The sequence below is a fragment of the Nicotiana tomentosiformis genome, chromosome 2 (genome assembly GCF_000390325.3).
Source record: "Nicotiana tomentosiformis chromosome 2, ASM39032v3, whole genome shotgun sequence".
Classification (NCBI taxonomy): domain Eukaryota; kingdom Viridiplantae; phylum Streptophyta; class Magnoliopsida; order Solanales; family Solanaceae; genus Nicotiana; species Nicotiana tomentosiformis.
Window position 1 is genome coordinate 12,324,052 of NC_090813.1, and position 72,089 is coordinate 12,396,140.

The window sequence follows — 72,089 nt, forward strand, 5'->3', positions numbered from 1 at the left end:
TCACTATGGATTTTGTTGTTGGACTCCCATGGACTCATAGGAAGTTCGATGCAGTTTGGGTCATTATGGACAGGCTAACCAATCAGCGCACTTCATTCCTGTAGCAGTTACCTATTCTTTGGAGCGGTTGGCAGAGATTTACATTCATGAGATCGTCCGTCTTCACGGGGGTGCCTGTGTCTATCATTTTTGATCGAGGTACACAGTTCACCACGCACTTTTGGAGAACAGTACAACGTGAGTTGGGCATACGAGTTGAGTTGAGCACAGCGTTTCATCCTCAGACGGACGGGCAACCCGAGCGCACTATTCATATCTTGGAGGATATGCTTCGCGTATGTGTTAAAGACTTCAGAGGATCATGGGATTATTTCTTGCCCCTTGCAGAGTTCGCCTACAACAACAACTACCAGTCGAGCATTAAGATGGCTCCCTATGAGGCATTATATGGTAGGCGGTGCCGGTTGCCAGTTGGGTGGTTCGAGTTGGGAGAGGCTCAGTTTTTGGGCACAAACATAGTACATGATTACTTGGATAAGGTCAAGATTATTCAGTATCGACTTCGTACAGCTCATTCCAGGCAGAAGAGTTATGACGACCGTAGAGTTCGTGATGTTGCATTCATGGTAGGGGAGAGAGTGTTGCTTCGGGTATCACCCATGAACGGTGTAATGAGGTTCGGAAAGAAGGGCAAGTTGAGCCCTAGGTATATCGGACCTTTTGAGATTCTGGAAAGAGTGGGAGAGGTGGCTTACAGGCTTGTGTTGCCACCTAGTTTAGCAGGTGTTTATCCGGTATTCCATGTGTCCATCCTTCGAAAGTATCACGACGATCTGTCCCATGTGTTAGATTTCAGCTCTGTCCAGTTGGACAAGGATTTGACTTACGAGGAGGAGCCGGTGGCTATTCTAGCCCGGCAAGTTTGCCAGTTGAGATCAAAGAGTTACCCTTCAGTTCGAGTTCAGTGGAGAGGTCATCCTGTTGACGCAGCCACTTGGGAGTCCGAGTCCGATATGCAGAGTAGATATCCCCACCTTTTCACCAGCTCAGGTACTTTTTTATGTCCGTTCGAGGATGAACGGTAGTTTTAGAGGAGGAGAATGTGATGATATAAAAGGTCATCTTATATTTGAGAACTCGATTCTGTGCTCTTAAGCCAAAAAGATCTCATTTTTACCCTCCTCGATTTACGTGCGCAGTTTGGGCATGTTTCCAAAAATCTTTTATGTTGAAAATTGATGAAAATAAGAATTTATGCCTTAAAAGTTAATTTTAGTTGACTTTGGTCAACGTTTTTGGTAAACGGTCTCAGATACGTGTTTTGACCGTCTCGATGGGTCCATATCGAATTATGGGACCTGGACGTATGCCCGGAATCGAATTCGGAGGTCCCCATCTCGAGTTATGAATTTTTGATGAAAATTAAAAGTCTGAAAATTAATTATTGTTAAGAATTGATTGATATTGGGCATTGTTAGTACAAGGTCCGTATTTTGGTTCCGAAGCCCGGTACAGGTTCATTATGATATTTAAGACTTGTCTGTGAAACTTGGTGAGAAACAGAGTTGATTTGACGTGATTCAGACGTCTAGTTGAGAAGATAGGAATTTTAAAGTGTTCTTGAGAATTTCATTTTATTTGGTGCTAAATTCGTAGTTCAAGGTATTATTTTGGCGATTTGATTGCGCGAGCAAGTTCGTATGATATTTTTACACTTGTGTGCATATTTTGTTTGGAGCCTTGAGGGCTCGGGTGAGTTTCGGATAGGCCACAGGATGTTTTGGACTTAGAAAATCTGTTATTTTACTGTAGCAGGTGTTCTGGCATGTCCTTCTTCGCGTTTGCGAAGGTACTCTCGCGAACACGAAGTGTAAACAGATCAGCTGGAATTTACTTCTTCATGAACGCGAAAGCTTGGTCACGAACGCGAAGCGATGGGGGCGTTACCCTTCGCGAACGTGACCAGCTCATCGCGAACGCGTAGTGTTAGCACACCTGGGGGAGAGTCAGCGATCCTTTATCGCGAACGCTAGCATGGTCTCGCAAACGCGAAGGCCAGGGGGGGTTAACCATCGCAAATGAAAGCAAGGTCTCGTGAAGGTGAAGGCTTGGCAGCCGATACTCTTCGCGAACGCGACAGTGGCCTCGCGAACGCGATGCACACTGTCGCCCAACACTTAAAAACAGAATCAAAACAGGACTTAAGCCATTTCTTCAACATTTCAAGAACCAAACGGTTAGAGGCGATTTTCAAGAGTTATTTCTTTCCCAAAGTGTTGGTAAGTGATTCTAAACCATTTTCTTTCAATTACCCATTACATTTTATGAATTATCAACCTAAAATATAGAGTTTTCATGGTAGAATTAGGGGTTAGGGTAGAAACTAGAGATTTCAAAAATTTGGGGATTTAGACCTCAATTTGAGGTCGGATTCCAAAACCAATTATATATTCGGGCTCGGAGGTGAATGGGTAAATGGATTTTGGTCTGAACCTCGGGTTTTGACCAAGCGAGCCCCGGGTCGATTTTTTGACTTTTTGGAGGAAAAATTGGAAAATTTAATTTATGTAATATAATTTATTCCTTTAGCAATATTTGATATTATTGAGTCATTTTTGAATAGATACGGGTGGTTTGGAGGTGAATTCTATAGGAAAATATCACGTCCTTAGTCGTTAACTAAATACACGTGCGACACTTGACAATTTGCTCACGTTCTTGCTATGCCAAGTCAGCCTTACTACACTCAAGATCGCTAAGAGAATGGTAGAAAGAACATAAGAGAATTATTAAAGGAAGCTTTGTATTAGAGAGAACTTGAATTGTTTGCTTGATGAATTACAAATGAATGGCCTCCTTTATATACTAGTCTCCTAGGGGCTAGTGTGCAAATATTAATTGTTACACAAGTCCTTATTATTTATAAGATAAGGGCTTTCTCTAGAATTCTCTACAAGCCTAGAATATTCCAAGGACTTTCATAGCAAATCCATAAACATCTAGGATCTTCCAAAGTAAATGTCCATACTTCTCTAGAATCTTCTCACAAATGCAAGCATTCCTCCTATATAAGCTTCCACATGGCATTAATATATTCCAAATGGTGCTTATGTCGCATGATGACATGGCGAGTCATCACACTCTCCCCCACCTAATGTTGCGACGACCACGACGTAATGTTGCTGCATAAACTCTCGGATCTTATCTTTGAATTGCCATAAATCTTCATAACGTTCCCATGTGGCCTCCTCTGGTGATTGCCCCTTCCAATGGATGAGGAACATTGCGGTGGCTTTTTGCCCTTGTTTTCGCCTGGCCTGGTAATCAATAATAGCCTCAATCTCCCGGTCGTGCGAGGCGGTGATAGTGATAGGCGCTCGACTTGATTGGCCCCTACTTGGATCATCATTGTCTTCATGATAGGGCTTAAACATGCTGGCATGGAAGACAGGGTAGATCTTAAGATATGATGGCATGTCAAGCTTGTATGAGATCTTGCCTACCTTGGCGACTATCTTAAATGGCCCCTCATACTTGCGAATCAGATTCTGATGCATGCCCCATAGTGCCTTAAATTGTCTTGGATTAAACTTCACCATGACCATGCCCCCAACTCTATAGTCCGTGGGATGCCACTTAGGATCTGCAAACTTCTTCATCTTCTTAGCTACTTTATCCAAGTAGGACTTAGCAGTGTCAAGCTGCTCCTCCCATCCTTTGGCCATATGATAAGCCCCCAAACTCTTTCCCTCAAACACGGCTGGTAATGAATGTGGAGTTTGTGGTTGTTGGCCTGTGGCTAGCTCAAATGGTGTCCGCCCCGTGGACTCACTCCGCTGAAAGTTATAAGAGAATTGGGTGATGTCTAGGAGCCTTGACCAATCTTTCTGATGTGCGCTTACATAATGCCTCAAGTAGCATTCTAGTAAGGCATTGACCCATTCTATTTGTCCCTCTGTCTGTGGGTGGAAACTAGTGGAAAAGTGTAGTTCCGTGCCAAGTATGTCGAATAATTCTCTCCAAAAGTTTCCAGTAAAACGGGGGTCTCGATCACTGATAATATGCCTTGGTAAGCCCCAATACTTCACCACATTCTTAAAGAATAGCTTGGCGGCTTCCTTGGCAGTGCAACCTGGTGTGGCGGGCATGGAGGTGGCATATTTGGAAAATCTATCCACGACCACCATAATAGTACCATAACCGTCAGACTTCGGTAGGCAAGTGATAAAGTCCATAGTCACGCTCTCCCATGGACGCTCTGTAACTGGTAGTGGCTCCAAAAGTCCTCCGGGTTTTTGTTGCTCAACCTTGTCCTGTTGACAGACAAGACAAGTCTGCACATAACACTCTATGTCATCTCGCATGCGTGGCCAATAGTAGACTGACTCAACCAAGGCCCTAGTGCGACGTTGGCCTGGATGACCAGCCCACATTGTGTCATGACTTTCCCTTATAATCTGCCGTCTAATGTCTCCAAACTTAGGCACGTAGACCTGCCGACCTGTGGTAAGTAGTAGGCCGTCTTCGACCCAAAAACGTCTCGTATTGCCCTGGTTGGCTAACTCGATAAGTTGTTTGGCTGCTGGATCATGTTGCATGCCTTCTTTTATAGCCTCACAAATGTCCTATCTTGTTGAAGTGATTGCAGCAAGCTCGGCTTTTCGGCTCAAGGCATCGCTACAACGTTACCTTTGCCCGGCTTATACTCCAGCACATAATCAAATTCAACCAAGAAATCCTGCCATCGAGCCTGTTTTGGGGTGAGCTTCTTCTGCGTCTGAAAGTAGCTAGTAGCTACATTGTCGATCTTGACCACGAACCTTGACCCAAGCAAATAATGTCGCCATGTACGAAGACAATGCACAATAGCAGTCATCTCCTTCTCTTACACTGTGTAACGTCGCTCCGTCTCATTTATCTTGCGACTCTCAAATGCTATGGGATGCTTATCCTGCATCAAGACACCCCCAATGGCAAAATCTGAGGCATCTGTATGAACCTCAAATATCTTGGCAAAGTCAGGTAATGCCAAGACTGGCTCCTCTGTTACAGCTGCCTTGAGGTCTTCAAACACCTTTTGACAATGCTCCGTCCAAACCCATGGCTTGTTCTTCTTTAGTAACTCAGTCAATGGTGCGGCCTTTGCTGAGTAGCCACAGATGAACCAACGATAGTAGTTAACAAGGCCAAGGAAGGATCTCAACTCAGTTACCTTTATAGGTGCCTCCCACTCCTGGATAGCACATACCTTAGCCTCGTCCATGCGTAGCTCGCCATTGCTAATAACATGGCCTAAGAAGTGCACCTTTGATTGTGCAAACTCGCATTTCTCCCTCTTGATGTATAGCCCGTTCTCCCGCAAGACTTAGAAAACCTTCCTTAAGTGCTTCATGTGCTCTTCTAAGGTGTTGCTGTAGATGACTATGTCGTCTAGGTAGACTACCACGAACTGATCAAGATAGGGATGGAAAATCTTATTCATAAGGGTGCAAAATGTGGCAGGTGCATTGGTTAAGCCGAAAGGCATCACCAACCACTCAAAGGCTCCATATCTCGTCACACATGTTGTCTTTGGCTCATCCCCCTCTGCAATGCGAACCTGGTAGTAGCCCTTGCGAAGATCCACCTTAGTAAAATACTTGGCTTGCCCAAGTCTATCGAATAAGTCAGCAATGAGCAGGATCGGGTACTTATTCTTCACTGTGATCTTATTAAGTGCTCGGTAGTCTATGCACAAGCGTAGTGATCCATCCTTCTTCTTCTGGAACAATACTGGTGCGCCGAAAGGTGCCTTTGATGGGCGAATGTGACCAGCATCTAGCAACTCTTTCAATTGTTTCCTAAGCTCCTCCAGCTCGGGCGGTGCCATACGATATGGGGTAAATGCGGGTGGCTTAGCCCCTGGCTCCAACTCAATCTTGTGATCTACCTCTCGCCTAGGCGGCAAGTGCTTAGGCAACTCCTCGGGCATGACATCTTTGTTTTCCTCAAGCAACTTCTCTATGCAAGGTGGTAGTGTCTCTTGAAAACTCTTGTCTTCCTCCAGACTTGCGATGGTTGCCACGAATGTCGGCTCCCCCTTCTTGATCCCCTTTACAACCTGCATAGCTGAGAGTTGTGCTTGGCTCTATCCGTGTGGCATAGACACTGTAGGTACCATGCAAGCTCCTTCTCGCTCCATAACCAAGAGATGTTGGAGGTAGGGATCGATCAAAGTATGACAATGTCTAAAGGACTCTTGTCCCAATATGATGTCAAAGATATCTATAGCGGTTACGGTAAAGTTTGTCATACCTTTCCAAGTTCCCAATTTGACACCAACTCCATTAGCTACCCCACGAGCATTTTGTACCTCGGCATTCACAGTCTTGCCGCAGGAGTTGGTTGGAGAAAGCTTCAATTCTAGTCTTTTTGCGGCAGCCTCAGTCACGAAATTATGAGTTGCTCCAGTATCCACCATTGCACGAGTAGGCTTGTTGTTGATGGTGAGATCCACGTACTGGTTTCCATTCTCGACAGGTTGGATAGATTGCTTTGTGACAGCACCGCATAATCCGATCATACCTAATTGTGCGGTTCCCGAACTCTCTCTCACGGACCATGGCGCTAAGGCTCTTTAGGTCGGGACAATTCCTGAAGCTGTGCGACCCTCCGCATATGTAACATCCCTTCTTCTCGGCGTAGCCCTGACGGCCACTCAGCTTTTTGGAATCTTGAGTCTTGTAGTATTGTTGTTATATCTCCTTGCCTTTGCCACGGTCTCCCCCACCTTTGACATTGTTAAACTTTGATTCTTTGACTTTCCCTTTGTCGTGTTTGTCATGCCTGAAATCCATCAATGATTCGGCCTCCACTATGGCTTGGTCTATATTTGCGACTTGCCGGTGTTGTAACTCCTGCTTAGCCCAATTTTGCAACCCGTCCATAAAGTGGAACAACAAGTCATCATTTGTCAGGTTGGGGATTTGAAGCATAAGGGTAGTGAATTCCTTGACATAGACACGTATGCTCCATGTTTGCTTCAACTCCCTAAGTTTGCGCCTTGCCTCGTACAAGACATTGTTTGGAAAGAACTGTCGCTTGAACTCGGCTTTGAACTGATCCCACGTGCTAATAGTACATATACCTTTATCCACATCTGCCATCTTCCTTATCCACTATAGCATGGCAGTCTCTGAGAGGTACAACACTGTCGTGTTGATCATGGCCTCGTCGTCCTTCACTTTGCCGTGATTGAAGTAGTTCTCCAAGTGCCAAAGGGAGTTTTCCACTTCTTGCGCATCACGAACACCTTTAAACACTGGGGGTTTGGGAGCCTCGATCTTGGCCTCCCTCGTCACCACAACATAGCTGGCTGCCTCGATCACGCCAGCACTAACATGCTCCTCGAGTGAGTCTATCTTTGCCTTTATAGCATTGATGGTACTCAAAGCCTCCATGAGTCTGCACTCTAAGGCAGTGATAGTTTGCCTTAGTTCCATCTCGGTCTGTGTACATCCCTCCAAGTCATTTCGTATGCTCTCAATCTCTTCAAGAGTGTGCCCCTCAAGAACGCTAAGGGTGCCTTCAACCTTCCCCAAGCGTTGGTCAAAGATCTCCACGGCGTCCATCCCTGCGTTCATCTTTATCACCCACTCTTTACCGAGCGAGGCGTCCTCAGGCAGGACCTCCACTTCATCCTCGTTCGCCTCAGTAGCAGATGGTTCTTGGGATGTAAGCCCTTCGTTTGACACAACCTCGGGTGGCACCTCCTGGCCCTTGTTGTGGCATTTCTCTTTTTGTTATGGCCGCTCTTGCCAGCAGCATCCTGGATGACGTTGGCTTAGGTGTTGGCAGCGTTAATTTCTCCGTCGTTCGCCATTCCCTTAGTCGTAACCTTTGCTCTGATACCACGTTGTCACGTCCTTAGTTGTTAACTAAATACACGTGCGGCACTTGACAATTTGCTCACATTCTTGCTATGCCAAGTCAGCCTTACTACACTGAAGATCGCTAAGAGAATGGTAGAAAGAACACAAGAGAATTGTTAAAGGAAGCTTTGTATTAGAGAGAACTTGAATTGTTTACTTGATGAATTACAAATGAATGGCCTCCTTTATATACTAGTCTCCTAGAGGCTAGTGTGCAAATATTAATTATTACACAAGTCCTTAATATTTACAAGATAAGGGCTTTCTCTAGAATTCTCTATAAGCCTAGAAGATTCCAAGGACTTTCCTAGCAAATCCATAAACATCTAGGATCTTCCAAAGGAAATGTCCATACTTCTCTAGAATCTTCTCACAAATGCAAGCATTCCTCCTATGTAAGCTTCCACATGGCATTAATATATGCCAAATGGCGCTTATATGGCATGATGACATGGCGAGTCATCACAAAAAGCTGTGATTGAGAATTAAGTGGCCTTCTGAGCGAGGTAAGTGTTGTGTCTAACCCTGACTTGAGGGAATTAGGAACTTTAGATTATTTGCTATGTGAAATTCATGTGAGCGGCGTATATGTGAGGTGACGAGTACTTATGCGCTGCCAATTTACCTGTTTTCTCTGTTTTCTTCCGTTTTTCTTATATTATCTCTTTCCTATGCCTAATTATTACGTGTTTAGACTAGTGTTGTTATTATCATATTTATGGATTTCTGGTGATAATTGAGTATTTATTTTAAAGTTGGGATTTATATTATGGAACCAATGTTAAAGTAAGGCTTGTACATGTTGTTCTATCCCCCTGTTTTTAATTGCTCATTGCATTATGGTAAGGGAGAGTGTTATTGCACGAAGGGTGATGTCGTGCCATTGTGAGTATTAATGCACGAAGGGTGATGCCGTGCCATATTGTGAGTGTTAATGCACGAAGGGTGATGTCGTGCCATATTGTGAGTGTAAAAGCACGAAGGGTGATGTCGTGCCATGACATGAGAGTAATTGCACGAAGGGTGATGCCATACCGTTTCTATTGATTTTATGGTGAGATTGACAGTAAAAGCACGAAGGGTGATGCCGTGCATTTTTTCTTTACTGTATTCGTGCTCCTGTTGATTCATATTATATTGGTTGTTTCAGTTCTCATTCTGTTGTAGCTCTTTATTTCATATTTTTCCCAGCATGTTTCCCCTTTCCGATAATTCTTGTCTAGCTCTTCATTATTGTATTTGTATATACACTGTTAAATTGTACAGGTTGATTTGTAGGTACCTTGTCTTAGCCTCGTCACTATTTCATCGAGGTTAGGCTCGACACTTACTAGTACATGGGGTTGGTTGTACTGATACTGCACTCTGCACTTTTTATGAAGATTTTGGTACTGGCTCGGGTTGATCGAGATTTTTTGTTGTTAGACCCGCTATCCGGAGATTCAAGGTAGTTCTGTCGGCGTTCACAGATCTTGAAATCCCCGTCTATCCTTCTGTTTTACTGTTTCTTTCATTCAAATAATTGTGTTTCTTTCAGACTATTACTTGTAGTAAATTCTAGAATGCTCGTGAATTGTTACTCCAGATCCGGGTGGTAGTAATTTGTCATGACCTAAATTTCTCCTCTGTATAACGTCGTAACGGCACCTAGTCTCTATAACTAGGTAAGCCTAACATCTGCGGAATAATGAAATGAAAAGCATAATTTTAACAACTAAATGTTCAACAATACACAGCAATCCCAAAATCCGGAACATCGTGAATCACAAACTACAGAAGAAAAATCTAGTGTCTCTATACATCAGAGTCTATCAAAAGAAAATACAGAAGATAATGGACATGGAAAAGAGTAGAAGGGGACTCCGAGGTCTACGGATGCGGCAAATATACCTTGAAGTTTCCAAAGCTGTCCCGGCTCACTGATATTGCGGCTGATAAGGAGCACCTGTATCTGCACATGAAAATCATGTGCAGAAGAGTAGCATGAGTATACCACAATTGGTACCCAGTAAGTGCCAAGCCTAACCTCGGTAGAGTAGTGACGAGGTCAGATCCGGGCCCTACTGAAATATGATAATAAAGCAAGGAAAAATTGAAATATTGCAGCAAAATTAAGAACTGAAATTTAACAAGAAAGACTTCATAGAAGGTAATAGCTCAATACACAGAAATAACAACAGGGGATCTCCCGAGATACCGTCTCGTAGCCCCAAACGTAAATATGTAGGGGAAATCTCCCGAAATACCGTTTCGTAGTCCCAAAGTAAATATGCAGCGCAAAAATAGAGATACAACTACATCATGAAATCTTACGATTTAGACTACGTACCAGTCAATGAAGAAGCGGGAAATTCACTAAGCATGCTGCACAGAGTTCACATAAGCAATTAAGACACGTAGACATGCTGTATTAGACTAAACAGGATAGCTACACATATTGGATTAACTCAGTTAAGAATGGAAATAGATTAATGCTCATTAAAATGGTGTAACTCAAAATAAAAGAAAAACAGGTTGCTGCTCAGTAAGAAAATCGGATTTTTCCATAACTAGCCCGTGTACGTACTCGTCACCTCACGTACACGACGCTCACATATCACAATAGTTCAAAATCTTAAGGAAATTTCCCCCACACAAAGTTAGGCAAGCCACTTACCTCGAACCAAGCTCAATCAATCGATCAAAATGCCTTTTTCACGAATATCCAACTCCGAATAGCCCAAATCTAGCCAATACAATTACATATCATAAATACAACTATAATAGACTAATTTAATTAATGAAATCAAGATTTTAATAAAAAATTTGAAATTCGTCCTAAAAAGTCGACCCGGGCCCACGTCTCGGAATCGGGTAAAAATCACCAAATATGAACACCCATTCACTCACGAGATCACTCGTACCAAAATTATCCAAATCCGGTGTCTAAATCCCACTCAAAACTCAAAAATTCGGTTGGGGAACTTTTCCCCTATTTTCCCAACTTTCTCACTCAAATTCCTTAATTAAATGAAGGAAACAACTATAGATTAATGAAATACAACCAAAAACGAGTTAGGAATCGTTACCCCAAAGATCTCTCTGAAAATCCCTCGAAAAATTGCCAATTCCCGAGCTCAAAATCAAATTTATGAATATGAACCTCAACCCTCGATTCTGCCCCTTTTCTGCCCAGTGATCTTCGCACCTGCGGGCCATGGGTCGCACCTGCGTAAAATCCCTCGCTGGTGCGGAAATCACTTAAGAGGGTTGGGTCCGCATCTACGGCAGGGGGCCGCACCTGCGCGTGCGCGCTTGCGGAACACTGTCCGTTTCTGCGGTCTTCCTCCGCGCGTGCGAGTCCTTGGGCGCATCTGCGGGCATCGCATATGCGGAAATTCCTCGCACCTGCGACCCCTGGTCGAACCTCCAAATTCCACATCTGCGCCTGGTCTTCCGCACATGCGAGCTCGCACCTGCGGTATCCCCACCACACGTGCGAAAATACCAGATGTCTCAAAACTTCAGCAATGGCCTAAGTCCAAATTTCAACTCGTTAAGCATCCGAAACACACCCGAGGCCCTCGGGACCTCAACCAAATATACCAACAAGTCCTAAAATACCATACGAACTTAGTCGAGCCCTCAAACCACATCAAACAATGCTAAAATCATGAATCATCCTCCAATTCAAACTTAAAGAATTTGAAACTTTCAAACTTCTACAACCGGCGCCGAAACCTATCAAACCACGTCCGAATGACCTCAAATTTTGCACACAAGTCATATTCAACCTTATGGACCTACTCCAACTTCCGGAATCGAAATCCGACCCCGATATCAAAAAGTCCACTACCCATCAAAATCTCCAAAAATTCGACTTTCGCCATTTCAAGCCTAAATAAGCTACGGACCTCCAAAACATAATCCAGACACGCCTCTAAGTCCAAAATCACCTAACGGAGCTAACGGAACCGAAGGAATTCCATTCTGGAGTTGTCTTCATATAGTTCCGACTACGGTCCAAATCCTAAGGCTTAACCCTCCATTTAGGGACTAAGTGTCTCAAAACACTCCAAAAATCAAAACGAAACATCCAGACAAGTCACAATAGCAGAAATAGATATGGGAGAAGCAGTAAATAGGGTATCGGGGCTATTACTCTCAAAACGACTGTCTGTGCCGTTACATAATTAATACACTTTTTATATTATTTCGTACTTATTATATTTCACCTTAGCTAATTTGTTGTTATTTACTGAATGGGATAAGAATTGGTTTAATGATTCTCTAACGTTGGCTTGCCTAGCAAGTGAAATGTTAGGCGCCATCACGGTCCCGACGGTGGGAATTCCGGGTCGTGACATTGTGAAATTTATCCTACATGAACGGTAATTTTTTTATATGATTAAATCACTTACAAAGTAATTAATTACAAAATAAGTATTAATTGATAATCTAATAAAAATAATATATATATATATATATATATTATTTTTATTTTTATTTTCAAAATATATCTTTCCCCGTTGTACCAGAGAATTTTTCTAAGCAAAATTCTTGTATAAAAACTTACCTGCATCGGGTGTTTACACCAAACTAATAAATAAATCACTTATCACTTATGTTTCTTTAGTAAATTTTATTTATGCATATGGGTTTTGGGTTAGGTTGGGTAGAGTCGATCATCTTTTAAGTTGGTCAATATTTATTAGATAAAAAATGAATATTATGGAGTAAAATTACTTCGGAAGGTGAATTTTCCGGCAATTATGATTTTGTTATGAGTATGTGAAAGTTTTGTGATTTTTATGTTAGAAAACGTAGTTATATAATTTTGATTTGTATGACTATTTATGAAATTTATTCTACATTAATAGTAATTTTTTTATACGATTAAATCACTTACAAAGTAATTAATTACAAAATAAGTATTAATTGATAATCTAATAAAAATAAACCTGCAATTACCCGCTGTATCAGGGAATTTTCCTAAGAAAAATTCTTGTGTAAACACTTACCCGCATCGGGTGTTTACACCAAACCAATAAATAAATGACACTTATCACTTATGTTTCTTTAGTAAATTTTATTTATGCATATGGGTTTTGTGTTAGGTCGGGTAGAGTCGATCATCTTTTAATTTGGTCAATATTTATTAGATAAAAAATGAATAATATGGAGTAAAATTACTTCGGAAGGTGAATTTTCCGGCAATTATAATTTTTGTATGAGTATGTGAAAGTTTTATAATTTTTGTGTTAGAAAATATAGTTATATAATTTTTATTTGTATGACTATTTATGAAATTTATCCTACATGAACAGTAATGTTTTATACGATTAAATCACTTACAAAGTAATTAATTACAAAATAAGTATTAATTGATAATCTAATAAAAATAAACCTGCAATTACAAGTTAAATTGTACTTCTTATATATATATATATATATATATATTCTTTTTTTTCAAAATATATCTTTCCCCGCTGTACCAGGGAATTTTCCTAAGCAAAATTCTTGTGTAAAAACTTACTCGCATCGTTTGTTTACGCCAAACTAATAAATAAATGACGCGTATCACCTTATTTAGCTATAACTAATGGTCTTTAATCATAGTTAACTCTCATTCTTGTGTAAAAAATATGCACTTATTGTGGACCGAAGGGAGTAATTAATATCAAAATAATACTACTTACTTAATATTGTAGCTATTTCCGTTAAAATCTTAATGACTCGTTAAATAAATCGAAAAGAATGAACCGCCGTAGAAAGCAAATGAACAACAACAATAACGACCCAATAAATCTCACTAGTGGGGTCTGGGGAGGGTAGTGTGTACGCAGACCTTACCCCTACCCCGAGGGAGTAGAGAGGCTGTTTCCGAAAGACCCTCGGCTCAAGAAGACGAAAAGAGACAATATCAGTATCACCAATAGAAACCATAGGAAAAATAACATCATGGAAATGAGAAAGTATATGCAAAGCAAACGCGATAGACAGTACATAGACCCGACACTATAGTAAACAAAGGAGTAGTAAGACACAACATTGCCACTAGCTAACATCGACAAAAACCCTACAAGACTAGCCAGCAAAGGTACGAAGTAAGGGAGACTCAACTACCTCCTAACCTACAACCCTAATACTCGACCTCCACAACTTTCTATCAAGAGCTATGTCCTCGGAAATCTGAAGTCTCGCCATGTTCTGCCTGATCACCTCTCCCTAATACTTCTTAGGCCGTCATCTACTTCCTCTTGTGCCCTCCAAAACCAACCGCTCATACCTCTTTGCCGGAGCATCCGAGTAGAAAGCAAATGAAGTACTTATAAAACAGTAGGGGCACCCAAATCTCCTTCTTTCTTCATACATCAAAGAAAGCATGTTTTGCTGAGGTGAGAGCATTGCTATTGCATTAATCAAATAATTTCTCTTTGTTTCTTTTATTATATTTTTCTATTATAGAAATCCAGAAATTGAGAAAGTTCAAAACATTACATTTCAACTACTTAATTCCTGCTTTTTTTTTTCTTGGCTCTTTAAAAATTTATTTTTAGTTTTATGACGCTATCTCTTTCTTTACACATGAGAGATTTACTTTTACATATAAGAGATTTGTCTTTTACACATAAGAGATCTGAAAAAGACATTTTCTTAAATTCAAAATTGTAAAGGGGCATGATGTACAAATAACATATGTATTTTGCGGAGTATATATATGAATAGCCATATGTCTATTAATTAATTGGTGCCAGTTCGTTCAGGAACCTGTCTGAATATTCGAAAATGTCAAAACTATGTGACAAAATTTAATTATAGGCAAGTGGGAAAGTCTACCCAAATTTTAAATTATATATTTGCAGTATCTTTTGGGTTGTTGGGAGGTGATTTCTTATCTAATGTAAGGAACTAGAAGTTGACTTTTTGTATTAAATTCTACATATTTCCTAACACCATTCTAACTCTATATAATCTTGTCATAAACTGGACAAATCCATATAATTAATCACCTAAACTCAAATCTTCTGAAAACTTGTCCCATCTGCTAAATTACCTCATCAAAATGGTGCAAAAAGTTGTTTTCCAACTTCTTATGCTGTTCATCTTTGCTACTATCATTTCAACAGCTTCATCATCAAGTCAGTATATACGTTATCTGTTACGTTTTATATGATAATATATATATTTTTTAGTCTGTTTCTAAAAAAAGTTGTATTTTTTCATGTGAATATATATCAAAGATGGTACCGATCATTCTGAATTCACTGATTCTAGATTTTGGGTTTGAAGGATTGGTTGAGTATGAATCAAATATAGAAAGCGTGCAAGCAAATCACATATTCCGACCAAGAATTTGCTCATGATTTTATGTATATTCAATTTACACTAATTAAAACTAATCTAACAAATTGTCTTTTTAATTTTCTGTACTAACAGGAATTCTCATGGCATCCATTGATGAACCATTTCTCAACGACTTACAGGACCAGGTTCTCGTCCTCTTCCCCTCTCTCCTTCTTTATATATACGGCTAGTTCGTACATTTTATGTAAGATCTTTATGCCAAAAAAGAAAATGTCATTTGAATCTTAATTTTCTCAAATTAATTTGGTATGTTTATGTTTTATTTAAACAACATTAATATAAATGGAAAAACAGAAAGAGATCCTTGAAGCGGTGTAGGAGCCCCTAACCTTGCATTTTTTAATTAGAATTTTAAATTTTCTGGAGGGATTTAATTTTGAATCGAGATAGAAAAGGAAAAATTAGGGAAATAAATGCATTTTCTGTTAGGAATTAAACTCGATAGGAATGAGAGAAATGATTACAATGATTACTCTCATCAATTTTCTTGCTTTCTTTTTACTAATCGCAAGATAAATAAAAGTCAAAAGGAATCCTTCTCCTTTACTTTAATATTTTTTGTTTCCTTTGTTTATTCCTTCAAATCAAACACTAAAAAGAATTTGAGAAAAAGGTCAACGCAACATGTGGCTTGTAGATGTTATACTCTTTTCTTACTTTTTCTGGAGATGTTATATTTTGCATTAATACATTTTTTTTTTTACCAGTATATGAAAATTATTAATCAACCATTACCAAATTCCATTACGTGTTGAAACTAGGTAGACACTAATTTCCTATTGACTAGGGAACGGAATGAAATTACGGATAATTCCTAAAATTCCTAATTAATTAATTCTAGTTGTCACTATTAATTTTGAAATTGATGCTCGATTATCAATTTGTTTATGAAATTCAATTTAAGATCCTAAGAACACACACATATTAATTCCCTCAAAGCAATGAAGTCTCTTATTTCAAGAACTGGTAATATTCCCTTAACTGCAGATTCAATAGCACCGGTTATAAAGCCTATATATATATATATATATATATATATGCGCGCGCGCTATCACACACCGAGTCCTTGCAGAACTTCTTATTTCATGCTTAGAAGCAAGAGAGAAAAAAGAGAATGATATGAAGGACGTGAGCCTTTCTAATCGGCTATTAATAATATAGTAACTCTTATTTGATTCAAAGAAGTCCTTTGGTTATATATATTTCAAGTCAAAGACATTGGATTATATTATACGTACATGTAATTTCGAGATAATTGACTTTGGTTCTCCCTAAAATACTTGAGTAATTGGCTTCTTTCTTGTGTATATAGGATGCGACGGACATAGCAGTGGATGATGCAGACTTCTTTATTGGAGAAGTATCTGTAGCAAGAAGAATGGATTTGGCGTTAGACTATTCTGCTCCACGAGCAAACAACCAGCATAACCCAAAGCCTTGAATATATATATATTTTAATTAATTACCTGTAATTGATCTCTTGTTTTTAATAATTCATTGTTGGTTTGATATTTTTCACGTATGTAATAAAGAATTTAATTGCGGAGGTTTTGGTCCAGTTCCCTTTTGTATCATGTTATTATTCTATCAATTAATGTGAATTTTTTGAATCTTTTTTAACAAGTGGTATACTGCATGCAATAAGTTTATATCATAGAGTTTGAGGGTATGCCTAGTTTTTCTCTCAAATTCGTTTCAAAACTCTAGTCGATCCCCTCAACATTTCGTTTATCGATTTTCTTGTTGTTTTATCTATAAAAAGTGGTTGTACATGTTATAACGGTTGGGAGAGGCGGATTCAGAATTTGAAATTTATGGGTTCCTGCTGCAATCTCAAATTAATATACCATAATAACTGGGTTCACCGTTAAATATTTAATAAATTTTTAATAAAAATATAAGGTCTACGCAAAAGTTATTGGGTTCCCGAAAACCCATACACTATACTCTAGATGCCTCTGACCGTTGGTGATTGTAATTATTATGTTGAGAGAAGAGTGGGTTGCTGGCAATAGTTGAATTTACTCTACTGAAAAGTATGCTTGCAGAGAGTAGTTCATAAATTTAAAGTCCATAACCACTTTGACTAATAAAAGCAGCAATTTCAATGCTTGTTTACAACCAACAATTTTGTTTCGTTAGTCGGAGAAAACAGGTGAAACAACCTATTTGCATGTTTAAGCAAGTGCATTTATTTAGTTTAGAGTCACTACACTTCATAGCAAGGGTCATGCATGAGTCACCAACTTAGATTCATGAACTAGGTATATACAAGAATTATAATCCACGGATCATAACATAATGTGTATAACAACAACAAAACCCAGTGAATCCCCATCAGTGGAATCTAAGGAGGGTAAAGTGTAAGCAACTTTATCCTTGTCCTAGAAAGGTAGAGATATTGTTTCCGATAGATCCTTGGCTAAAAAAACGCAGAAAAGAAGCAGTGTCAACAAGTAATAACAACAACAAGATATTAAAGAAGCGAAGCAAAGATAACAATTAAACAATAGGTAGTACTAGCAATCTAAAGATAAAAAGATACCATATTAACATTAATGCTACCGGCTAGAGAAAGACAAAGGGACACGCTCGACTACCTACTAACCTTCTATCCTAATCATCGACCTTTACACCGTACTAACAAGGGCTATGTACTTGGTAAGCTTCAGCTGCGCCATGTCCTGCTTAGTCACCTCTTTCTCCATACTTCTTAGGCCTACATCTACCACTCCTCATACCCACCAAAGCCAACCTCTCACACCTCCTAACCGGGACATTTGTACTTTTTCTTTTTACATGTCTGACCATCTCAACCTCGCCTCCCGCATCTTATCCTCCACGGGAGTCATTCCCACCTTATCCTGAATAACTTCATTCTTAATCTTATCTAACCTGGTATGTCCGTACATCCATCTCAACATTCTTATTTCAAATACTTTCAACCACAGTACATGAAAGTTTTTGACTAGCCAACACTCTATCCCATACAATATAGTAGGTCTAACCACCACTATGTATAACTTACCTTTAAATCTTAGTGTCATATTCTTATCACACAAGATACCAGCAGCGAGCTTCCATTTTATTTACCCTGCTCTGATACAATGTGTGACGACATCCTCATCAATCTCCCTATTTCCTTATATAATAGACCCAAGGTACTTGAAACTTCCTCTTCTGGTGATGACTTGTGCATCAAACCTCACATCCATGTCCGCTTCCTAGATAACATCGCTGAACTTGTATTCTAAATACTCTGTCTTGGTCCTGCTCAACTTGAAACCTTTAGACTCAAGGGTCTGTCTTTAAACCTCCAACCTCTCATTAACACCACTTCGCGTCTCGTCAATCAGAACTATATTATCTGCAAATAGCATACACCATGACACCTCTTCTTGAATGTGTCGCGTCAACGCGTCCATCGCCAAGGAAAATAAAAATGAACTAAGGGATGATTCTCTAGTGCAACCCATCACAACCGAGAAGTATTTTGAGTCTTCCCCGCAGTCCTTACCTGAGCCTTAGCTCCATCATACATGTCCTTAATCACCCTAATATAAGCTACAAACACACCTTTAGTCTCCAAACATCTCCAAAGAACCTCTCTCGGGACTTTGTCGTAATCTTTCTCTAGGTCAATGAATACCATATGCAAGCCCTTCTTCATTTTTCTATACCGCTCTACCAATCTCCTCACAAGGTGAATGACCTCCATTGTCGACCGACCCAGCATTAAACCAAACTGGTTCTCGAAAATAGAAACACACCTCCTCACCCTCTCTTCTACCACCCTCTTCCAAACTTTCATCGTATGGATTAACAACTAGATATCGCTATAATTGTTATAATTTTGGATATTCTCCTTGTTCTTGTACAACGAAATCATCGTACTCCACCTCCATTCCTCGGGTATTTTCTTCATCTTAAAAATGACGTTAAACAAACCTATGAGCAACTCCAAGCCTGTCCCACCCATGTTTTTCTAGAATTCTACAGGGATTTTGTCTGGACCGGTCGCTCTACCCCTGCTCATCCTACACATAGCCACCTTGACCTCCTCAACTCTTTTGCGCTTATAGTGTCTAAAGTCATGACGACTCTCGGAGTATTCCAAATCACCCAACACAATGTTCATATCCCCCTCTTTATTCAAGAGCTTATGGAAGTATGTTCGTCACCTTCGCTTAATCTGCGCCTCCTCCATCAAAACTCTACCCTCCTCGTCTTTGATGTGCACTCGATCTAGATCATGGGCCTTCCTTTCTCTCACCTTGACTAGCCTATACAGCTTCTCGTCCGTGCCTTTTTTCTCCTAGTCCTTCGTATGGATCATAATATAATGTGTAATAATTAAAAACATATGTGCACTCTTTCTTGAATATTTGGTCTCATCATTTAAAGTTCGGAAATACCATGAATAGTAACAAAAAAAAATAATTCTACTTGATTCTATTTATATCAAACAATAGAAATGTTGGTATTAATAAAGATCTATTTGAATCTAATATATTTATCAAACCAAAATAACAAGATGAATTAATAAGAATATGTATTAACTAATTGTTAGAATATTAGCATTTTAATATTAAAATAAAATATGCCATGAGCTCTTCTTAATTACCTCATAAACTTGAAAATGACCATAACTTCCCACAACTCCATAATGTAGAAAATGGTCATAACTCTTTTGTAACTACTCTTCCATGTTTTGCCGCTAAGTCATACGACATGATTAGACTGTTGTATCCCGGGGGAGACAAGTCAAGATGATTACTGCTAGACCAGTGAAGACTTTGCTGCAATAAGCTTGAATCTCCTTAAAGAGAGCGAGATATTCGCGCTTCAACCTGAAGATATTTTATTTTTTTCATTTTATTTTTCAACTGTAGTTGTATTTTCACTAATACTAATCTTACCTATGCACTTGTAATTAAATTACTATTTATCAAGTATTCGTACTTGAGTACGTACGAATTAAATATGTTACTGTATATTTAGGGTGTGTTTGGTATAACGGAAAATATTTTTCGTGAAAAATATTTTCTTGGAAAACAAGTTGTAATCTTACTCATTTTTTATGTTTGGTATGCAAATTAAGAAAAATAACTTCTCAAGAGTATTTGTAAATAATTTAGATACAATAAACATGAAGCCATAAACTTTCGAACCAACAACCTTTCGAACCCACAAATTTCATAAACTTCTCGACCGCTAAACTTTCGAACTCGTAAACTCTATAATTTCTAAACTCGCAAACTTTCAAATACATAAACGTCCAAACTCATAACTTTGGAACTTGTAAAAATTCGAACTTGTAAACTGAAAAATGAAAAAACAAGAAGTGAGAATATAAAAAATAAAAAAAAATTACTGGAGGTGAGAGGTGAGGGTGGTGCAGAAAAACGAAAAAACAGAAAACAGAAAACATAAATTGAAAATACAAACAAAAAAAAGTAAAAGAAAAATTGCGGGGAGGTGTTGACGGGGTTGGGGTGGTGAGTGATGCGGAAAAAACGGAAAAAAACAGAAAATTGAAGTTGGAAGGATTGGGATTAGATGTGAAGCTAGGTAGAGTTTTTGAAAAATATTTTTTTAATTTTTTCTAAGAAAGTTATTTTTCTCCGATTTCAAAAAAATATGATATTTAGAAAAATATTTTTTAAATTATTTTGTGCGTGGAAAATGGAAATGTTTTCCGTCAAACGTACCCTAAATATTTTGAGTTCTTGAAAACTAAAAAAAGACGAATTGCTTCTTTCAACCAAAACACTTTCACTTTTTCCGAAGTAAGTTTTCACTTTTTCTAGAAACGAAAAAAATAAATAAATTACTGTACCTTCTTTTTTTGAAACAAACGCCATCAAAGGCGATCTCTGTCGTCATTTGGAAACTAGTCGGTTGATTTATTTTTGGTGAATTCTGTCAATTGCACGTTAAAACTTTCCGTCTGTGAAGCTTTGTCTCTTCCATCTCTTTCCCCGGCGAACTCCTCGGCGACTCTCTTTCTCCGGCAACATCCACCTGTAAATTCCTCTCTCTCTCTCTCTCTCTCTCTCTCTCTCTCTCTCTCTCTAGATTTTCCCCTTTCAAATTGATTCATAATCGTAAAATGAAAATGAAGAATTGATCTTTGAATTTTATGCTTTTATGTCTCCACTGCATGGATAAAGCCTCAATTCCGATAAATTAATTTGTGATAGTGTAATAATGTGTTTTTGGAGAGAGTACTATTTTTTTTTTTTGTGTGTGTGTGTGTGAAGAAAATGGAACAAAATAATTAAGGCCTCGAAATAAAATGTATACGTCATGAATTTCAAATCATTTACCAAATCCTTCTAACTAGTCATGCAACATATTTCAACTTCTGATAACTGGAAATCATTTGATTTGAAATACCATGTTGATTTAAACCATTTTATACAAATTGGTCTTTGATTTAATGCCTGGTATGTTGGATAACTTATGATTTTCTTCAGCAACAAATATTATCTAAAGGACTAATACTCCTTATGTTCCAATTTATGCGGCTTGCTTGACTCGGTACGAAATTTAAGAAAGAAAAGAAAGACTTTTGGTATTACAAATGCATAAGCTATAAAAACTTCTCCTTAAGGATAAAATGCGAAGTTTGAAGTTAAATTGTTTTCAAACATAGAAGCGTGTCATTTTTTTGGGAACAAACTTATAAGGACTATACTTTCTTTTTGGGAATTGAAACCTGCTAATACTTAACCCTAAGTGGAGCCAGCCAAGGATGTGATCAGTCTACATTGTTCTAGATTTTGTTGGTTTTTACTTTTCGGTTTGCCAGCTCAGGAATTGATTACGAAACTTTAGGCATCTATTCTTTTTATCTTGCCTGTCAATATCTGGTGTCTGTGTTTGTTTTATCTTTTCTTTTAAGTGACATCTTATTTATAGATTCATTAGAAAGTAACTCTTCTTGATGGCTTGATGTAATCAGAGAACTGATTGGATGTTTATGTGTAACTCGCTTGTTCTTAATTATTACAATTTTTTTGTTTTCTCCTGCATTCGCGCTGCAGTTGCTGTTTACACCTGACGAATAATGGGAGGGCAGAAGAATTATTCACCTCCACCTTATATTCCTTTGGATCAGTCAGATGCAGAAGCACACCATGTTTCTGCTGCAGAAAAAAATCAACAGAGCAAAAATGAAGACTCGGCTCAGTGGAGTTCTGGAATCTGTGCTTGTTTTGATGATCCACAGAGCTGTACGCTACTCTCTGCCCTGTGATCTTGCTTTATGACAAGAGAAAAAAGTGAATGAAAGGTGCATCTTTGGGTAGTAAAATAAGAGTCATGATTAATTATTCTCTTGTCTTATTAGGTGGCGATTATCATAAAACTCTGAGTACCTTTATATGCCTAGGACACCTTTGCCCACTTTACTTAGTAAGATGACTAATAGCCACACAAATATCTATGACTCATTTTAGACCACAAGTTTCAAAAGTTTTATTTCTTTCTTAAACTCCGTGCCCAGTCAAACACTTTCACATAAATTGGTACGGATGAAGTACTTTTCAATATTGAGGTAGCCTTAACTTCGTTTACTCCTTGGAGGCTTGGACTTAAATACAACAACTATTACGCCTCAATTCCAAGCTAGCGGGGTTTGGCAATGTGAATACTCACTATCCATTTCACTCCATTTATAGCCATTTAATTTCAATATTCAATTATTGGGAGGCATGCCTGGGTGAGCATGTCCCAATGTATTCAGTACTATTCATCATAATTGACTAGCTTTTGCTAGTCGTTAACCTACTGCAGCCCTCATCTTTTATTCTGGTTTGGGACCTACTATTTGAGCAAGCTCACACAGACGAAGTTCTTGGACTTAGATTTTATCTTGCTAGTGCTGGAACGGTAGGCGAAAGATACAGTTGTAGTATAGGCATAGCCATTTTGCTCTAGGTGTTTACCATGGGCCTGAAGATGCACATTTGAACTCTGCCAGAGGCCTGCACTCAACATTAGTCTTATGCTGGATGTATGTGCATGGATGCTTGTGTGTTGGTGTAAAACATGAATTAGTACAACCTTTAGCTGTCTTAGTCCTATACATTAAGGCGTAGTTGATTGATATATTCCTTATCAAAAACTTAAAAATAGGAAAAATGCTGATTGATATGCTCCATACAGTTCTGGCCTCTGGGAAACACTCATGCATTTCTGTTCCCAACACTGCTCCCGTTCTATTTCCAGATGTTTTTCTATTCCTCTCTCCCTTGTGGTCTCACTGTTTGTCATTGTCGTGAAGTAATAATACAATTGCCAGAATTTCCAGAAACTGGTTTCAGCAGTGCTCATGGGCCTAGATCAACTTTTTCAACATATAATAAGATCAACAAAACAAGTGATAATGGATGTGTGATTGGGGAAGTTCTCTATCTTTGGAGGGTTAATTATGTTTGTTTTCGGATTTAAAATATCAACAACTGTTTCTGAGTTCTCTGGTGCCTGATGAATTATAGTATTTGTTGGTGGACAACCTTGAGTTATTTGCTAAATGCAAAATTTTGAGTGCAGGTTTTATTGGACTTCTTTGCCCTTGCTTTCTATTTGGGAAAAACGCGGAGTTCTTGGGGTCGGGAACCTTGATGGGATCATGTACGACTCACTTTATTTTGTGGGCGCTTTTCAACACAATTTGCTGCTTCTTAACTGAAGGCATTCTTTTGGGTTTGCCTGGATGCTTTGTTGCATGTTATGCCTGTGGCTATCGAAGGACATTGAGATCAAAGTACAATCTTCAGGTAGCCATCTCTGTGGTTTTGCTATTTTTGTCCACATGGATAAGATCTGATTTAGCATATCATCACTAGCTCTATTGATTCAACGGGAAAGACATATATGGAAGATATGAGTGAAGTTAGATTGCTTGAAAATTTACCTTCAAGATAACCTCTCACATTTTCAGTGTTATATACCATATTTTGCAAAGCAAATTACCCCTTGACATATGCATGGGTGGCTAGTCTGTTTTGCATGATTTGAAGTATACACCTTTTGAGGATGTTTCTTTACCTTGATGCATGTCTCTTAATGTTGCAAAGAGGACATAAGAATGCACTTGTAATAATAAAATGATACTACACAAAAAAAAAAAAAAAAAAAAAAAAAAGAGCAGCCCGGTGCACTACCTTGCATTACCCTGCATTTGTGCAAGAGGCTATTTCCACAGCTTGAACCCGTGACCTCCTGGTCATATGGCAGCAACTTTACCAGTTACGCCAAAGCTCCCCTTCTACACAAAACAAAAAGAAAGAAACAGTTGTGCTCCCCAAAAAGGATTCGGACTCCCGTTATGGTGTTAAATTATCTCAATATTGATGGCTGTATAAAGAGACTTTTATGATGGGAGAGTTTAAGTAACCGTTCCATTAGGAAGAAAAAAAATTTGAATTGTCTTAGAATTCCACTTACGTTCTTTAGGATCAGATGTTATCCATAGAAGCTACAAAAGATTAAAAAGTTACTATTTGTAATTCATAATCGACTCCATGGAAGAGAAGATTACACATTATTTGAACAAGTACCTTCCGCTAGATAAAACTATCAAGAACTTGAAATTAGGACTCCCTGTAGATAAAGAACTGACCTGTAGTTCCCTATTCTGTTTGGTTTAAATTGAAAATGTGTCCAAGTTGGAATATTAGTATTGATTTATCAATTGAGTACACTGCAGTCTATACATTTAACCACCGTTGCATTTTTCTTTCTTTACCGTGAATTCCTCACCTTCCTCTCTTCCCTTGGCTCCCGTGCCCTGGCCCCTTCCTCTGCTCTGCGCTAGTATAATTTGGTTCCAAGACTGAAAAAGGACCACTTGTACCATATAACAGACAGATGCGAACTGCTTAGATTGGAATTCCTCGCACTTAATGTTTTTATGTCCTGATTTATATGCAGGAAGCCCCGTGTGGAGACTTCGCGACACACTTTTTCTGCCACTTGTGTGCCATATGCCAGGAATACAGAGAGATCCGTGAAAGGTCTGGCGATTCAAGCTCCTCTGATCTTAGCTTAGTGGCAGTGACAGCTCCTCAAGTTCAGAAGATGGAAACAACTCCTACAAACGAATAGATATTGCATTTCTAGTGTCCAGAAGATCATTTTTCAACGCTGCCATTTTCCATAAATTATTCCACCTTTGTTCATTTGGTTTTGGTATTTATCTTCCACGTCTAATCTAGGGGTCTGAACTATATAATTATGTTGTAATATCTTGGTGTTATTGAGGTGAGTAAATAGTTGTCTACTCACTCTGTATTTTTGTTGGTTGAGTTGGTATATACATACATGGAAGTTGTTATGGCATCTGTTTGGTAGGGTGAAGATTTTAGGAAACACAACTGCAAAAATTCTGTAGCAGAAAATTTGTTGTATAAGTTAATTTTTTATAATATTTACGTAGTTTATATGGTATTCTGTCATTAATCATAGAAACTGGTATTACCCTTAGTTGCTAAACAAAATGTATTTGTTGAAACAGCACCAAAAAAACAAAAGAAATGTTTAAAGCAAGCAACTAAAAACAAGCAAAGAGATCTTTTTCATGTTTCTTGTTTTGTCACTTACTCCCCAACTAAAACAGGAAGCGTAACTAGTTCGACATGAACCTTAAAAGTCAGGACTCGTGTTTAGAAAGATCAAGTGTTATGACTTGGCTATGAATTCAGACATTAGAATTTAGAAGAGTTTAAGTTTTATGTACTGACATCGTGAAATATTTCCACAATTTGACAGTGTAAATGTTTGACAAGAGTGAATTGCTCTAGTGGTAAGCACCTTCCACTCCCAACCAAGAGGTGGGGAGTTCTTGGAGGGAAGGAGCGAGCGTCTATTGGAAACAGCCGGATGGATGTATGCTTTTAGCAGCAGGTAAACTCACTACTTTCTGGTACTGGAGTTGTATATATGTAGTTGGAAATTGTTACAAAAAAAATACATATTTAAACTAAATCCACGCGGTTTTGCTATTGCATGACAAGTTGGTTTGAAGGTTGTAGAGGTGTGAAATTGGAGAGGCATCACTACTAGAAGAATCCCTTTTCAATGCATCTTGAACTTGAGCAGCAAACTGCAAATTCCATATTACATCCTCTACTGAGGGCCTGTCTTCTGCATCTTGTAATAAACACCTACTGCATATCTCAATCATTGTCTTCAACGATTCGTCCGAGCATGAATTTCTAATTGCTGGATCAACCACAGTCTTTCTTGCAACTTCATTAGCCATTATGCTCTCTTGCAACTGCAAATATGATAAGCAGAGTAAAAAAGAGTGAATGAGCCATGTTAAGAGTCCTATTATAAGGGCCATATACTTTTTAGTATTCAGTCCAAGAATTAGGTGTGTTTGGTACGCTAGAAATTATTTTTGAGAAAATATTTTCGATGATAAAGTCATTTTCTGGTGTTTGGTTATCAGAAAATATTTTGTTGGGCTTTAAAGACCCTTAAATTGTTGGGAACTTTACATAACTGTCAAAGTTTAAAAGAAATATAACAAATTCTTAGCATGAAACCTAATATTACAGTTGTGGCAGGAAAATATTTATATTTGTAGTACACAGTTCCATTAAAATAGGAGTATTAATTATTAATCCCTAAACATAAGCAATTTGAACGGAAAGTCAATAATTCTTTGTACAAAAATCATGCCCTTTTTTTTCTCTCTTTATCTATTAGCTTTCCTTCTTTTTCTTCATATTCTTAAATTTGTTTTTTGCCGAAGCCAATATATTTTTTAAATTTGTTCCATTCGTTTTCTTTTTAATTATCTTTCTTAAGTTTTTCTCTTCCTTCTTTCTTCCTTTCTTAACATAAAGATCTTACTTCGATAATAATATATGTTAATATATACAAACCGTATATATAAAAAAATATACATTGAATTAACACATTTAAAATATACAAAAAATATATATAAAAAATATATCTTCAATTAAGATGACACTTAGACATGTGAAATATACATAAAAAAATATATCTTAAATTTAATTAAGATGGCATATAAATATACAAAAAAAATATACATAAAAAATACATCTTGAATTTAAATGGCACTTGACATATAAAATATATTTGAAATATACATTAAAAATACATCTTAAAATAAGATGGCACTTCACAAATAAATATACAACAATTATATACATATAAATACATTTTGAATTAAAGTGATACTTGATATACAAAGTATAAAAGACGTATAAATCAATACATCTTGAATTTAGGTGGCATTCACATATGCATCAGATTTTCAAAAATGGAGTGAAGATGAATGTTGGAAAGGGAGAATGGAGATGGACAAGAGAAGTACTTCCTATGATTAGTGAGTCAGTTAACTTATTAAATGTTGAGCTTAATTTTTATAATATGCTAATAATGAAAAAAAAAGTGCTCTTTATGGAATAAACAATAAATGATGCTATTTTTTAAAATAATAGTTAAAAAAGGATCAAGCGTGTAAAAAAACCTAAATCAATTGTTGGGCTTTAAAAGATGAGGCGGTGTGAGTGGGAAATGGAGGGAAAAAAGAATGGAGAGAAATTGAAAATTTGAGCAAAGTTCTTTTTGGATGAGAATTTTATCCCTCATAGGTGGTGGAAAGGGGGATTTATGTGCTTATATATAGAAGCACTTCTTCTAGCTCATACGGAGTTGGAAAGAGAGTCTCCCCTCGCGCTGTCATCCTCATTTCATATCAAGAGACAATCTTTTCCTAGTTTGGTTCTTTAGCTCAAGATGAAGGTTTGGAATTAAGAAGAGTGAAAAGGATGTGTTTGTCATACCTGATTTTGTATAACTTGCGCTTCATTCTTGGTATTTATCTGCCTCCCGCTAATTATTTCCAATAATATTACTCCAAAGTCAAATACATCCAACTTTTCTTCATAATTAGCCCTGTGATCAGTAGAGGTAATTGAGCAATGTGTATGCATAGAGTGGAACTAATACAACTTTCTTTGCTCCTAAGTGAGATTAGGAAAATAAAGAGCTAACATATTCCTTAATCATGACTTACTATGGAACAGTTATGCATACCTTACACTCTTCAGCTCTTTAGAACCACTCGATAAATTTTGAAACTTTTCCTACGAATTTGCACAGATAGCGGAATCAGCCAATTTTGCAGGATAAACTTTTTTTGTATGTAAGAAATGACATATACAACTTTGTAAAGTCTATTATCTCACCTTTACATTCTCAGCCAGAATAGGCAAATTATAGCTGCATATTTTTGCAACAAGGTTCTGATCCAACACAATATCTGTTATCTTTATGTTATTTGAAAATATTCCAGGCACTATTCCAAACTGCAGAAACTGTATTCCCCTTGCTACTCCTATAGCGGTTGCTATACGTTGTGTCCAAGTTAGTCTTCGTTTAGCATGTTTATCTGCCGAACAGAAATAGGATACTGAGAAACTGAGAATATCAAATTCCTTATATTGATCTGCTAAGCACATTATTTAGCATATAAGTACAAATACTTGTTAAATAATTACCAGAGATCCATCTCCTTAGAGTCCCATTTGGTACATATTCGAAGACGAGAAATATCCTGCTAACACTTGAATCATCCAAGTAGCACTCGAAGCAGTGTCCAAGAGTGCTGACCAGATGATGATGTCTAAGTTTTGACATCAATTCGATATGATGCATAACATTTTGACTATTGTTGAATTGTTTCATTTTCAGGCATCTAATTGCAATGTATGAACCATCTTTCACCTGACCTCTGTACATCTGAACCCCCCCCCCAAAAAAAAAAAAAAAAAAGCAAATTTATGAGCCTTTGTCTATCAAACTTTCAGTAGATTGGTCATATAGGTAGATTATTTTTACAGCTCTTACATTCGCTCGAATATGAATATCCCTACGAAGAGCTTATATCGTGTCATACTTTGTTGACACACACTCATCTAAGATAATGATTGGCTAGTAGAATGAGAGAGGAATTCTTCTATAACTACCTAAACAGGATAAGGTATAGTGTAACATATTAGATTAAGAGTTCACGATATGATCTATGTGATGTTAACCCTCGGAGGACGGGTAAGAGTATCCATTTAAAGGAGCGGACCGATGGGGTTGTTTTTCAAGCACGAATAGAACGATGTAATGGGATTGTGCAACCGAGAGAGATGGCCGTATCATTTCTAAAGCAGCTGAACATGTATCATTCTATAGCTCATTTTTTGGTGCCAAAACGATCAAGGATGATAGTACCATGACATAGTACGGTAGGAAAGAAAAAGTAAGGTACGCGGTAATTTGAAATGCAATACCTGGCTGTCAGAATTGTTGCCTATAAAAGTTGTTGCATCAAAGTTGTTTGTTGCTACCTTAAGCTCTTCCAACGAAAAGGTCCGATAAGACGGGAGGCTAAGTGATCCCAGCTTCATTGCTTGAGTAACATATCCTTGTACATAGAAAACAAAAACAATGTGGCAAATTAGTTGCAGTTAGGAATCAAACGAAACATTGTATATTTAGGCTTTTTCCCTTTCCTATTGTGTATTTTCTGCACAGGAAAGCCAAGATTATTGTACTATGCTTCAATGCTAAGACAGGAACTTGGACGCTAATGAAATTAACTTTACTTCTAACACCTTTCAGCTAGAGAATTAACTATGTTACCTTTTCAATCAACGTATTGAGTGGCCGAGTTAAGTGATAGAGAATACAGAAAGAAGCGAGGAATCTTACTTGCATCAGTGAATAACTTCAAGGTATATGTAGATGATGCATTTTCTACTATTAATCTTGTTGGGGTTTTTCGTGCAGCTTCCTTCGCAAGAAAGTTCCTGACAATCAAAATAGTCGCGCAAACTAGCACGACTCCACCCGTGATACTACCACAAACGATAAAAGCAAGAACCACTTTTGGAGATGGTTTTTGCTTCTGATGATGAGGTAAGATACCAACAGCCAACGCTTCATTCCGACAGAAAGAAAATGGATGTTGACTACTGTCTCCAGTTGCTAAACAGTTATTAGAGAAATGCACAATCCTGTGCTTAGAACCGGTCATAAGACAACTAGGTAATCTTCCACTCAACAGATTAGTAGATAAATCCACAAAATCTAATCCGGCATTGCATTGATTATCCTCAAAAACCATTCCCGTAAACTTATTTCCTGCAACGTTAAGATAAGTGATCGATGGCAAAGATAACAAAGACGGAGGAAACGGCCCCATAAATCTGTTTGAAGAAATATCCATATGTTCAAGATGATTGTAGGATTGAACTTTCTCTGGAATGCCTGCAGTGAACTTATTGTTCCTCAACACAATGCTTTGAATTTTGCTGCTAACGCGAGGAAATTTAGGTCCAAAAGAATTATCTGCCAAATCTAGAATTTGAAGGTTTTCTAGACTGCTAAGATCAGGAACATCACCAGTAAAATTATTCCTCGAAAGTGCAAGAACGCGAAGATTATGCAAATTTCCCAGTGTATCAGGTAAATGTCCATCTAAAGAATTGTTCCTCACACTCAAAACTGCCAAAACTATTAGTGAACCAATGCCATTTGGAAGTCTTCCAGTGAACTTATTACCATCTAATACTAAAGTTTGGAGGCTCGTTAACGATGAAATTTCTCGGGGTATGTCACCCTGAAAGTAATTTGAACTTAGGTCTAATATTTCCAATAATGAAAGTCTTGAAAATTTACTAGGCAATGGCCCCCATAAACCAAGAGAAACTAATCTTATAACTTTCAAGCTAGGTATCTTAACAAGTGTAGTGACAAACGAATCGATCGAGAAGTTCTCTGGTAACGCAGAAGCCCCTTTACCCCCTATTATATGAAGCTGGGTTATGCTTTCCTCATAGCAAATAACAGTAACAGTTGAACTTTGCTCAGTGTTACAGAAATTTGTGTCATTGTTCCAACTACTCAAAGCAGGTGGATAATTCAGAAGATTTTGAATCCTAAATAGAGTCTGTACTTGGGAAGATAGCAGTTGCTCTGATAAGCATATTGAGTGTAATAAAAAATGCAAGACTAGAAGGATTTTAAGTCCAAAGTCTTTTTCCATGAAATCTTTCAACACTTCGGAAGTTCTCACTACTTCAGCTCAAATTCTGCAACCATAGAATTTAGAATAAAAATTAATGAAAAGGGTAACATATTTAATCAACTTAAGAAGATAGTTTCATAATTATATAGATTCAACTCAGAAATTGGAGAAAAGTTAAAAGCAAAAAGAGCCCCCCCTTCCCCCCAAATTCAATCCAAGAAAAGATGAAATCTTAAGAAATACAGAACACATAGTGCATTGTATCAACATCCTTATCCTTTATATAACGAGATTATCATCTCAAAAAAAAAAAAAAAGCAAACTAGTAATGAACTGTTGCAATTATTTTGCATTTAGTAGTATAATTAGAAAAAGAAATGCATGAAGTAATAATGCAGACAATCAGAACCATGAAACTTGAAAGCTTAGTCTTGCAGAAATACCTGTTTTACTAAGGACAACAGAAAGAAGAAAGTAACCTACAAATGAAGTAAAACTCCAAATGTTCTTCTTTAAAGATAACTTAAGCGACAAACTTCACCAACTATTCTTCTTCAAACAATTGTCAAGAGAAACAAGTTTATATTCTTTTTCTTTTAACATTTCCCTCAAGAGTACAGTAGTAATATGAAATATTTCTAGTAAAAAAAAATCTGAAAAAATGAGTGACATAGGACGGCTGCAAACAAGTGTCAGTTATAATCACTACTCAACAGTACTATAAATGAGAGTGCAGAGACCAAGACAAGGTTAGTTAAAAACAGTGTTTTAAAACGTATGGGCGTAAGGCGAGACGCTTTACATATGATTCAGCGAGACGTAAGCCTCGAGGCACGGGGTGTAAGCCCCATAGATATTTAATTTTTAATATTTTATAAAATAATATAATTACAATAAATATTTATAAACAGGTAAAATTGTATAAAAAATAAAGAAAACAATAAATATGTGAAAAAAATATATCTATAGATGTGCTTCATATCCACAAAAAACTAGTCAAAACAATCTATTATACGTTACTTAGAAGCTCAAGTAACTTGAGTCAAAAAGAATAAAATTTTCTACATGAAGGAACAAAAAGATGACTAAACTTGCTGCTATGAAGAAGAATGAAGTTCTCTTTGTATTTGTAAAAAAAATGAATATTCGTTGCTTTTGGGAGATATTAGCACACTAGCGGACAAGATAAAAAATTGGGAAAGACCATGAATTGGGGCTTCAATCAATAAAAAAGGTCTTAACTTTTAAATTTAATATATTTTAGTTCATTTTTACAACTTTTGAGTAATTACCAAGCTCAATTTTGAGAATTTGGATATTATATGAAGGACTTATTCAACAAATTTTGTTTTAATTTGAAAAAATCTTTGGGTCTTACGCCTCACTAAAACAATGCGCCTCGAACACCCGGGCGTACAACCCGAGCGTCCAGGCGTACGCCCCGAATTGCTGGGCGTACGGCTCTTGAGACTTTTGCCCCACACCATCGCCCCGGAACGTTTTTTGTGCGCCTCGCCTCAGAGCTCACCCCGAAAACGCCTTTTAAAACACTGGTTAAAAGGGATAGCCCTTGTCATTTTAACTTTAAACTTATGGAAATAATCGTAATGTAAGGACCCGACCGGTCGTTTTGAGCTCTAGCGCGTCGTTCGGCGGTTTGAGGCCTTGCGTAGCTTCACTTCATGTTTTATGACTTGTACTAGTGGTCGGAATTGAACTTCGGAGAGTTCGAAGTTGATTTGGAAAGAATTTTTTTATTTCGGAAGCTTTAAGTTGGAAGAATTAACTAAGGTTTGACTTTTCAGTAAACGATCTCGGAATCGGGATTTGAAGGTTTCAATAGGTTCGTATGATGATTTCAGACTTGGGCGTATATTCGGGTTGAGTATCGAATCATCCAGGAGCATTTCGATGCTTATTATGGAATATTGGCATTTTGAAGATTTAATAATTTCCTAAGTTTCGTTTGAAGTGGGCTTTGGTGTTATCGATATCCGTTAGGGATTCCGAGCCTTGGCATAGGTTCGTATTGTGATTTATGACTTGTACGCAAAGTTTGGCGTCATTCCGGAATATTTTGGTATGGTTCAGACGCGTTCGTCGAAGTTTGAAAGCTTAAAGAAGGATTTCGTTCGTCGATTCGTAGTTTTCGATATTTTTTGGCGTGACTTGAGGCCTCGACTAAGTTCGTAATGTGTTTTGGGATGCGTTAGTATGTTTGGTCAAGGTTCCAAGGGCCTCGGGTGGATTTCGGATGGTTAACAGATCGAATTTTGGACTTAAGGAAAAGTTGGAGAATTCTGGTTGCTGGTGCAACCGCTTATGCGGAAGTTTCATCGTAGAAACGACCTTGCAGAAGCAAGGCAGTGAACCGCAGATGCGGCTGGAAGTGAGCTGGGAAGAGGCTACAGGTGCGAAGGAATTCCCGCACCTGCGTCATCGCAGATGCGACCATTGGAGCGCAGAAGCGGAGGTTGTCCAAGAATGCCCGGGCCGCATAAGCGAACATGGAAGCGCAGGTGCGCGAGTGTAGAAGCGCTTGAGGCCCGCAGAAGCGGAAGTGCAGGTGTGCTAGTGGGGGAGCATAAGCGAGGGCTATTGGTTTGTGTTGGAGCCGCACCTGCGATATATTTTCTGTAGGTACGGAGCCGCATAAGCGGCTACTGTTCCGCAGGTGCAAGGAAGCAGTGGACATAATTGGATTTTTATACGGGATTTGGCCCATTTTCTTTCATTCTCTCTTGGTTTAGGAGATTTTTGGAGAGCTTCAAGTGGAAATTTTCGTCAACCATTGCAAGGTAAGTAATTTCCACACAATTTTAGTGAAATACTTGGATTATACAGATTTTTACATGGAAATTTATGGAATATTTTGGGATTTTAAGAGGATGACCTACAATTGATAGTTTTGGATTTTCTCCATGATTTTGGAAATGGAATTAGGAATAAATTGTATATTTGAGTTCGTGGCGTTATGGGTAAAGTTTATCTTCGATTTATTTTTGAATCCGGGGACGTGGCCCCGAAGGTCGACTTTATTGACTTTTCGAACAGAGTTGGGAATCATTATAAATTGTTAAATTATAAGCATTGGAGTATATTTTGATTGATTTACACGTTGTTTGGCTAGTTTCGGGACATTTGGCTTTGAGTTGAGGTGTTAGAGAGGCGTTGTAGCCAGATATGGAACTTCAGAGCGAGGTAAATCTCCCGTCTAACCTTGTGAGGGGGAAACTATCCCCTAAGTAATATTTATTGTTATGTGTAACTAGCCGTGGGTGCTACGTACGCACGAGGTGACGAGAGTCCGTACGTAGCTAAATCATGATTATGTCCGGGTAGACTTAGGACTTTATCATATAATATTTAAATTGTTTAGACTCATTTTGCTAGTCTAATTAATTGAAAATTTTAACTGAAATTGATTTAGAAACATGTAAATATATTAGGCCGAACTTTATCACCTTGAGTTGTTGCCAAGATATTTGACAAATGTAAAGGGATATATTTATTATTGTGCCCATGTAGTGTATTGTAAGCATGTGCCTCATAATTCGATTACTTCCTTCATTTCTTATGGAGCGGACCGAACGTCTCGGCAGTAGAATAGATGTAACTATGGTTCGTGCCGGTCGACCCTCGGCAGTGTACACATTATTCTGGATTGGGCCGAACGACCTCGTCATAATCGTGTGTTATATCGGTGGTAGTCCGAACGCTCACGAGATTATCTTTCCACTGATGGCCGACGTTTTATATAGTATTCCTTACTCATTTGACATTGGCACTTGACATTTTTCTGAGTTGTTAAGGTAGAATACAAGATTGAGAAATTCATACGTTAAAAGAAATATTTAGAAGATTACGTAACTTATAGATTTACTCCATTATTGCTGTGTGCTTCATATCTGCTTATGATTTATTATATTGCTTTATTAGACCTCTAGTAAGCGTCGATGTCGACCCCTCGTCACTACTTCTCCGGAATTAGGCTAGATACTTACTGAGTACGCGTTGATTTACGTACTCATGCTGCACTTCTGCACTAAATGTGTAGGATCTGATAGGTTCATTTGGTGATCATCTTGGTGCGTAGGCGCACCTGTTGAGGGGACTTCATATGAGCTGCATTCCAGGCTACACATCGCAGTCCACCGAGTCTCCATCGTATTATTTATTTTATCCTGTTTTATTGACATTCTCGACAAATGTTGTATTATTATTGTACTCCTTAGAAAATGCTCATGTACTTGTGACACCGGGTTTTGGGGTTATACTAGTTAATGCTCACGGTTTCGTATATTATTATCGCCTTTAATATTTTTTATAAAGTACAAATGTTGTACGTTCCCGTGAATTTAGAAGTATAAGTCTCTTTCCTTATTAAAATCTATGATTTCGAAATTAAAAAAATGAGTAATTAAATTGATAAATCACCGTTGGCTTGAGCAGCGTCAGGTGCCATCATGAGGTATAGTGGATTTTGGGTAGTGACACGTAGTTAAATTTTGAACTAGAATTGCATTGAAATTTCTTTGAGGTTTTTATTATGTTTGGCCTTTGTTTTATCATCTTTTATAAGCTCCGATATTTTGTGTGATATTTTTTCAAACAATATAAGGACATAAATATCAATTTGCTGTACTTGGCTGTGAGCTTTCGCTTTCTGATTCAGGACTGATGGGATTTTTTGGCTAAACACACAAACATATTATCCTAGCCGTGGCCGACTTTAGATAGCCACTTTGCCTTTGGCACTTTCTATTTCTCTCTTTTTCTTTTCTACTTCTTACATATGTTTTCTTTTAATCATCGGAGTATCTTCAAATTTGTATCGCATATTGCCTATTAGGAGAATTTCTCCCTGCTAGATACTTTCTATTCTCAAGACCACAGTCCAAAACAGTTACTCCCTCCGTTTCAATTTAGATGACACATTTTCCCTATTAATTCGTTTAATAAAGAATGACACATTTCTATATTTGAAAATAATTCAACTTTAAACTTTTTATTTTTTCCATTTTACCCTTAATGAAAAACTTTTATAACCAAACAAATATTATAGTCTGACAAAGCTTTTAATACCATAAATTTCAAAAGTCCCTATTTTCTCTTAAACTTCGTGTCAAGTCAAACTATTTCATCTAAATTAAAACAAAGGGAGTACTGGTTAATAGTGGAGGGAATCCATCCACTTATAAGAGAGAGCACCTAAATATCTCACTTTATCCTTCTAACTAATGACTTTCTCTACGTAAGTCATTAAGGTGACTATGCTATTATGATACCCCATGCGAATTTACATCGACAAAACACAAAAGAAATGTTTGGTATATAAATAAACAAGCTTTAGACTTTGACGCGTTTTAAAGTCATGCAAATCTAAGTTCAAAATGGACAATATTACTAATAAAATAGGGCGTTACACCTATCAATATGGACTTGTGAAAGTTTTGTTAAGAAGGGAGGCTTGATGAACCATAATAAATAAATGACTATTAAAATACTATTTCATTGTTGGTGCTATTATTACTTATTAGAATACCAATAGCTAGTCAATTGATATTAATTAAAGTTGCAATGTTAGGTTGAACTGTAAGAATATATGTCCATTGTCACGTTAGCAACAAAAAAAAACAGTATTTCATTGTTGGTGCGGTGAGAAAACAAGTAACATTTCCGTAGGGGCGAGCGTAGAAAGGATGTGAATTTCGTACGAGAAAAATATTTAGTCGCATTTGATGTTTATATACTAAAAATACATATCTCATAGCAATTTAATTTGATAAACACTAAATGTGAATAAGTTTTCACAATCAGCCCCTTTTGGCTTTCAACAACCAGTTATTATTAAGGTAAGATATATTGAATTTATTATCATGTATAAAACACATGCATATTCTTGAGACACTTTTATCCAATAAAATTGAATGGTCGTCGTTAGTCAGTAGTCCATATACATCTTTCATTCCTTTTTCTTTTCAGCTTTACCTTTAAATTGAACCAAATACGAACAAAAGAAAAAGTAAGTGGGGACTATATAATTCTGTAGACCCCCAAGATTTAATCAATGAAGCAGAACATGTATCTTTCAATCACAATTTTTATCATTTAATCATGTTAATTGAAATGTATTAGTATTATGCTTACTTTTTAATTTTATTTTTAATTACTAAAATTAAAATGTTTGACTTGATATAAACGTCGAATGCAGGCAAATATTGTGAAAATTCAGATTCCTCGTTGAAAATTTTAAGTTACTTAATCTACTTCTATTTTTTTCATATTTCCGGTTTTACCTTGTATAAAACTTTCTCAAAATACTAAGAAAAGAATTAAAAACTGAATACCAAGTGAATTAAAGTAGATGGCAAAGCTAAAATACTATATAAACAATTTCTATGACTTAATGATACTGAAAAATTGAAATATTCAAGAATAAATGGAACAAACTTTTTTATATTGTTCATGTAGTCACAAACTTACCAAGGAGATCTTTGTTTAATCCAAAAACTAATTTTAGAATAAACAATAGAATTTATATTTTTAAGACCTCTAGCAATAAGATCAGTCCAAAGTGCGTACAATAAAGTAAGTAACAGTGAATATGAACAAGTCAAACTAACAATCAAGATAAATGGGATCTTATTGATCGTAGGCCTTTATGGTAGGGTATACCTGGATCGGGTTGGTTCGGTTTAAAACCAAATCAAACCAACTATATCAGTTAGGATTGGTTCGGTTTTGTCGGATTTTTCGTGATTTTTTTTTTTATATATAAATATTATTTTAATCTTACCTTGTTAAATTTTTTATAAGTAAATATATATTTAGTAAAAATTAAAAAATATATGATTTATTAAAATATTACTATTATAGAAGAATTTTCTTAGTAAGACATGACAATTATTCTTCCATAGTCTGACAATAATTTTACGTTGATGTATTCTTTCAAAGTTAACCAAATTTAATAATTAAACATAAAAATAAATATGAACATATATAATGATATGTTCTATTTAATTTTAAATTATCAAAATACCATTTCAAATTCGAAAAAATATAAGAATTTAATAGATCTTGACATGTGAATATGGAAGAACAAAGAGATTGACGCATTTCACTAATACTTGATAAAAAGTGATCATACGACCCATTATTTAAAGTTAATAAATATGGAGCACTTCATATTTAACTAAATATCACATCCATTAAGAGAATCGCAAATATTTCTAGACATATTTTAAAGAACATTCGATAAAGTCTTAAAAGTATATATAAAAATTATATATTTATATATCGGTTTGGTTCAGATTTTTTTACTTAATACCAAACCAAATCAAACTAAACCTAATCGAGTTTTTTAATCTATTTGATTTGACTTTTCGATTTGGCGTGATTTTCCGGTTCAGTTTGTATACCCTTATCTCTTAAACTGCTTATAGGGTGAAAGAAATCCATCCACTCATGACTATCGAAACACTATTTCATTGTTGGTGCTATTATTATAATACCAATAGCTAGTCAATTGATATTAATTAAAGTTGCAATCTTAGGTTGAAATGCAAGAGTATTTGTCCATTGTCACGTTAGCAACAAAAATTATCCAGTATTTCATTGTTGGTGCGATAAGGAAACAAGTAACATTTCCGTAGAAAGGAGGTGAATTTTGTATTAGAAAAATATTTATCCGCATATGATATTTATATATAAAAATTACATATCTCGCAGTAATTTAATTTAATGTAAACAAAAAACAATCAGCTCTTTTGGCTTTCAACAACCATATTATTAAGGTAAGATAAAAATTGAATTATCAATAAATAAAGCACTTGCATATTCTTGAGACACTTTTATCCAACAAAATTGAATGGGTGTTAGTCGGTAGTTCATATACATCTTTCATTCCTTTTTCTTTTCAGCTTTCACTTTCAATTGAAACAAGTACCAACGAAAAAAAAAGTAAGTGGGGACTATATAACTTTTACCATTTAATCATATGATTAATTGAAATATATTACTATGTACCTTTAATTATTTGACTTGATATACACATCAAATGCAAACAAATATTTACCGTACACAGTTACACACTCTCCAAACGTTAGTTGGAAATTCAGATTCCTCGTTGAAAATTTTAAGTTACTTAATCTACTTATATTTTTCATATTTCCAGTTTTACCTTTTAAAAGTTTCTCAAAATACTAAGAAAAATGAATACCAAGTGAATTGAACGATTTTTATGATTTAAAGGGAATCTTGGCAAAATAGTCAATGCGCTACAGTCTTGATTCTTGACTAAACAATAAATGCCAGTATGCCACTAAGTTATAGATTCATGAAAAATAAATCCTCCCTCTTAATTTTTAATTGTTCACAACTTCTGATTCCCTTTAAGAATAAATAAATAAAGTATGTATTTTACAATTTTACTCATAATAATAATATTATTTTAAAAATTCTTAAGAAATAATTTGGGAAATTATTAATTAATGATAAGGATAAAATATGAAGAAAAAAAAATTGTCTTTCTCTTGATTTACTAAAATAGACAAGTAAAAATAAAAATATATTTTTAGTATATTGAGCAAGCAAAAGTGATCCGTTTACAAAATCGACAAATCTCGAAGTCGAAATTCAATTGATGCGACTCAAATCTCAATGTTCTAGAAAATAGTTTTGCATCGGATCGGCCGATTAGTAATGGCAACCGTAGTTCTCTAACATATGTTTTCGGATTCTTTTTAACTTATGTAGATCTTATTTGTTACGTAAAGAATATAATACACATATAATACATAAATTATGCATATATTATTTTCACTGACTATTTTAGTTTAAGCGATTGGTGGACGGCTATTTGGGTTAATTTTTCAAGAATATAATCTATACGGTTTACTCGTTATCTGTCTTTTAAAATTTTTAAAAATCCCTTAAGAAAGATATCTCTCAATTAATAGCTAACCTCAAATATTTTGAAACAATTTCAGTTTATTAGAACGGCTAATATATGGAATCGGAGGAGTAAATAACCTAAATATGATGTGAGCTCATGATTAGTAGGAAAATCTTCCATTTCCTTTTGCTCATCCTGAGCTAAACAAAAACAAATGCATAAATAAAAGTAAGGAAAAAAATTACTTTTCTACTAATTAGAACATCGTGAATAGTAGGAACATGTTGTTTGATGTTTAAAAGATTAATGATATTAGACTACCTTTTCATAATCTTTAATCCACTACAACTCTCCTCCTTTATCCAAATTTAAAACTGGCTATGCAAAGCTCAAATAGATGAAGTTAAACATATAAAAAATAAATGAATGAACAAATTGATCAAAAATCTCTTAGCTGTTCAGCAAGCAGAGACCTAAACATTACAACTTTCTTTTCCTATGTTTCTATAAATATATTGTTTGCAACAATTGGTTAAGTTACAAATATTTGGGCAAAATTTTGCTGCAGACAGCATTTCCCAGGAACATATCAGATGTCATTTCAGAGCTTTCAAAATCTTACTGAATGTTCAGTTGCTTACAAAATATTCTTTGGCATGGGAAATGACTTCAGCCCTATTTCTTTCGATACAGGGGCACGAGAATACCTCCACGATTTATGCAACTTCAAATTGATAGCAGGAACCTTACGGGCGATAGCTTGCCAGATCATTTGAACTGCATCATTGTCCTTGGAAGGATATCGATACTCAAACAAATTTTCGATCTCTTTTAACCTCGCCCACATTCCAGTCCACTCTTCTTTTGTGATGTTCCTAATGAAGTTTATGAGGAAATTTTCTTTGAGAGCATCTGATGTACTGACGAATATGCAGAACTCTGAATAGTCAAGAATATCTTCATAGGGAAGCTCGATTTCATCACTAATGATGACTGGTACACAGTGACTTGCAATAGCATCAAAGAGACGGTTTGATGAGGGCGTGTCACCTGCGATGTTAAGACAGAATTTGGAAGAGTGCATGCCTTGAGTTGCTTGTTTTACACCATTTTTCAGAATACTACCAAAGGAGAAGTGAACATCTTTCTCATCTTTCAGCATATAGAATAACTCTTGTCGAATAGTCCCACCCTGAGGATGAAAAATAAGACTTAGAAACTAGAGCACAATGAAAGAAAGGAACTACAAACAGGAAAAAGAGTAACCAAATAGGGTAGAGTCTTAATAATCTTGCTCAAGTTCAAGATACAAATTCCTTTCACAAAGAAAATGGGGATTTAGAGAGAAAAGTCTTGAGGATCTCAGACTCTATGTATCACAACGATAATCTATCTTGGCAATTAAATGAACCAAAACTTTGGTTCGGGCATCCACAATTGCATAGACAGTCTGATAGGTCTTCGTGCAAGTAGTAAAAGAGAAATCAGGGTAACCTTCTTTGAATTAATCCAGATTCTAGAACTTGCAACATGATGATATCAAATTAACTAGATTCAATGCTCAATCCATGAGTGCGGAGCGACACTTAGCGTAGAATACATGCCAAAAGATATAGTGTAGCTTTGTTAATATTAATTCAAACGACTGAGGAATATAACAACAACAACAACAAACCCAGTGAGTTCCCACAAGTGGGGTCTCGGGAGGGTAGTGTGTACGCAGACCTTACCCCTACCCTGGAAGGCAGAGAGGATGTTTCTGATAGACCATCGGCTAAAGACTATACCAAATATAGAAACACTCTACTTGGAAGAATATATGCTAGCAAAAAGTTCAAACTTTGCTGTTTTGCTTTATTTCGATAAGAAGTGTTTTAGACTGCAGCCAACAACCACAGGAAAAAAAAGAAATAGTGAAAGCAAAACAAAAGACTTGATCCTGATGACAAGCAATCAGTTTCAGTTGGTTCGCTACGTATCGTGTTGCTTATGTCCTCCCCATGTAACAACCAGAGCCTTCTCTGTGATATTTTAGTTTTGGAACTTGGAGTTGTAATTTCATTAACTTTCTTTTTTCCTTTCAAGTTACAAGAACCAAATAAACAATTGCAGGCTGTCTCTAAAGTGATCATGCCCCCATCGGACAACAGATATTCAAAAACCCAAGCTATCAGTTGCCACTAAGTTATTATAATCTGCCTAATCATTCCCCTACATTTGTTTGCTGATTGCTATAATGTCAAAGCATGCAATTTCAGAAGTCGCTAATATGGACATGGACGGGGAAGAACTCTATTTATAAGCACAACACAACGAGTCTGACAAATGAAGTGTCTGACCTTTAGAATGCATAAACTACAGAGCATCTTTATCCAGCAAGATACATTTGCGAAACCAAAAGATAAAGTAATTCTTGTACATTTGTACTAACCCTATTAATTCTTGTACCTCCTATAAAACTTTTGCAGGTCTGAGATGCTGAATCTCATTATAATTCTTCAAATTCTAACCTGAAAAGGCTATGCTGCTCATTCTATCACATATCATCAAGTTCTAAATCTAAAGTACATCTCTACTTTTAACCCAATCTATCACAAATCATCTTGCTTCACATCATCCAATTTAGCATTCAACTCCAACCCTACATTTATCCAACTCCTCCCTCCCCGTCGAAATAAATGCACAACATATAACAGATGAAATTACTTAACTATTATCATTACCAGTTAAATCAGAGAGCAATAGTTAACAGAAGAGTAAATGCAAAAAAAAACGACTTACATCTTTTCTGTAGATAGCTCCCTGGAAGTAGAGCAAAGTTGGTCGCCTATCAAAACCAGAAGTGTCATTGCCATAGTTCCTGATGACATGCTTGTAAGGTGCAATCACGTCCTTCTTAACATTAGCTATTGTGGGAGGATACCTTCCAAAGTCTGAAAGTACAAAAATTGCAGGCCAAAGCTTCATTCTTGCATCCAAAAGACTATTCGGATGGTGTGCCACAATGATATGATCTTTTCCTCCCGATCTTTTCCATTCCTCTTGAGCTGTCACAAAGGAAACCAACTTTTCCTGTAACAACGCGTTCGTGCTAGTTTTCTGCCCTGGCTTAAGCTTTGAAAACCGATTATAGCTAATCGACGAAAAGAAAGGAACAAATACCACATCAGCTTCACTTGAATTATGCACTCTTATGGCACTTCGACCGTCCAAATTGTCAGCAAATTCAGAAGACAAAAGATCCAAAGTCAACCAATATTCAATACTATGCTGCAAGTTTAGTCCACCGGGATATTCAGGAATCGTGTTCCTGATATCAGGCCAAACACTCTTCTCCTCAGCTTTCCATCCCAATAGTTCAAAATGAAATTGTGGGGGCAGGTTATACATAAAAACTTTGAGCACTTGTTTACTAGGATTGCACTTAAACAAATTGTACTTTTTCAATGTTCCTTTTTTAGAATACTCATCAATTTGAGCACTGGATTGTGAATAACCTTCTTCGGACAAAGCAAGAATCTTGGACTTTGGTAATATATTAAGGTAAAATAAGTGTCTCCGGCCAGTTGAACGCAACACAAATAACAAAGATAACATGAACATAATAGAAGTAATTGAAAACATACTGAATAAGGATTTTCTTCCGAAAAATCCCATAGAATGTACATTTCTCTCTGCCATTGCAATTCTATTTAAGTGAGTAAAAACTAATACTATATGTTATTAAGCTACCATTTTTGCAAATTAGACCATCAAAAATTACATCATATGATACAGCCAAGAACAATTTAATCATTCATTCTACACAAAACTAAATGAAATTCCTCATTCAGCTCACACCAAAAATCATGTCTTTGTCCTTTTCCTAGGCATTTTTCACACCATCAATACAAAAAAAGAAGGAATATTTTGAAACAAATGGAGACACCTTCTATTAACCAATGTATGAATAAAATGTTAGACCCTTTTATTGAAAAAACAAAAAGGGTTGGCGGAAACCACTAGAAAGAACAAGAAAAATGGGTTCTTGGATACCAGTAAGAGAAATTTGTCAATAGAGCTGAATGTGGAGATGAGAAATGAACAATAACGCAAGATTTTTGAAACCCAGATCAAGAAATTGAAAAACCAGATCAGAATCACACGTGAATTTGATTCCAATATATTGAATAAGTTATGAAACTGAAGAAGAAATGGAATAAAAGGACAAAGAGGAGGATAGAGTAGTTGCACCAAATACAAAGGGTTACTTTCAATGAACAATTCCCGTTTCTTTTGTCTTCAGGTAAAAAAATGGAAAAGAAAATAAAAAGATACTCAAAAAGCAGCGAGGGAATAGCCGAATGGGGAATCTTCTCTGAAGAAGCGGGCTCATCGGTGTTTGCTGACAACTCAGGTACTTTAATTATTTACTGCTTTTGTAATTACTCTTTTTCTTTTTTCTTTTTTCTTTTTATCGAACCGTTGTTTGGTACCTACTCGATTCGTTTCAATTCATGAGCTAGTTTGACTCGCCCCGCAATTTAAGAAAATTTTTTGGAATCATGAAATTTGTAGATTATAAAAAAATTTTATTAAGGGTAAAATTAGTAAAATAAAGAGTTTAAAGTTAAATTATTTACAATTGTAGAAATGTGTCATTCTTTTTTAAACAGACTAATAAGTAAAGTGTGTCATCTAAATTGAAACAGATAGAGTATCACTTTTGGACCTGGATTTGCGAGGTCTACTTATCTTTTTCAGTTTTATTTTATGTAAATTTATTTGATTAGGCATGAATTTTAAGGTTAAATGGAGACTCTTGAACAAAGACTGAGCTAGAATTTAATGTTTATGATTTTAAAATTTACCATTAAACTCACGATTCGTTTTAATTATTATATTTGTAATTAAATATTTATACATGCTACTGGATTCATCTGAATTTGTCCCTAATACTCTAACTCTGCCCTATTTTTGAAACTTGTGATCTTGTATATGATGTAACATTTGTTTGATTATAAGATTTTTAGAATATATGAGGTTTTAAACATACCATAATCAGGGGCAGATGCAACATAGAGTTACCGGGTTCAACTGAACCCAACACTTTCGGTACGAAATAAAGTCTATGATATTTTATACTTCAATGCCACACAAGAGGGGGAATAATTTGTGTGGTGTCCAATTTTTTGCGTGCGCGGATTATAGAAGGACTTGGTTCTTCTATGTGTTTCTTATACTACTGTTGCGGAAATAGTAAATGCGGAAAGTAAAGAACACAAGTATTTTTATGTGGAAAACACCCGTCTCAAAAGGTGAAAAAACCATGACCTACTACTCAGTAGGATTTTTTCCAACACTTCACTAAATCACTGAGCCAAAACAACATTTACAAGACGCTTTGTAAACCTAAGAATTACCTCTAATCTCGTTGTGGCAACCGGCCTCATACTGTTACGACAACTTCAAGTTAACTCTAACTTGAATACAATACTTAGAGTACCTAATACAATTGCTTCTAGATAAAACTGAGAGGTACAACTTGAAATACCTACTACAATGAAACTAGAATAAAAGACAGACACTTAGAACTGGTTCTTCTATCTGGTTCATGTAGCTTCAGGTTCACACACTTGAATCACACAAGAATTGCTTGCAAAAAACTTTGCTATTTGTAACGATCCGGCCAGTCGTTTCGAGAGTTATAGCCCCATTTTTCCCATTTCTATTTCTTTTTGTGTTATTCAGCTATATTGTGTTATATTGGGTTAGTTGGTTCGGGACCGGAGTGGTTTCAGAGTGAAACGAGACACTTAGTCTCATAATTGAAAATTTTAATTTAGAAAAGTGGACCAGATATGGATCTATGTGTAAACGACGTAGGATTTGAATTCTGATGGTTCCGTTAGCTCCGTTAGGTGATTTTGGACTTAGGAGTGCATCCGGAATATGATTTGGAGGTCCGTGATAGATTTAGACTTGAATTGGCGAAATTGGAAATTTGGCAATTTCGGTTGGCAGTGAAAACTTTTGATATCGGGGTTGAAATAGAATTTTGGAAGTTGGAGTAGGTTCGTAGTGTCATTTGTGATGCGTGTGCAAAATTTGAGGTCATTCGGACGTGGTTTGGTTGGTTTCGGCATCGGTTGCCGAATTTAGAAATTTAAAAGTTCTTAGGCTTGAATCCGAGGGTAATTTGGTGTTTTGATATTGTTTTGAGTGATTCGAAGGTTCGACTAAATCGGTATGTTAATATTTGACTTGTTAGTATTTTTGGTCGAGGTCCCAATGGGCTCGGGTGAGTTTCAGATGGTTAACGGGTTGGATTTTGGACTTGGAACTCTGCTGGAATTTTCTTGATGCACCATCTGGTTTCCTTCATCGCGTTCGCGAGTGGAGCCTCACGTTCACGAAGAGGAACTGAGAGGCTGGCAATATTTTCTCTTCGGGTTCGTGAAGAGAAGCACGCATTCGCGAATGGTGGACTGGGTGTACATCGCGAACGCGAGAGGTGTTATGCGTTCGCGAAGAAGAGAGGAAGCAGCTGAGGACCCCAGGCAATTGGTCTACGCGTTCACGTAGGGTATGTCACGTTCGTGTAGTGAGGGGGAACGAAGCATCGCATTCGCGATGGGTTGAACGCGTTCGCGAAGAAGGCATTAAGGCAGAGGCATTTTTGTGCTTCGCGAACGCGAGGGTGATGACGCATTCGCGAAGGAGGAATTTGGACGGGAGATATTTTGTGCTTCACGAACGTGAGGCACTGACCGCGTTCGCGAAGAAGAAAAGCCCGGGCAGTGAGTTTAAGTTCTGAAATCAATTTTTGACGATTTGGAGCTCGGATTTGAGGCGATTTTGGGTGATTTTCAGAGGAAACAACGGGGTAAGTGTTCTTAACTCAATATTGGTTAAATTACCTGAATCCATGGTTATTTTTATCATTTAATTGGTAAATTGAGTTGGGAAAATTTGAAAACCCCCTTGGTTTAAATTGAAGATTTGAGGGACCAAATGATGTCGGATTTTGATGAATTTGGTATAGTTAGACTCGTGAGTGAATGAGCTTTCTAGTTTTGTAAATTTTATCGGATTTCAAGACGTGGGCCCGGGGGCCGGATTTGAGCCAATTTCGGGTTTTGGTCTAATTTGATAGTTTTTCTTATAGAATTTATTCCATTAGCATATATTGATGGTATTGTACTGATTGTGAATAGATTCAGAGCATTTGAAGACCGAGTCCAGAGACGAGGGCATCTCGGAGTAGAATTTTTACGTTGTTAAGGTAAGTAACAGTTTTAACTCTGGCTTTGAGTGTCTAAACCAGGAGATTTGACATCATGTGATTGTTTGGAAGTGATACCCACGCTAAGTGACGAGCGTGTGGCTATGCACCGCGAGGGATTGAGACTTGGTCCGTCCCGTGAGGGCTAATGGCTATTATCTGTGGTTATGTGTTTATTTGTTGTTGAACTTGTTTGCCTTCATGTTAGAGATCATGCTTAGACTTTATTCATGCTCACATTATTTGTACTCCGTCATAGAAATTATTGTACATGTTTACCTCAGTCTCTATTATTTGCTAATATGCGGTGATACTTGATGTGGGCTGCGTTCCCTTATTTGTTGGTGATGATGAGGCTAGTGAGGTACATGATTGAGTGAGGCCGAGGGCCTGGATGTGAGGATATTAATACCATAGCGTGTGAGTTCTCCGCGTAGCACGTGAGTTGACCATGCGGGTCTAGGTATTGATACTATAGCGCGTGAGTTGACCGTGCGGATCCAGGCATTGATATGATGGCACGTGAGTTGTCCGTGCTTAGCGCTTGGGCTTTGGGAGCCCCTCCGGAGTTTGTACACACCCCTAGTGAGCGCAGAGTGTTGAGTGTTTTGAGTATTGAGTGCTGAGTGCGAGTGATGAGTGATGGAGTGACACTGCTGTGAGGTTGTATTTATTTGTGTTGTTGCTGCATGTATCTGTTAAACTTCTTTGTGGCATTTACTGAGTTATGGAATTTACCTGTTTATTCTGTTTATTTTTAAATTGTGAAAATAAATAATTGGACTGTTTTACTTAGCTCGTCACTATTGCTCAGTTCATTAGATATTTCTGTTACTTGCTGAGGTGGTTGTACTCATGCTACACCCTGCACTTTATGTGCAGATTCAGGTGAGTTAGAGCGCGGCGATCGTTTAGTTCATGCCGGCTATCTGTGGAGATTGCAAGGTAGTTGCTAGCGTCCGTAGGACTTTGTTACTCCTTTTATCATTTCTTCTTTTGGATTGTATTGACAGTTAGACAGTTTCATTTCTTAGTTCATAGATTTAGACGCTCATGACTTAGTGACACCCCAATGTTTGGGGCTCGTTTCCGTATTTTCCATAATTATATTTAGAGTTGATTTAGTTTATGAATTTTTTTAAATGTTATATTAAATTCTTATAATCGATTTAGTAGTAAAATTTTGGAAAATAGGCTTGCCTTGTAACACAATAGGTGCCATCACGACCATGGTTAGATTTTGGGTCGTGGCAAGTTGGTATCAGAGTTTAGGTTACATAGGTCTCACGAGTTATGAGCGGGTTTAGTAGAGACTTGCGGATCTGTACGGAGACGTCTGTACTTATCTTCGAGAGGGTGTAGAACCTTTAGGAAAATTTCACATTCTTGGATTCTTATCGTGCGTTATGTGTATTCTAGTAACTAAACATCTGTATTTCATTCTCTCACAGATGGTGAGGACTCGTGCTACCGGTCAAGAGGGTCAGCCACCAGTTCGGTCCGCAAGAGGCCGAGGCCGCGGTAGAGGCCGTGGTAGGGGTAGCGGTGTAGCCCGTACAACAGCTGGGGCAGTACCTGTAGACCCACCGGTTGTCCCAGATCAGGACCAGGTTCCAGTTGTTGATGCACTAGCTCATGCACCACCTGTGCCTATTGTGATTCCTGGCCATCAGGAGGCCCTAGCTTAGATTCTGATAGCGTGTACCGGCCTTGCTCAGGCGGTCTCTATTTCGACACCCGCAACCACTTCTCAGGCTGGGGGAGGCACTCAGACTCCCGTCGCTCGCACACCCAAGCAGGTTATTCAGGGACTTCAGACACCGGAGGCACCACCAGCCCAGCCGGTTGCAGTTTCTCAGGATTATGTAGTTCCTGCTATGCCTGAGAATGATCAGTGTAGGTTGGAGAGGTTTGGGAGACTCCAGCCACCACCTTTCAGTGGTACAGAGAGAGAGGTCGCTCAGGACTTCTTGGACAGGTGTCAGAGAATACTCCATACTGTTGGTATTTTGGAGACTTGTGGGGTCTCATTCACTACCTTTCAGTTTTCTGGGGCTGTACTCAGATAGTGGGAGACTTACGAGAGGCGTAGGCCTGTTGGCATAACACCCCTTACTTGGCAGCAGTTCTCCATTCTCTTTCTGGAGAAGTTTGTACCTGAGTCCCGCAGAGAGGAGCTGCGCAGGCAGTTTGAGCAGCTTCGCTAGGGTGAGATATCTGTTACACAGTATGAGATGCGGTTCTTCGAGTTAGCTCGTCATGCGGTCTGGTTAGTTCCCACACATCGAGAAAGGATCAGGAAGTTTATAGATGGCCTCAGTTTTCAGCTTCGATTGCTTATGACCAGGGAGAGAGTATCTGGGGTTACCTTTGATGAGGTTGTACATTGCTCGACAGATTGAGATGGTTCGAGGTCAGGAGAGGGCTGAGAGGGAGGCTAAGAGGCCTCGTGGTCAGGGTGGTTTCAGTGGTGCTCCTCAGGGAGGTCAGTTTCAGCAGGACCAGTTTCAGCAGAGTCAGTCATCATTCAGTGCATTGCCAGCACAGAGTTCTCATTATGCCCCGCCCGCTCAGGTATCATCGGGTAATTCTTTTGGACATCAGGAGCAGCAGTTTCGTCAGAGGAGGGGTTGTTTCGAGTGCGGGGATTTTGGTCACATTGCGAGATATTGCCCTAGGCTGTTGGGTGGGACTCCGTAGCGGAGTACTCGACCAACGGCACCAGCACCAGTTCCTCCACCACCCGCCCAGCCAGCTAGGGGTAGAGTTCAGCTAGCTAGGGGCGGAGCCCAGTCAGCTATGGGACGCCCGAGAGGGGGAGGTAGATTAGGGGGTGGTCAGGCCCGTTTTTATGCCCTCCCAGCCAGGCCAGACGCTATTACTTCAGATGCTGTAATTCCAGGTATGTTCTCCTGTTAGACTCGTTCAAGGACGAACGTATGTTTAAGAGGGGGAGGATGTAATAACCCGGCCGGTCGTTTCGAGAGTTATAGCCCTGTTTTCCCCATTTCTACTTCTTTTTGTGTTATTCAGCTATATTGTATTATATCGGGTTAGTTGGTTCGGGACCGGAGTGGTTTCAGAGTGAAATGAGATGCTTAGTCTCATAATTGAAAATTTTAAGTTAGAAAAGTGGACCGAATATGGATCTATATGTAAACGACCTCGGATTTTAATTCTGATGGTTCTGTTAGCTCCGTTAGGTGATTTTGGACTTAGGAGTGCATCCGGAATATGATTTGGAGGTCTGTGGTAGAATTAGGCTTGAATTGGCGAAATTGAAAATTTGGCGATTTCGGTCGGCAGTGGAAAAATTTCATATCGGGGTCAGAATGGAATTCCGGAAGTTGGAGTAGGTTCGTAGTATCATTTGTTATGTGTGTGAAAAATTTGAGGTCATTCGGACGTGGTTTAGTTGGTTGCGGCATCAATTGCCGAATTTGAAAATTTAGAAGTTCTTAGGTTTGAATCCGAGGGTAATTTGGTGTTTTGGTGTTGTTTTGAGTGATTCGAAGGTTCGACTAAGTCGGTATGTTGGTATATGACTTGTTGGTATTTTTGGTCGAGGTCCCGAGGGGCTCGGGTGAGTTTCGGATGGTTAACAGGTTGGATATTGGACTTAGAACTCTTCTGGAATTTTTCTGATGCACCATCTGGTTTCCTTCATCGTGCTTGTGAGTGGAGCCTCGCGTTTGCGAGGAGGAACTGAGAGGCTGGCAATATTTTCTCTTCGTGTTCATGAAGAGAAGCACACGTTCGCGAAGGGTGGACTGGGTGTGCATCGCGAACGCGAGAGGTGTTACGCGTTCGCGAAGAAGAGAGGAAGCAGCTGAGGACCCCAGGAAATTGGTCTACGCGTTCGCGTAAGGATTGTCGCGTTCGCGTAGTGAGGGGGAACGAAGCATCGCGTTCGCGATAGGTTGAACACGTTCGCGTAGAAGGCATTGAGGTAGAGGCATTTTTGTACTTCGCGAACGCGAGGGTGATGACGCATTCGCGAAGGAGGAATTTCGATGGGAGATATTTTGTGCTTCGCGAACGTGAGGCACTGACCGCGTTCGCGAAGAAGAAAAGTCTGGGCAGTGAGTTTAAGTTCTGAAAATGGGACTTGTCCCATTTTCAGTTTTTGACAATTTGGAGCTCGAATTTGAGGCGATTTTGGGTGATTTTCAGAGGAAACAACGGGTAGGTGTTCTTAACTCAATATTGGTTAAATTACCCGAATCCATGGTTGTTTTTATCATTTAATTGGTGAATTGAGTTGGAAAAATTTGAAAACCCTCTTGGTTTAAATTGAAAATTTGAGGGATCAAACTATGTCAGATTTTGATGAATTTGGTATGGTTAGACTCGTGAGTGAATGAACTTTCTAGTTTTGTAAATTTTGTCGGATTTCGAGATGTGGGTCCGGGGGCCGGGTTTGAGCCAATTTCGGGTTTTAGTCTAATTTGATAGTTTTTCTTGTGAAATTAATTCCATTAGCGTATATTGATAGTATTATACTAATTGTGAATAGATTCGAAGCATTTGGAGACCGAGTCCAGAGACGAGGGCATCCCAGAGTAGGATTTTTATGTTGTTAAGATAAGTAACAGTTTTAACTCTGGCTTTGAGGGTATAAACCCGGAGATTTGACATCACGTGATTGTTTGGAAGTGATACCCACGCTAAGTGACGAGCGTGTGGCTGTGCATCGCGAGGGATTGAGACTTGGTCTGTCCGGTGAGGCTGTGAGGCCTAATGGCTATTATCTGTGGCTATGTATTTATTTGTTGTTGAACTTGTTTGCCTTCATGTTAGAGATCATGCTTATGCTTTATTCATGCTCACATTATTTGTACTCAGTCATAGAAATTATTATACATATTTACCTCAGTCTCTATTATTTGCTAATATGCGGTGATACTTGATGTAGGCTGCGTTCCCTTATTTGTTGGTGATGATGAGGCTAGTGAGGTACATGATTGAGTGAGGCCGAGGGCCTGGTTGTGAGGATATTATTATCATAGCGCGTGAGTTGTCTGCGTAGCACGTGAGTTAACCGTGCAGGTTCAGGTATTGATATGATGGCACGTGAGTTGTCCGTGCTTAGTGCTTGGGCTTTGGGAGCCCCTCCGGAGTCTGTACACACCCCTAGTGAGCGTAGAGTGTTGAGTGTTTTGAGTATTGAGTGCTGAGTGCGAGTGATGAGTGATGGAGTGATACTGCTGTGAGATTGTATTTATTTGTGTTGTTGCTGCATGTATCTGTTAAACTTCTTTGTGGCATTTACTGAGTTATGGAATTTACCTGTTTATTCTGTTTATTTTTAAATTGTGAAAATAAATAATTGGACTGTTTTACTTAGCTCGTCACTATTGCTCAGTTCATTAGATATTTCTGTTACTTGCTGAGGTGGTTGTACTCATGCTACCTGCACTTTATGTGCAGATTCAGGTGAGTTAGAGCGCGGCGATCGTTTAGTTCAGGCCGGCTATCTGTGGAGATTGCAAGGTAGTTGCTAGCGTCCGTAGGACTTTGTTACTCCTTTTATCATTTCTTCTTTTGGATTGTATTGACAGTTAGACAGTTTCATTTCTTAGTTCATAGATTTAGACGCTCATGACTTAGTGACACCCCAATGTTTGGGGCTCGTTTCCGTATTTTTTATATTTATATTTAGAGTTGATTTAGTTTATGATTTTTTTTTTAAAATGTTATATTAAATTCTTATAATCGATTTAGTAGTAAAATTTTGAAAAATAGGCTTGCCTTGTAACACGATAGGTGCCATCACGACCATAGTTAGATTTTGGGTCGTGACATTATTTTCTTCTTAACTCACGTTTAACTTCAGCGTTTGTGCGTGCTTATAAAATGAGAATATCCTGTAATTTATAGAGCTAGTAGAATAGGAAATAACTAGAGTTCCAATGCTATACTCTTCCTTGTGGAAGAGTTCTAGTTATCTTCAATTTCTAACTCCTCCCTTATCTAGGATAGAGTTTTCTTCGAGTAAGGAGTCCTTCTCCTTCTCACTTATGCAACCTTTTCGTTCACGAGATATCAGATATATCCACTTAAGCTTATCTCCTTCACGTGCCTGCCTTGTGCTCGAATTCTGCCCGTGTCTGTGTTCACTTTGTATGAGCCTGGTTCATGCTTAAATATATATAAATATACAAAAACTATATACTGATTATGTATAAAAATATTTATTATACATTAATATACAAAAGATATACTCCTTTCGTTCACTTTTACTTGGCACGTTTTAATTTTTTACGCCCCTTAAAAAATAATAAATGAAGTGCATAATTTACCATGATACCCATATTAATTGATGCATATTTTATTGGATTTGAGAAAATAATTTGAAATGGGTAATAAATATTGTGGGTATAACAGGAAAAAAAAAATTGTTTGATATGTGTAAAGTGACAAGTAAAAATAAAAATTTATTTTTAGTATACATGCCAAGTAAAAGTGAACGTAGGGAATACATTTTACCGGTTATTACGTTTGGAAACGGCTATACAATATAATTTCCCCTTTTTTTCTTTCTTCCCAGTTTTCTTTCAGTCAGATGTTGTTTCAACTTTAAGTTCAATAAACGCAATATGAGTTTGTAAGTATCCCAAGACACATTTATTACTTAGCTAACGGTGAATATTAAAGTTATTTAAACGATTATTAAGGTTAAAGTTGATGTAAGGATGATCAGATCTTAAAATCTGGATCTGGTTTACCTAAAGTTGAGCTTAATCCACAAAAACATAAATCAAGTCTTCATAACTGAAAAGCTTTATTCTATACTTGAAAGTTTAACAAGAAGTAAGATGACAAATCTTACAGCTTGTCCTTTTTTTGGTAAACGAAGAAGGTATTGTCTTTTTTCTTTTTCTTTTTCCAACTGCACCCTAATTATAACTCCAATAAAGCATATAAGGTAATAGGATCATTAGGAGTATTACTCAAAGTTAAATTTATAGCTTTTTTGGCCAAGTTTCTCCACGGTTAAAAGCACTCTTTTTTTTAAAAAAAAAAATATATATTTTTTTTCAAAGTTGAGATATTTGGCCAAGCTTTTGGAAGAAAAAAAAAGTAATTCTGAGTAAAAGTAGAAGTAATTTTTGAGAAGCATCAAAAAATAGCTTCTCCCCAAAAGCAATTTTTTGAAAAGCACTTTTGAGAACAATACACTTAGAAGCACTTTTTAAAAGTTTGGGCAAACACTAATTGCTGCTGAAATATATTTTTCAAATTAATTAGTCAAACACAAACTGTTTCTCACCTAAATAACTTTTTTGAAAAGCACTTTTGAAAAAAACACTTCTCAAATAAACTAATTTAGCCCGTTTGGCCAAGCTGAAAAAATCAGCCGATTGTATCAAACAGTGACTTATGAGCACATGCTAATGTTGGTTCGAAGGCATTTACATTGCCTTTGTGTTTACTCTTAAAATCGGATAACAATTGAATTTGTAAGTGGTTTTAAGGATACGTGATCTAACTTGATACAAAACGATAAATTAGATTGCAATTGAAATAAGTAATGGAAAAGTAAATGCAAACCACACGAATTGAACAGCCTTAGCACTGGAGAATTAATCACCCTCGAGCCAGGTACTTCGATCGATATCAATATAGAAGAAATGAGAGCTTAAAGAAAATAGTAATGACTTAGAGAGAATAATAATGTATTGCTTTGGAATACGTGTTACAATGTCCTCAATGAATTATCAGACCCCCCTTTATATAGTAGAGGAGTCCTACTTTAGGTACAATTCTATAAAATATAAAATCTCTTGATTAATTGATTGTTGATTCCTTACTGATACGCGCCGAGATTCCCGCCACAATATCCGACCAGTCACGAATATGTCGGTCTTCAGTTTGTTATGCTAAAAATGTTACTTCGAGCTCGTTCAGGACTAGGGTCCACTCCGGAGTCTCAGACTCAATGTTCTCGAAGGCAGGTATTCTAACCCCGGGTTCAGGCTCGGTGGGACTCGAGGTCAATTTCTAGCCCTTGGTTGTCATGTTCTGAGCCTAACCTACCGTGTCATAAGCGAGCTCGATTTCGACTGTATACAGATAGTCCCCTCATTTTTGGAGAGTAAATGGCGAGAAACAACATGAAATTCCGATCCTGACTTCGATACCCCGTGACAGAAACGACAAAATAGTCGAAACGTCTCGTTAGTCAAGTCTTAATAGAATTAAATATTTGTTAGTTGCTGGTCGGCCACTCCTAGATGTGAACCATCCCTAGAAAACTATAAATACCCCCTCACTTGTTCATTCAAACTTTACATTCAAACCTTCTGCCCTCGTTCCTAAGAAACTTCAATACTTTCAAGCATTTATATTCTGGTTACTTTGAGATCTCTTATAAGAACTCCCATTCGTCTTTATCTCAAACCATCGAGTGTACTCTTTTAACCTCCCCCTTTTCCTTATTTCCTCTCCATAAAGAAATGGCAAAAACTTCTAAAATCGTTCCCTAAAAATAAACTCCTTCCACCTCGCGGCCGGCTACCAAGAGACTGCTTCACGTACTGCAGTCAAGGAACCAGCACCGGAACCTCCTCTAAAATATTCATCCCGGGGGGGAGGGGTGCTGGGTCAATACGGATTTTAAAGTCGAAAAGCCCTCCTCCGTACCAGGCCAGTGTGAGGAGGTATCGAGGTACATCTGTTCGATCACCGAGGATGTTCTCTCCGAAGTCAAAAAGGATTATAACTGGGGTGACAAACATGTGGTGGTTCTCGAACCTGACGAAGGCATCACCACCCACGTCGAGGGATTCTTAAGTGTCTATACTTATCCCTTCACGTTGGGCCCCTTGGACCCGGTTATCGTCGACTTTTGCAAAAGGTACGACATAACCCTTGGTCAAATTCACCCTTCTTTCTGGAGAATCGTAGTCCTCCTCCGTTTCTTTATAAGCAAGATCGAACGGTGCCCTTTCACTATCGATCACCTCATGCATTTATATAGTCCCCGACTCTACCGGGGGGACTGATCAAGCTCGCCCGTTGGACCAGTAAAGCTGCATTCTCGAGCATCGATGAAGATAGGGATCGAGGTTCGCTAGGCCGTTTCATCCGAGTAAGGACCTCGGACTTGATCCCGGCCGAGCACATGCCGTTCCCTGAGAAGTGGAACATGAAACGTAAGTATAATTCTGTTTTTAAAATTCAATTTATCTCTTTTTTCCTTCCTTCTTATCGGTGTCCTATGGTAGTGCAGTTGTTGCTCGGATCCCGAATATAGTTCCTCGACTCAAGGAATGGGTCGAAGGTATCGTATCACAAAGGCCTTATTTTGAGCGCTCATGGCGCGAGCTTTCAAAGGGACGGTGGGAGGCTCGTTCGCTTGGTGAGATCTCTTTCAAGAGTAATATTTGGTTTCCCTTTTGCATGATTGAGTCCTTAATTTTTTTATTTCCTTTTGCAAGTTTACCCATGGATGTCAAAATGAGGCCCCCATCCGGTAGTGACTGAGTCCCCTGCTCTGAAACAGGGTGAAGAGAAGAAGAGAAAAAGGGCTCCGAGTTCTCTGACCTCGGAGAAAAAGAAACCAAGGAGGAGGCTGATCCGCAAGACAAAAGAAACCTCCAACTCTCGAATACTTGATTTGGACTCCCTCTACCGGCTCAGGGATGAGTTTGAAGAGAATGCAATTTTTGTGAACCGGGAGCCATCGGTCCCTGAAGAACGGGCATCAACCAAAACAGGTACGATAATGGCCAATCCCTCCCAAACGCAAGAGGTCGATGCATCAGTGAGGGTCGAGAACCCTCAAGATGCCAGTTTTGCTCCACCCAGTGTCATCGATATAACGGGATCGCCTTCGTTCACGGACTCAATGTTCGGTGAAGCTCAAGTGAGCGTTCAAATGAGGGAGTCCAAGGAGAGAACGATCCCCTCCAAAGCTTCTTTGATGGCGTGGACTCTATTGCGATGGAGGATATCACCGGATTAGGTGATTTAGAAGTACCAAGAAGAAGTCTGCCCTCGGGGATAAGTGGGTCTAGCTCGAGCCCGAGATTAGTTAACCGATTCCTTGCCCCGAGTGCCGATCCTAGTCAGAAGCAGTCGATCATTATCTCTATTCCAGAGGATGCCCGGGTCCTTTCCGTGCCTGTTGGGGTAGCTAGTTACCTCCAGTGCTTGGTGACTGAAGAAGACAAGTCAAAGATGAACGAGGTGGAATCTTCATGCTTGTTCAACGAAGCACAGTAGGCATTGAATCGGGTAAGGTGTTGTCACACCCCGAACCTGGGGGGCGAGACCGGCACCCGGTGCCTCACCTAACCTAGCGTACCAACTTGCGACTAAGGGACTCTGAATATATAATGTCATAATTTGGCAATAAGGCCACATTGCAAAATAATTTGCGAAGCAAAATATAAAACTGAACGGAAACTAGCACTGACCAAATATCATTATAAAGTTGGGCCGACAAGGCCGTCATAACTACTACAGCTGACAAACTAACAAAATATACATATCAGGTCTACAAGCCCAACATACTACACTAGCTGACATGATCTAACAAACTTAATATCAAGAACCAGATAAGGAACCTGATACACATTCTCAAGCATGTGAAAATACCCAAACTTAAGCTTGAGAGGCTTGTCAGTCTTTCAGAAGCTAAAGAATCAACAAGGGGAACAGATGGACATCAGTTCCCCTGGTGATCATACCAGTCAACCCTCCAACAGTTGGAAAGTGGCTGCCTGCACACGCAACAGTACAACACATTGCAACAATCAACTCCATTGGGAAGGATCTTGTACCCAAGTTGCTTACATCATTCAAGTGATGTCATCAATGTTATATTAACATTAATCCAAAGACAAAACATCACTTGAACACTTAGAGAATTTACTCAAGCACTCTAATAATGATTGATCATCTAGAAAACGATTCTCAAGTGCATCAAGAACAAAGAACAACACTGCTACGGACCAGTTCCCATATCAAGTTATTATATGTTCTTAGTTGAGTTGTACCTTTGTCAAAGTTCTTACTTGTATTTCCTACTTAGCTTACTTAGAAGCATTGTGTAGGAAACTCTTTGTAAATCATAAACCCTTTTTGTGTCTTGGCTAGAGTTAGTCAAGTTGTAAAGTCTTTGTAATAGAGGTATTACAAAGTAGTTTGTAATAGGATTGTTACAAGTTAGTAAGGGATTAAGAAGTTAATTCCTAGGTTACAATAGGTTGTAATCTAAAAGTTTGCTCAGTAGTGAAGTTGAAATCCTATAAGGGTAGGTCATGGTTTTTAATCCCGTGAGCTGGGAATTTTCCACGTAAAAACTCTCAGTGTCATTTACTTACTACTGTGTATGCGTAATATGTGGAAACTAATAGAGAACCTAGTTCTTTATATAGTTTGGTGGACCCTCGAATTCTATCAATTGGTATCAGAGCAGGTTCTTTCTATCAGGCTAACACCTAGAAATGATCCTCATGGCTGCTCCACCAAACCTTGAAGAAGGTTAGTCTACCTATATGCCACCAAGGTTCAATGGCCAGTATTATGGATAGTGGAAGACCAGGATGCACGACTTCATCATAGCTGAAGATTTTGAGCTCTGGGACGTCATCTGTGATGGACCCTTCGTTCCCACAAAAACCAGTGGTGACCCTGTTGTAACCATTCCCAAAACAAGAAAAGAGTTCAATGACGCCGACCGAAAAGCCATAGAAAAGAATTTTCGTGCAAAAAGAATTCTCGTTTGTGGCATTGGTCCTGATGAATACAACAGGATATCAGCATGCCAGTCTGCCAAAGGAATCTGGGAAGCTCTCCAGACAACTCACAAAGGAACAATACAGGTCAAGCAATCCAAGATCGACATGCTCACAACTGAATACGAGCTCTTCATGATGAAGGATGATGAATCCATCCAAGATATGCATACTCTTTTCACATCTATCATCAATGAGCTTCACTCTCTTGGAGAAATCATTCCAAGAAACAAACTTGTCAGGAAAATACTTAATGTACTGCCCAGCTCCTGGGAAAGCAAAGTGAACGCTATCACAGAGGCAAAAGACTTACAGAAGCTGACCGTTGATGAACTTGTTGGCAATCTAAAAATGTATGAAATGAAGAAAAAGAAGGACAATGAAAGAAAAGAGCCCAAAAGAGAGAAGAACCTGGTCCTCAAGATAGACAACAATGATTCAAGTGGTGAGGATGGTGATATAGCTTACTTGACAAGAAGATTTTAGAAAATGGTTCGCAGAAACAGAGGCATTCCAAAAAGGGACAGTTCTAGCAAGCCAAAAAACTATGACCTATGTCATAAATATGGCAAGCCAGGACACTTCATCAAGGACTGTCCCCTCCTAAAGCAAGATCAATTAGAGCACAACACAGACAAAGCAGCCAAGAGGAACCCGGTTCCTAATAAATGCTTCAAGAGAAAGAATGTCGATGACAATATTGTGAAGTAAACTCTTGCTGCATGGGAAGACTCCTCCAGCGAATCTGAAGAAGATAATGATCATGGTGACAGTTCAATGATGGCAGTAGAAAGTGAAGCAACTGAGTATGACTCTATTTTTGCCTTGATGGCTCAGTTTGATGATGATGAAGATGACGACGACGATGATGAGGTAAATTTTCTGGATGTTCAGAGAAATCTGAAATCTTATTCTCCTAAAAAACTCATGTCTTTGGAAAATGTTTTAATAGATGCATACCACAGTCTTATAAATGATAAAAATGCTCTAATTGTGGAATTAGGAGAAGCAGAACAATCAAGAGATGATCTAGTGGTTGTTGTGGTTGATTTAAAAGAGACTATTGAGTGTGCTAAGAAAGAGAAAGAAGTTTTAATTGAAAAATTTGCTAACTTAGAACTTGAGAGAGATGGTCTAGTAGTAGTGGTGGTTAATTTGAAGGAAACCATTGAGAGTGTTGAAAAAGAAAAAGATGTCTTGACCAAAAGAGCTGCTAACACTGAGCTTGAGAGAGATAACCTACTAGCATTAGTAGTTGATCTGAATGACACAATTAAGGAACTAAAATGAGAGGGTTGGCATGAGACTCTTCACAAAGGTAAGGAAGTTGCTAATGAAACACATCAGCTTGAAGATGAGATGAAGACAGTGAAGTCTAGATTGTGTATTGAACTTGAAAAGAGCAAACAACTTCAGGAAGAACTAGGAAGAGTCAATAGTGATCTTGAAAAATCACTCAAATGGACCTGGTCCTCTGATGCTATCACTGCCATGTACATAAACAATGGGGGAAACAAGCAGGGAATTGGGTTTCAAAGCAAAAAGACTCCCTACAACCCTCATATCAAGTATGTTACTATACCCGATAATTGGCTTTGTACTCACTGTGGTAACAATGGGCACCTTAAGGAAAACTGCAAGGCTAGGGTTCAGTCTCAACAAAAAAACAAAGTTTTTGCTAAGAAAGTAACTACTACTAGAGCACCTGGTCCCTCATATAGAAAACGCATGATGCCTGCCTGGACTAAAAGAACTCTCATTCACCCTTTTTCTCACTACAAGGGACCCAAACTTGTTTGGGTTCCTAAATCGAACCCTTGATTTCCTTGTGCAGGGAGCAGTGAATGGGAGCAGCCAACAATGGTACATGGATAGTGGCTGCTCAAAGCACATGACTGGAAACAAAATCGATTTCCTTTCACTGAAGGCCTTGCAAGGAGGGAGTGTATCCTTTGGAAATGACAAAAAGGATACATTCTGGGAGTTGGAAGGATTGTCAAGTCACACTCTGTTGAGCGTCTCTCAGATATGTGACAAGGGAAACAAGGTGGAATTTATGTCAAAAATATGCACAGTCACAAATCTTGTGACTGGTGAAGTGGTGTTAGTGGCCAAGAAATACATTAACATCTATGTTGCTGATTTTGAGTCCCTGTAGAGTGGTGCTCTCAGCTGTCTAAGAGTTGTTGATGATGATGCCGAATTATGGCACAGAAGGCTGGGGCATGCAAGCTTTTCACTACTGAACAAACTAGTCCAAAAGGACCTAGTTCGTGGTCTGCCCAAGTCAAGCTTCAAGGAACACAAGGTGTATGATGCGTGTGCAAAAGGAAAACATGTCAGATCCTTATTCAAGCCTAAAAAGGAAGTTAGCACCTCAAGGCCACTTGATCTTCTTCATATGGATCTATATGGACCTGTGAGGGTGCCAAGCAGAGGAGGAAAAAGATATATCTTTGTGATAGTGGATGACTACTCCAGATTCACTTGGACCCTGTTTCTCAGAACCAAGGATGAAACCTTCCAAGTATTGTTGCTTTTGTCAAGAAGATCCAAGTGAAGATGGGAAGTAATGTAGCATGCATCAGATCTGACCATGGGATAGAATTTGATAATGCCAAATTCGATGAATTCTGTGTTGAAAATGACATTACTCATAATTTCTCAGCTCCAAGAACACCACAACAAAGTGTTGTTGTAGAGAGGAAGAACATGACTCTTGAAGATATGGAAAGGACAATGCTAATTGACAGTGGCATTGAAAAACATTTTTGGGCAGAAGCAGTCAACACTGCATGCTACTTGATAAACAGGTGCATGATCAGGTCCCTTCTAAACAAAACACCTTAAAGTTGCTGAATGGAAGAAAGCCCAAGCTGACACATTTGAGGATATTCGGCTGCAAATGTTTTGTTCTCAATAATGGCAAGGAAGCGCTTGGAAAATTTGATGCCAAAAGTGATGAAGGAATCTTTCTGGGATACTCGTCCCAAAGCAAAGCTTACAAAGTATACAACAAAAGAACTCAATGTGTTGAAGAGAGTATACATGTGATCTTTGATGAATCTCACCTCTCCTGTGAGAAGGACAAACATGATGATCAAGATGGAGAACCTTTATCTGTTCCAGGTGAAGTCATTGACATGGCAAATAGAAAGGAAGACATGATGAGTCATGTCAAGGAATCCAGTGAAGATGATGCAACTACATCTCCATCCATTGGAGAAGAACATGGTCCCACAATCACAACAACTGAAGCTGAAAATAGAGTTGTCGATGCAGTCCAAGGTACTCCACTTGCAAAAATAAGAAGAGGCCAAGAACCTCTGTCAGACATACCTAGGTCTTCTACCAATGAGGCTCAGGTACCAAATTGGAAGCACAAAAGTTCACACCCTCTTGACAACATAATCACTCCTCTTGACTCAAGAATTCAAACTAGGTCAAAAGCTAGAAACTCACTTGCCTTCTTAGCCATTATTTCTCAAATATAGCCCAAAAATATCAAAGAAGCATTGAAAGATGCAGACTGGATTACAACCATGCAAGATGAGCTGCATCAATTTGAAAGGAACAAGGTATGGCACCTGGTTCCTCGACCTGCAGATCGAACTATTATAGGAACCAGGCGGGTATTTAGGAACAAACTCGATGAGTTTGGAAATACAACAAGAAACAAGGCAAGGCTTGTAGTTCAAGGCTACAATCAGGAAGAAGGGATTGACTATGATGAAACTTTTGCTCTAGTTGCTCGAATGGAAGCTATCATAATTCTTATTGCCTTTGCATCTCATATGGAGTTCACATTGTTCCAAATGGATATCAAAAGTGCATTTCTGAATGGCTTCCTAAAAGAAGAAGTTTATGTCAACTAGCCACCTGGATTTGAGAATCACAAGCATCCTGAGCATGTGTTCAAACTGGACAAGGCACTGTATGGGCTAAAGCATGCTCCCCGGGCTTGGTATGAAAGGTTGTCAAAATTTCTTCTAGAAAATGGCTTTACAAGAGTGAAAATTGACAACACTTTTTTTCTGAAGAAACGAGGGAGGAACTTGCTCATTGTGCAAGTATATGTTGATGATATCATCTTTGGAGCCACAATCGACTCTCTGTGTGAAGAATTTGCAAAACTCATGGGGAGTGAGTTTGAGATGAGAATGATGGGAGAATTAATTTTCTTCCTGGGACTTCAGGTGAAGCAATCTCAAAAGGGAACATTGATAAGTCAGCAGAAGTACATCAAAGAGCTGCTGAAAAGATTCGACATGGAAGCATCAAAAGTTATTGACACTCTTATTGCCACAGCCACTTGTCTAGACATGGATGAACCTGGTTCCCCTGTAAATCAGACCATGTATAGAGGCATTATAGGGTCACTCTTGTATCTCACTGCAAGCAGACCAGACATTGTGTTCAGCGTGGGTCTCTATGCAAGATTTGAATCTAATCCAAAGGAATCTCATCTGAAGGCCGCCGAAAGAATATTGAGATATCTCAAAGGAACGCATGACCTGGTTCTCTACTATCCCTCAGGAGACAACTTTGATCTTGTTGGGTATGCTGATGCTGATTATGCATGATATCTGGTGGACAGGAAAAGCACGTCTGGAATGGCATATTTTCTGGGTTCATGTCTAATCTCATGGGGTACAAGGAAGCAAAACTCGATGGCACTCTCAACTGTAGAAACGGAATATGTAGCAACTGCTTCTTGCTGTGCTCAATTGTTGTAGATCAAACATCAGTTGGAAGACTTTGGAGTGTTCTATGACGGTGTGTCCCTCATGTGTGACAATACAAGTGCACTCAACATGGCCAAAAATCTAGTCCAACATAAGAGAACCAAGCACATTGATGTGCGTCACCACTTCCTCAAAGACAATGTTGAAAAGGGGCTCATATGTATGAAATTCTGCAGCACAGAAGATCAGATTGCAGACATATTCACCAAAGCCTTGAGCTGAGAACATTTTGAAAGAAATCGCCTGGCACTGGGGTTGATAAAACCCAACTGAGAACCTGGTCCCTCAATGATTGACTACGAAAGAAATGTACAACTAAAATTAGCTAAAAAGTGTTTTTTGGCAAAGTCTAACTCATCTCTATACCGTTACAGTTAGACACGCATAATGATTACAGAGCAGTTGATGCAGTGCATGCTGGTAAAAAGGGTAAAACTTACACTTGCAAGATCCTTCAGGGAACCTGGTTCTCCTGACACAGGTTAGTAGTTTCTCTATTCTCTCATGCACAATTTTGAATAGATAATACAGTGCCACATCATCAATATGTCAGTTTCTTTTCTTTGCATATTTTGAACCCAAACATCTCACCCGTTGGTAAGCGACCCGACTCCCAAAACTGTCGCCTTTTCTTAACCGGTCCCTCATCTATCTTAAATACATCCATCACTGTCACACCTCCTCACATCAAACTTCAAAATTTTCCTTCTTCTTTCTCTCTTCAAACTACCAATCCCTCCTCTTCAACTGATTACTTCTCACCATGACTGAAAATCAAGAAACCTCGGGTGTTCCAAGTAACACCCCCATTGAGTCCCCACCAGTTAAAACACCAATGTTAAACTCCTTACTTAATACCACAACTAACCGAAACCCTAGGACAGAGTCACCACCACACTCAGTCCCCTCTCCTACCCAATCGAGTTCTAGTTCTCATCGGAACCGCAAAACCTCGACTCCTAAAAGGTTTGTGGCTACGAGCTCTCCCGCTGCCTCGCCGGAAAAACTGGGTGAAAAGGGTACAGTTGACGAAGAGGAAAATCAGGAAATCTCCAGTCTTCCTATGGAAGAAGGCTCAAATACAGACCAAACTACTGGTCCTGAGAGTGCTGACTCAACAAAGACAGTTCCTATTCTTGAGTCCACAGGTTACACTTCTCATTCTCCTGCATTTTCCATGGAGTTACAAGAGAAAAAAGCAATAGAAAATATACTATCTATAGCGGCTGAAGGGGTTATTATCGAAGGAGGTGAGGTTGGGTCTGAGCCTCAGGGGGAAGATCCTAAGATCTTGGTAGAAGGTAGAGAGCTTGTGCCTGTTAAACAATCGGCACAGGACAATACTACTGGGGTACCTAATGAAGAACCTTATCCCTCATCGGAGGATACAACTCAGGGGTCCTCTCAAGAGCCCCAGGTCAGTATTGACCCTGCTCCATCTCCTTATTTTAATGTTGAGCCTCTGTCTGTAGTGGTGCCTAAGATGAGATCTGTATCTGGTGAAGAGAATGGGGATAGTGAAGAAGATTTTGATTATATAGCTATTGCTAGCTTTATCCAGGCTAGGGGTAGACCAGTTGCTACTCTAGAGCCAACTCCTAAGCTACCCACTATAAGGTTGCAAAATAAGGAGGCACTTGAGTCCGCTCTTAATAAAAGTCAAGTCAGTCAAAGGAGGAGGAAATTGGTGAAAGATGGGAAGGCTGCACATGAGAAGGTAGTGCCTGTTGTCACTATGGATGATGAAGTGGACGAGGAACCTGGTTCCTTGACTCACAAGTGCTCACAGAAGCACTCTCTCTCTAAGTCTAAAAAGAAATCTTCTGTGAGTATTGAGAGTCCACACAAGAGTGATGAAGTTATCTCCAGTGAAAATTTGGTGGAAGAATCTGGTAACAAGATAGTAGAAAAAGGTGGTGCAAAATTTGGTAACAAGGTGATGGAAGATTTTGGTGAAATTGTGTCCGAGAAAACAGTGTCTGCAAAGTCCGTTGAGAAGGGAAAAACTGCTCGCAAGTCTGTGAAAAGGAAAGTTGATGTCGAAGAGGAACCTGGTTCCTCCAAGAAGGCCAAAGTTGATGAATCCCAGAGTGCTAGGAAATATAAATTGAGAAATCAGAAGGTACTATGGGGCCGCATATTTGCCCCTGACATTTTGGAGCTGGCCGGAATGCGGCAATTGGTTGAAATCTGTGGATTCCAACAATGGACACACTTGTTTACAAGTAATGCTCCAAAAGTGTATGAGGAGGAAGTACGGAGCTTCTATTCCGACTTCTTCAAAGTTGAGGATGATCACATCTGCGTACTAGTGAATGAGGTTAATATTGTGATGGACTCTGCTTTGTTGGGGTCGATTCTGGGTATGCCTACTGAAGGGTTGTCATCAATCCAAGGATCATACTCTTCCAATTTCAGAAATGCTATTATTAAGGACAAGGAAATCCAGCAGGGGGAGTGGGTGCACAAGAAGGCTCTCCTTCCAGTGTACCAATTGTTGTTTGAGATGGTGAACGAAGTGTTGCTTCCCCGTGCTGAGAGAAGATCCATTACCTCTAGAGTTGACCTAGTTCTCATGGAAGTGCTGGATGGATTCACTACCGTTAACCTGCCTGGGATTATGATTGAACACATGCAAAAAGTGGCAGAGTTCAAAGATGGTAACCATAGGCTGCCTTATGGGTTCCTTCCCACCAAGGTTTTTGAGTTCTTCAAGTCTCCCCTGGGGCAAGCTAAAGTGAGCACGAGGAAGCAAACTTTCTCCAAGACCACTCTTGAAGAATGTGAGTGCATTGATAAGGTTGGAGGAGTTGGAAGCACTTATACCATTTCTCAGTTGATCAACGCCCAGAACAGTGCTACGGAGGAGATCAGGAAGTTAAAGGCAAAGAATGCTATTATTGAGGGTCAGCTCAGTCAGCTTCAGGAGGCACCTGGTTCCAGTAGTTCTCAAAGCTCAGAGGTTGCCCGTCTGACTAAGGAGAATGCTGAGCTCAAGAAACAAGTGGAGGACCTGATAGAAAGACTGCTCAATGAGAAAATGTCGACGAATGCTCGAATGGATCTAGTCCTCAAAACCCTTACCCCCTCCTCTAAGCCCTCTTCTTCTAGTGCTCCCTAAACAGTGTCCCTTATAGTGTTAAGTTTTAAGTATTCATTTTTATGACTTTTCTGATGATGTTTTGTGGTTGGTACTTGTTTTTTTTATTCTGAATTGTAGATGGTTGCTGGAACCATTGAAACTGCTCCTGTCGTAAAATCCAAACTGTTTAAAGAAAGCTTTTCCCTTTTTGCTGTGTATACATTGCTCTTATGCCTCTGTCTTCCATTATGTTTGTGTGCACACATTTGGAATGAGTTAACCACGCTGGACTTCTTTTTTGCTTTTACTAGGTTTTCTTCTTTTTATGATGCCAAAAGGGGGAAGAATATACATAATGGAAGAAATGATGTGCATTGATTGGGGGGAACACAGATTCAGTGGGAATTCAAGGTTAAGCATTGCCATTTCTGGTTCATTATGGTTCTTCGTGGGCATTTCAATTATAAGTTTGTCATCATCAAAAATGGAGAAATTGATAGGTTATAAGTATCTTGTCTTATGTTTTGATGATCTAACAAACTTAATGTCAAGAACCAGATAAAGAACCTGATACACATTCTCAAGCATGTGGAAATACCCAGACTTAAGCTTGAGAGGTTCGTCAGTCTTTCAAAAGATAAAGAATCAACAAGGGGAATAGATGGACATCGGTCCCCTTGGTGATCGTACCAGTCAACCCTCCAACAGCTGGAAAGTGGTTGCCTGCACACGCAACAGTTCATCACAGTGTAGCAGTCAACCCAATTGGGAAGGATCTTGTCCCCCAAGTTGCTTACATCATTCAAGTGATGTCATCAATGTTATATTAACATTAAACCAAATACAAAACATCACTTGAACACTTAGAGAATTTACTCAAGCACTATAATAGTGATTGATCATCCAGAAAATGATTCTCAAGTGCATCAAGAATAAAGAACAACATTGCTACAGACCAGTTCTCCATATCAAGTTAGTTTTGCCTTTGTCAAAATTCTTACTTGTAATTCCTACTTAGCTTACTTAGAAGCATTGTGTAGGAAACTCTTTGTAAATCATAAACCCTTGCGTTTGTGTCTTGGCTAGAGTTAGTCGAGTTGTAAAGTCTTTGTAATAGAGGTATTACAAAGTGGCTTGTAATAGGATTGTTACAAGTTAGTGAGGGATTAAGAAGTTAATTCCTAGGTTATAATAAGTTGTAATCTAAAAGTTTGCTCAGTAGTGAAGTTGAAATCCTACAAGAGTAGGTCGTGGTTTTTAATCTCGTGAGCTGGGAATTTTCCACGTAAAAACTCTCAGTGTCATTTACTTACTGATGTGTGTGTGTAATCTGTGAAAACTAATAGACAACCTGGTTCTCTATATATTTTGGTGGACCCTCGAATTCTATCAACATACATACATAAGATATACATGAAACCCTACACCCGACAACTCCGAAGGACGTGGAGCTTACCGATCAGGCTGAACTCGAAAAACACCTACAGAGGAGGTCTACTCGTCTGTCTATCTAAACCTACACGCATGAAATGTAGCATCCCCAGAGAAGGGATGTCAATACAAAATAATGTACCGAGTATGTAAGGCAATAACATAACTGAAAGCTGAAACTGAACTGATAATATAATAATTGAAAGTAACTGGGAGTCAAAGATGATCTGGAGATATACTTACCTACTGATACTAACTCAACTCCTTCAATATAGCAAGTAAAATAAATGGCCGACCCTATAAGGCTCTGTACATGTAATTGCTCGGCTGTGGTAGGTTCGCTCATAGGCACTTGGCCATACTAGGCTGTGTATCTCGGCCATCATGGGCTCGCTCATAGGCGTTCGGCCACAGTAGGCTCAGTATATAACTTACCATCTGATCAGAGGTTGCCCAATAGGGGCCTGCCCACCGATTATAGATCGATGGTGGTGAAAATATTGTAATACTGTATATATATATATAGATCATCTGCTCTCTTGAATGGAAGAAGACAATACTCAATTGAATATAAATTCCCGATAAGGGAGAATACTGTAACTTATGAGACTAGGATACTGTATATAAATTCGGGAGTATGAACTTCTCTTTATGCCTCGTTATCAAACACATGTAGTTACGAGATCATGCCAAAATGAAGGAAGGTCTTAGCCTTAACATACCTTATCACAATCTTTCCAATCACCAAGTGGAACTCGCTTCTTCTCACCTTAATCCACAATAACGATAATAATACTATCATTAAGTTACGAAAGGTACAACTATCGCACAACGAACGACAAGCTTATTTTGTATTAAAACGGGCAGCATCTCCCCTATAATCCTTAGTTCCTCCAAATTCAAGATAACACCAACAACACAAGAACTCAACAATAAAAACATCTATACATTATTTTCCAACCTTATATACACCACCAAATACTACAAAATAGCCCAACACACCCCAATCTCTTCATACACAAAACGACCACCGTAGTTGTGTCAAACAACCCGAAAATATTACAACGAATGACCAGACCACCACCATGCATTTATGTGGTGTTTCTCCACACAATTCCTCATCCAAAACTCCACAAAATAGTAGTAAAATACGCAGCCCAATAGCAACACAAAACAGTCCACTACAAATGAATAACTCGAACTCACGACTTCTGATCCCCATCCTGTGAGTTTTTTCAAATATAGAACGAATTACCATGCATTTACAGTAGATAAAAATGGATGAAATAGAGCAGTAAAGTTACCTTATTTGTTGGATAACTCTGCTCCTATCTTGGTTCTTCAAATTCTAGGTTTTACCTCCAATTAGAAAATCAATCGGGGTTTGTGGGCAATTTTTGGGAGGATTTTTGCAGAGCTTATGTCTGATTATTATACGCTATTATCAATCTAATATATGAAGGATATAGGCCTTCGAACTGGCCCATTTTTGGATGACCCGAACTGGCCCATTTTTGGACTCTCATTTAAGCAAGTAGGTGACAGTCTGCGCAGTCTCGCAAAAATGCCCATATCTCTCTACTCCGACATTGTATTGACAAACGGTTTAATACATTAGAAAATAGACTCATAGATATTCAATTTTATCGGTGGAACACCCCATAACTCTAAGTATATTGGTAGCAACTCGCATTTACATTTGACCTAAAGTTTCAGTAAAACTTATGAACGTAACTTGTGATGACTTTCATCGACTTTTGTTCCACCACTCGCTTGATTTCAAAACATAACACAGAACTATCATACGACTAACATAACTCATAACATAACCTTCTTATCATGTCAAGCACCCTAGTATCACCCAAAAAGTATATGTTATAACATTTCCAACTTGTCGACTTTCGACGAAACATTATTTTCTTCAATTCCTTTAGCTTTTGAACCTTCCAACCCTCTTTGTACTTGTTGTTCATGATATTCAATATTTGTAAACTCCGAGGTAACATGATTAACTTACTTTATATATTTTCAAAGATGATCTCATTTTTGGTCCTACATTAGTTTGCTCACGAGTCACGACGCACTTTTATGTACGAAAATATAGGGTGTAACATCATTCTCTCCTTGGGAACATTCGTCCTCGAATGTTTACTCTTAGAGACTTTGGAAAATTTTTGCCAGAGTCTCCTCCATACACTAGACTAAAACCAACCTGCACACAGCCAAAAAATATACTATGCATGCCACACATGGCCAATATCTATAAATAGCAACACTTTGCCTCACACAGCCGTAAATCATAAATACTGAAAGTCAAGAAATAAGAGCTTACCTGATGACCTACTAGCCTGAATAGAGTTGTGCTGTAGCATCCCATCTCGAGCCATATCTTCAGTTTGAAATAGGTGGGGGTATTTAGACTTCATTTCTTCCTCCGCTTCCCACGTCATCTCTTCCACATTCTTGCTTCCCCATAAAACCTTCACAGAGGCTACCTCCTTATTTCGTAGCTTGCGGATTTGTCGGTCTAGGATGGCAACTGGAATTTCCTCGTATGACAAGTCCTCTATAATTTGTACATCATCCGTGGGCACCACTCGGATAGGATCGCCAATGCACTTCCGTAGCATAGATACGTGAAAAATCAGATGGACTGACTCCAATTCTATCTCATAAGCTACTTGGATGACTCTCTGAATGATCCTATAAGGCCCAATATACCGTGGGCTAAGCTTGACTTTCTTGCCAAACCTCATCACACCCTTCATAGGTGATACCTTTAAGAATACCCGGTCATTAACCCCGAACTCTAAGTCTCGTCGCCGCACGTCAGAATATGACTTCTGACGACTCTGAGCTATCAACAGTCGCTCCCGGATAAGCTTTACTTTCTCTACGGCCTGCTGAACCAGGTATAGCCCATGTAACCCAGATTCTCCAACATCAAACCACCCTATAGGAGATCTGAACTTACGCCCATACAAAGCCTCGTACGGAGCCATCTGGATACTGGAGTGGTAACTGTTGTTATATGCAAACTCGATAAGAGGTAGATGTTCATCCCAACTTCGTTTAAAATCCAACATACATGCTTGTATCATATCCTTGAGCGTCTGAATTATGCGCTCGGCTAGTCCATCAGTCTGTGGATGAAAAGCTGTGTTAAGATTCACCTGAGTCCCTAGACTTCTCCGAAATGACCTCCAAAAATGTGCTGTAAACTAGGCCCCACGGTCAGATATAATAGATACTGGTACTCCATGTAGTCGGACTATCTCCTTAATATATAACTTTGCATAATATTTTGCTGTATATGTAGATCTGACCGGTAGGAAATGAGCCAATTTTGTGAGCCTATCGACTATCACCCATATAGAATTGAACTTTCGATGAGAACGAGGTCGTGGGTTGGATAATTCTGTCACGACCCAAACCGTAGGGCCGCGATGGGCACCCGGTGCCTAACTCAACTGATTACCAACGCAACGTATCCTTCTTATCATACTATCATGGGTAAATAAATCAGAAAGGACATCATGAGATAACTAGAATTAAACATAAGAGAATACTCGACATGGGATGACCCAACATGATATAG

At 38.4% G+C, this 72,089-nt stretch overlaps 3 protein-coding genes across 3 annotated transcripts; 1 reads left to right on the plus strand and 2 right to left on the minus strand.

Annotated features, from left to right (window-relative positions):
• Positions 1-20,999: 20,999 nt before the first annotated feature.
• On the plus strand, positions 21,000-25,715 carry LOC104115855 (protein PLANT CADMIUM RESISTANCE 10). The gene is made up of 4 exons (XM_009626574.4): positions 21,000-21,283; positions 22,307-22,495; positions 23,817-24,043; positions 25,200-25,715. The coding sequence occupies exons 2-4, from the start codon at positions 22,330-22,332 to the stop codon at positions 25,371-25,373; spliced, it is 567 nt and encodes a 188-aa protein (XP_009624869.1). The 5' UTR covers positions 21,000-21,283; positions 22,307-22,329; the 3' UTR covers positions 25,374-25,715.
• Positions 25,716-26,184: 469 nt separating this feature from the next.
• On the minus strand, positions 26,185-32,009 carry LOC104115854 (probable inactive leucine-rich repeat receptor-like protein kinase At3g03770). Its single transcript, XM_009626573.4, has 8 exons — positions 31,770-32,009; positions 30,009-31,390; positions 29,588-29,721; positions 28,805-29,045; positions 28,493-28,695; positions 28,341-28,390; positions 28,088-28,199; positions 26,185-26,544 (listed from the first exon to the last, which is right to left on the minus strand). Exons 2-8 carry the CDS (start codon positions 31,342-31,344, stop codon positions 26,248-26,250), a joined length of 2,373 nt encoding a protein of 790 aa, XP_009624868.1. The 5' UTR covers positions 31,345-31,390; positions 31,770-32,009; the 3' UTR covers positions 26,185-26,247.
• An 8,648-nt stretch (positions 32,010-40,657) lies between these two features.
• Positions 40,658-44,598, minus strand: LOC104115852 (probable arabinosyltransferase ARAD1). Its single transcript, XM_009626572.4, has 2 exons — positions 43,004-44,598; positions 40,658-41,414 (listed from the first exon to the last, which is right to left on the minus strand). Exons 1-2 carry the CDS (start codon positions 43,901-43,903, stop codon positions 40,860-40,862), a joined length of 1,455 nt encoding a protein of 484 aa, XP_009624867.1. The 5' UTR covers positions 43,904-44,598; the 3' UTR covers positions 40,658-40,859.
• Between the last annotated feature and the right edge of the window lie 27,491 nt (positions 44,599-72,089).

Excerpts from the sequence above, each read along its gene's own strand:
- LOC104115854 (XM_009626573.4), bottom strand. The coding sequence starts at position 31,344 with ATGGAAAAAGACTTTGGACTTAAAATCCTTCTAGTCTTGCATTTTTTA. Across the intron at positions 28,391-28,492 it reads TTCTGGCTGAGAATGTAAAG|GAAAAGTTTCAAAATTTATC; the intron begins GTGAGATAATAG and ends GCAAATTCGTAG. Across the intron at positions 26,545-28,087 it reads CGCAAGTTATACAAAATCAG|TTGCAAGAGAGCATAATGGC; the intron begins GTATGACAAACA and ends TCATATTTGCAG.
- LOC104115855 (XM_009626574.4), top strand. The coding sequence starts at position 22,330 with ATGGGAGGGCAGAAGAATTATTCACCTCCACCTTATATTCCTTTGGAT. Across the intron at positions 22,496-23,816 it reads TTTTGATGATCCACAGAGCT|GTTTTATTGGACTTCTTTGC; the intron begins GTACGCTACTCT and ends TTTTGAGTGCAG. Across the intron at positions 24,044-25,199 it reads GATCAAAGTACAATCTTCAG|GAAGCCCCGTGTGGAGACTT; the intron begins GTAGCCATCTCT and ends ATTTATATGCAG.
- LOC104115852 (XM_009626572.4), bottom strand. The coding sequence starts at position 43,903 with ATGGCAGAGAGAAATGTACATTCTATGGGATTTTTCGGAAGAAAATCC. Across the intron at positions 41,415-43,003 it reads GAGCTATCTACAGAAAAGAT|GGTGGGACTATTCGACAAGA; the intron begins GTAAGTCGTTTT and ends TTTCATCCTCAG.